Source organism: Ictalurus punctatus, chromosome 8, assembly GCF_001660625.3.
Source record: "Ictalurus punctatus breed USDA103 chromosome 8, Coco_2.0, whole genome shotgun sequence".
NCBI classification, from domain to species: Eukaryota; Metazoa; Chordata; class Actinopteri; order Siluriformes; family Ictaluridae; genus Ictalurus; species Ictalurus punctatus.
Window position 1 is genome coordinate 8,088,475 of NC_030423.2, and position 72,089 is coordinate 8,160,563.

The 72,089-nt window shown below is 38.7% G+C and overlaps 3 protein-coding genes and 1 long non-coding RNA gene across 6 annotated transcripts; 2 read left to right on the forward strand and 2 right to left on the reverse strand.

Annotated features, from left to right (window-relative positions):
• Positions 1-7,667: 7,667 nt before the first annotated feature.
• LOC124628417 (uncharacterized) lies at positions 7,668-20,662 on the reverse strand. The gene is made up of 7 exons (XR_008396927.1): positions 19,196-20,662; positions 18,710-18,764; positions 18,523-18,594; positions 17,897-17,996; positions 10,009-10,033; positions 8,570-8,634; positions 7,668-8,090 (listed from the first exon to the last, which is right to left on the reverse strand). It is a non-coding gene; the product is annotated as an uncharacterized LOC124628417 (long non-coding RNA).
• A 4,508-nt stretch (positions 20,663-25,170) lies between these two features.
• Positions 25,171-28,133, forward strand: cdx4 (caudal type homeobox 4). Its single transcript, XM_047157126.2, has 3 exons — positions 25,171-25,778; positions 27,468-27,613; positions 27,710-28,133. The coding sequence occupies exons 1-3, from the start codon at positions 25,337-25,339 to the stop codon at positions 27,941-27,943; spliced, it is 822 nt and encodes a 273-aa protein (XP_047013082.2). The 5' UTR covers positions 25,171-25,336; the 3' UTR covers positions 27,944-28,133.
• Positions 28,134-29,955: 1,822 nt separating this feature from the next.
• On the forward strand, positions 29,956-35,985 carry chic1 (cysteine-rich hydrophobic domain 1). Of its 2 annotated transcripts, none has more exons than XM_017474588.3 (6): positions 29,956-30,133; positions 31,100-31,154; positions 32,144-32,299; positions 32,664-32,720; positions 33,108-33,167; positions 35,815-35,985. In XM_017474588.3, the coding sequence occupies exons 1-6, from the start codon at positions 29,991-29,993 to the stop codon at positions 35,836-35,838; spliced, it is 495 nt and encodes a 164-aa protein (XP_017330077.1). In that variant the 5' UTR covers positions 29,956-29,990; the 3' UTR covers positions 35,839-35,985. The 2 variants fall into 2 exon arrangements, with proteins under 2 accessions (XP_017330077.1, XP_017330076.1); XM_017474587.3 differs by lacking the exon at positions 35,815-35,985 and adding an exon at positions 34,110-35,580.
• Positions 35,986-37,186: 1,201 nt separating this feature from the next.
• On the reverse strand, positions 37,187-60,439 carry lnx2b (ligand of numb-protein X 2b). 2 transcript variants are annotated; one of them, XM_017474584.3, is made up of 10 exons: positions 60,218-60,439; positions 49,804-50,351; positions 46,807-46,997; positions 45,756-45,952; positions 43,727-44,119; positions 43,053-43,187; positions 41,236-41,410; positions 40,373-40,616; positions 38,577-38,735; positions 37,187-38,182 (listed from the first exon to the last, which is right to left on the reverse strand). In XM_017474584.3, the coding sequence occupies exons 2-10, from the start codon at positions 50,196-50,198 to the stop codon at positions 38,047-38,049; spliced, it is 2,025 nt and encodes a 674-aa protein (XP_017330073.1). In that variant the 5' UTR covers positions 50,199-50,351; positions 60,218-60,439; the 3' UTR covers positions 37,187-38,046. The 2 variants fall into 2 exon arrangements, with proteins under 2 accessions (XP_017330073.1, XP_017330074.1); XM_017474585.3 differs by lacking the exon at positions 60,218-60,439 and adding an exon at positions 50,731-50,900.
• Positions 60,440-72,089: the final 11,650 nt, after the last annotated feature.

A 72,089-nucleotide genomic window follows, 5' to 3' on the forward strand; every position in this document is an offset into this window, starting at 1 on the left:
GTCATACATTGTAAACTTGTTTTCATGTATTACTGTATTTGCCAGAATACAAGGAAAATATAGTAATAATATATAAGGATATTATATCTTATATTAGGACCAATATGGTGATGTTGACCCTTAGATGCACAACGTATTCCAAAAACTAACATGTGTACCATGCGCAGCTGTAATTAGCATTTCATAGCTCCATTAGCCATACTAGTATTAACAATGAGTTTTCTGTTCAAGAAACATTGACAATCTTAGCTCTTTTAACGTTTTACCATTATGATTAAAGTTAACTAATAATATTCTAACTGACAGTGTTAAAAATTGTACTTACACTGGCCAGAATTTTGATTTAGTAACTGTGTCGACTTTTCCTATACTAACAACACTAATTTCCACAAGAGCATCGTGAACAGAAGTGTCACACCTAGTGGTGGGAGTGAAGTGTAACAGATTATTCTCCTTGTAAATAAATGAAAAGTTAAATCACGAGAGACCAGTAAATCCGTACTTAGATAGGAATAACATTCATGAAATGTATCAGTCAGGATTTAGACCTCATCATAGCACAGAGACAGCGTTAGTTAAAGTAGTAAATGACCTTCTACTGACTTACGATCAGGGTTGTGTCTCGCTGCTTGTGTTACTCGACCTTAGTGCAGTTTTTGATACTATAGATCACACTATTCTCCTTGATAGATTAGAAAATGTTGTTGGTATTAAGGGAACAGTCCTCTCCTGGCACAGGTCTTATCTGACCGATCGTTATCAGTTCGTAGATGTAAATGGTGAATTCTCCATGCGTACTGAGGTTACTTTTGGAGTTCCACAGGGTTCTGTTTTAGGCCCACTGCTCTTTACTTTATATATGCTACCCCTAGGTTAAATTATTCGTAAACATGGAATTAGCTTCCACTGTTATGCTGATGATACACAGTTGTATGTTTCAGCGAAGCCAGAGGACAGACAGAAGCTTAGTAAAGTTGAGGATTGTGTAAAGGACATTAGACATTGGATGTTAATTAACTTCCTTCTACTTAATTCTGATAAAACAGAAATACTTTTATTAGGCCCACGTGTAGCTAGAAGTATTCTTTCTGATCACATGGTTACTCTGGATGGTCTTTCTGTTTCATCATGTACAGCAGTTAAAGACCTTGGAGTCATTATTGACTCCAGCCTATCATTTGATGCTCATGTAGATAATATTACTAGGATAGCCTTCTTTCATCTCAGAAATATTTCTAAAATAAGAAACATATTGTCACTACATGATGCGGAAATACTAGTTCATGCATTCGTCACCTCTAGATTAGATTACTGTAATGCCATACTATCTGGATGTTCCAGTAGGAATATAAATAAGCTCCAATTAGTCCAGAATGCAGCTGCTAGAGTCCTAACTAGAACTAGAAGATACGACCATATCACACCGATATTATCAATACTGCATTGGCTCCCAGTAAAATCTCGCATTAATTATAAAATACTTTTATTAACCTATAAAGCACTAAATGGTCTCGCGCCACAATATCTAAGCGACCTTTTGGTTTTATATGATCCGCCACGCCTACTTAGATCAAAAGATGCAGGCTATCTGACGGTACCTCGAATAGTGAAGGCTACAGCAGGGGGAAGAGCTTTCTCTTATAGAGCCCCACAGTTATGGAACAGTCTTCCTATTAATGTTCGGGACTCAGACACAGTCTCAGTGTTTAAGTCTAGGCTTAAAACGTATTTGTTTACTCAAGCCTACCCTGACTAGATTCTGTTCTACTACTTCGCAGTCATAATAATATTTTTTCTCCCTCTCTCCTTTTGCCGAGCCCCACACGAATTTATGGAGATACTAGAGATCCAGATCCTTTCTGCCTCTGGATGGAGCTCAAATCTTCTCTAATTTCAGACTGCTGGGACTACGGCTGCTCCTAACGCCATACAGACTTCATATAAATCCATAATGAACTTTTTCACACTATCTGTTGTTACCCAGATGAGGATGGGTTCCCTTCTGAGTCGGGTTCCTCTCAAGGTTTCTTCCTCTTAAAACATCTTAGGGAGTTTTTCCTTGCCACCGTCGCCACTCAGTGGCTTGCTCAGTTGGGATAAATTCACACCTTTAATATCTGTATACCATGTTGGAAACTTCACGCGGGGCGGGGGGGGGGGGGTCAACTTCACGCAGGTCATTTAATGTGCTCTGCTTCTTGTTGTAAAACGGTTCTAGGAGAGGTTCACCAATCCGTAGACCAAGTACAAGCAGATCATGGGCTTCAGTACAAGAAACACACGGTTTGGTTGGTAAAAGAATGTATACAGTATATGTCCAGGCAGAACTACTGTGTCTACTAGCAAGCCGTGTTTATTCAAATGAAACATGACTGCCCCCTACTGGTCCTGTATTTCTTTCGACGCGCATTTTTTAATGGACACATCTGTATCACCATATGCCGCCGTTTCACAGTACACCTGTGACAACACTGAAGAAGAAGAATTCGAACGGCCTTGCTGCTCTGCTCCCCTGGAGAGACGCCATCGCGCTGCACGTGATATCTCACGCGCTGGAAGGTGACTCAGATAGCACACGTACGTCACGAAGACGTCTGTGAAAGAGCGGAGCATGTGATAAACGTCATGTTCCTTTTTTTTTTAATAGATGGAACGATGTTAGTTTTTAAATGACCGTCTTCCTTACCAGTAAACAACGTCCATATGATGAATCTTGAACAGTCGAAACCCCATCATGTTTGTTGGTGCTGTCCTGCATTACCGGTGGCTCGGAGCAAGCAGATCAGCAGAGAACTCAGGTTTTTAATGTGATCTAGAAATCCACTTAAAAATGATATTATATATCAAACAGATACATTCATGGCTCATTTGTTCACATTTGATCGGCAGTTAACTATTTGTCAAGTACTGAATAAAACCCATATTCTGTTTATTATAGTTTATTACAAGTACGTGCATACCATGTGTTTAAAAACAGAAGCAGTACCGTCATGCCCTTCTTTAGAGATTTTATATCGATTAATTTCACTTGTCCATTTGGTCTTACTATATTAGTATTTACGAGGGGCATCTACACTTAAACTGCACTTATGCTTTGCGCAGGATAATAAAATACATTAAAAAGGCACTTGGGATAAACATTGTGTACATGGACGTCGCTCCGCCTTCCTGCTCGGCTGAGGACGTCGCTCCGCCTTCCTGCTCGGCTGAGGACGTCGCTCCGCCTTCCTGCTAGTTTGAGGGTCGCTCCGCCTTCCTGCTCGGCTGAGGACGTCGCTCCGCCTTCCTGCTCGGCTGTGGACGTCGCTCCGCCATCCTGCTTCGCATTGTGGTGAGCTGGCAGCAGAATGAAGGAGATCAGCTCAAAATCTGCTCAAATGTTAAAGCTTGGTCACATTTGAGTTAATCCATCTCAAGTGGTCTAACTGTCCCCATTTGAAGCATGCTGAGACCCCCTAGTGGTCACTGGCCCCTGATTGAGATTGCATCACAACAGCTATTTTAGGGTTGGGCGATATAATATATGTGACAATATAAAGTCTCTACCAATGAAGATTTTGCTATATCGTTTATAGTGGTATGTAAATATATCCATGCCGCACAGGACTACTTAAAGTTATTGACATGTTAGAGCGATGCATGAATGAGAATAAAGTGCAGGACATGTCTGATGTAAAAAATAATAATAATTAAAAAAAAAGAATATATATTTTTTAAAGAGTTGAATGTATTAAGTGTAACAGTACGTTTGCTGTCTGACATACAGTGAGGGGAAAAAAGTATTTGATCCCCTGCTGATTTTGTACGTCTGCCCACTGACAAAGAAATGATCAGTCTATAATTTTAATAGTAGATTTATTTGAACAGTGAGAGACAGAATAACAACAAGAAACCCAGAAAAACGCATGTCAAAAATGTTAGAAATTGATTTGCATTTTAATGAGGGAAATAAATATTTGACCCCCTCTCAATCAGAAAGATTTCTGGCTCCCATATGTCTTTTATGCAGGTAACGAGCTGAGATTAGGAGCACACTCTTAAAGGGAGTGCTCCTAATCTCAGTTTGTTACCTGTATAAAAGACACCTGTCCACAGAAGCAATCAATCAATCAGATTCCAAACTCTCCACCATGGCCAAGACCTAAGAGCTCTCCAAGGATGTCAGGGACAAGATTGTAGACCTACACAAGTCTGGAATGGGCTACAAGACCATTGCCAAGCAGCTTGGTGAGAAGGTGACAACAGTTGGTGCGACTATTCGCAAATGGAAGAAACACAAAAGAACTGTCAATCTCCCTCGGCTAGGGGCTCCATGCAAGATCTCACCTCGTGGAGTTGCAATGATCATGAGAACAGTGAGGAATCAGCCCAGAACTACACGGGAGGATCTTGTCAATGATCTCAAGGCAGCTGGGACCATAGTCACCAACAAAACAATTGGTAACACACTACGCCGTGAAGGACTGAAATCCTGCAGCTCACGCAAGGTCCCCCTGCTCAAGAAAGCACATATACATGCCTGTCTGAAGTTTGCCAATGAACATCTGCATGATTCAGAGGACAACTGGGTGAAAGTGTTGTGGTCAGATGAGACCAAAATGGAGCTCTTTGGCATCAACTCAACTCGCCGTGTTTGGAAGAGGAGGAATGCTGCCTATGACCCCAAGAACACCATCCCCACCGTCAAACATGGAGGTGGAAACATTATGCTTTTTTCAATTCAATTCAATTTTATTTGTATAGCGCTTTTTACAATAGACATTGTCTCAAAGCAGCTTTACAGAAATATCAACATGGTATACAGATATTAAAGGTGTGAATTTATCCCAACTGAGCAAGCCACTGAGTGGCAACGGTGGCAAGGAAAAACTCCCTAAGATGTTTTAAGAGGAAGAAACCTTGAGAGGAACCCGACTCAGAAGGGAACCCATCCTCATCTGGGTAACAACAGATAGTGTGAAAAAGTTCATTATGGATTTATATGAAGTCTGTATGGCCTTAGGAGCAGCCGTAGTCCCAGCAGTCTGGAATTAAAGAAGATTTGAGCTCCATCCAGAGGCAGAAAGGATCTGGATCTCTAGTATCTCCATAAATTCGTGTGGGGCTCGGCGAAAGGAGAGAGGGAGAAAAAAAATTATTATGACTGCGAAGTAGTAGAACAGAATCTAGTCAGGGTAGGCTTGAGTAAACAAATACGTTTTAAGCCTAGACTTAAACACTGAGACTGTGTCTGAGTCCCGAACACTAATAGGAAGACTGTTCCATAACTGTGGGGCTCTGGAGGTGTTTGAGGGTGTTCTGGGGGTGTTCCATAACTGTGGGGCTTTGGGGGTGTTTTTCTGCTAAGGGGACAGGACAACTTCACCGCATCAAAGGGACGATGGACGGGGCCATGTACCATCAAATCTTGGGTGAGAACCTCCTTCCCTCAGCCAGGGCATTGAAAATGGGTTGTGGATGGGTATTTCAGCTTGACAATGACCCAAAACTCACGGCCAAGGCAACAAAGGAGTGGCTCAAGAAGAAGCACATTAAGGTCCTGGAGTGGCCTAGCCAGTCTCCAGACCTTAATCCCATAGAAAATCTGTGGAGGGAGCTGAAGGTTCGAGTTGCCAAATGTCAGCCTAGAAACCTTAATGACTTGGAGAAGATCTGCAAAGAGGAGTGGGACAAAATCCCTCCTGAGATGTGTGCAAACCTGGTGGCCAACTACAAGAAATGTCTGACCTCTGTGATTGCCAACAAGGGTTTTTAAACCAAGTACTAAGTCATGTTTTGCAGAGGGGTCAAATACATATTTCCCTCATTAAAATGCAAATCAATTTCTAACATTTTTGACATGCGTTTTTCTGGATTTTTTTTGTTGTTATTCTGTCTCTCACTGCTCAAATAAATCTACCATTAAAATTATAGAATGATCATTTCTTTGTCAGTGGGCAAACGTACAAAATCAGCAGGGGATCAAATACTTGTTTCCTCACTGTAGTACTATTTGTATGCTGCTGCGCAACTATCGCGTCTGGTGTAGAAATGGTGTAAGGGAAAAGAATGTGCAAGATATTTATATATGTACAAGGGGTGTAATGGTTCAAATTACGTTTTGGTCTGTATCGCTGTTTTAGAGTCACTGTTTCTGTACTGTTCGGTATGTGCTATGTTCAGAGAAAGAAAAAGGACTACTGTCAAATAAAAATAAAGAAATATACAAATAATCAAACTACATGCAGCAGCACAAATAAATATAAAGCAAAGATACCAATGAAAAACAGTAATTTTCAGATTTTCGGGTAGGTCTTAACAGTAGTCTTAAGGTGCAGAAACTGAATAAAGTAATCAAAACACTTGTATCAAACAAAGTTTACAAAGAGTGACTGTTTTGTCCACGTTTTTTCACCATCACTGTTTCCAGACAGGATATTTTTATGATGCAGACAGTTCTATCAGCAGCTTGTCTCCTTCAATTGCTGAACTGTGACACACCAATGAACTGTGAGGAACAAATGGTCTGTTTTATGCATTGTTTTTTTTACCAAACTATATTATAGATACATTGTCAGAATGATTTGAGATTAACTGCGGTGCAAATGCGTGCCGAACTGTGGGTGGAGAATGGTATGGTTCTTTTTTTACTGAGAAACGTTACACTCCTAATATGTACAGTATCTCACAAAAGTGAGTACACTCCTCACATTTTTGTAAATATTTGATTATATCTTTTCGTGTGACAACACTGAAGAAATGACACTTTGCTACAATGTAAAGTAGTGAGTGTACAGCTTGTGTAGCAGTGTAAATTTGCTGTCCCCTCAAAATAACTCAACACACAACCATTAATGTCTAAACTGCTGGGAACAAAAGTGAGTATACCCCTAAGTGAAAATGTCCAAATTGGGCCCAAAGTGTCAATATTTTGTGTAGCCAACATTATTTTCCAGCACTGCCTTAACCCTCTTGGGCATGGAGTTCACCAGAGCTTCAGAGGTTGCCACTGGAGTCCTCTTCCACTCCTCAATGTTAGAGACCTTGTGCTCCTCCACCTTCCATTTGAGGATGCCCCACAGATGGTCAATAGGGTTTAGGTCTGGAGACATGCTTGGCCAGTCCATCACCTTCACACTCAGCTTCTTTAGCAAGGCAGTGATTATTATCATGCTGTAATACTGCCCTGTGGCCCAGTCTCAGAAGTGAGGGGATCATGCTCTGCTTCAGTATGTCACAATACACGCTGGCATTCATGGTTCCCTCAATGAACTGTAGCTCCCCAGTGCTGGCAGCACTCATGCAGCCCCAGACCATGACACTCCCACCGCCATGCTTGACTGTAGGCAAGACACACTTGTCTTTGTAGTCCCCACCTGGTTGCCGTCAAACACGTTTGACACCATCTGAACCAAATAAGTTTATCTTGGTCTCATCAGACCACAGGACATGGTGCCAGTAATGCATGTCATTAGTCTGCTTGTCTTCAGCAAACTGTTTGCGGGCTTTCTTGTGCATCATCTTTAGAAGAGGCTTCCTTCTGGGACGATGCAGACCAATTTGATGCAGTGTGCGGCGTATGGTCTGAGCACTGACAGGCTGACCCCTGTTGTGGATAAAAATGACATGAAATAAACATGAGGGAGACCTAGTATGAGTAATATGTAATTTTATTGAAAATTCACAGGACTGGTGGGTGTGTAATCTTGAGGCGAGCGGTAGGGGGAAGAAAATGGGGTGTGTCCTGGGGACATGGGATAGTCAGCAAGGGTGAAATAAGGAGAACACTGAGAGTACGGCGGACTGACAGGTGAGAAGAGGGAAGAATGGTCAGAGCCCAGATGAGAGAAGGTGACATCATCCTCAGACTGAAAGCTGGAGGGAGGGTCAGGCGGAGGGTCTGTCTGTGTAGAGGCGTCAATACACACATTCACGGGGTGGATTCTGTATCTGAGGGGGGGGACCCCGCATTTCCATTTCCAGAGGGGTGCTGCGAAGAACGTTAAGTAGCACCATGATGGCAGCAGTGAGATGCGCGAGCTGATAGTGAGTGTTCAGATCCAAATCCAGCCCCTCCAGTAAAGGAGAGAAGGAAAAATGACGACAGGCACCTAGACACACAGAAGCGGTATTAGGCGGATATTGACGAATTGGATTCACACTATAAGATCTTTTAAGAGTAACACACTATGGTTTATTAGTCACAGAGAAATATAAGAGCTGAGGAGTGCAGGCTGAGAAACACACACTCTCGTACAGTCAAGGGCAGGCGTGCAGACATAACACCCACACTCTCTCTCTCTCTCTCTCTCTCTCTCTCTCTCTCTCTCTCTCTCTCTCTCACACACACACACACACATAACATTATAACTTTATAAGAATAATAAAAAGGAATATTAAGATATTATAAGGGTAATATAAAGAGTAGTAGGATATGTAGGATATTAGAAGGATAATATAATGATATTATGAAGTAGGGAGTACAGTAAACCATTTGCAAGCAGTATAACCATATATAAAATAGAGATATGGAGCAAATATGAAGGTAAATTATAAACCAGAAATACAGAAAAATGTAAAAGAAACTTACTCATAATTCAGATGGTGAAGATTCTTGTCTCGCGAGGAAGGGTCAAGTGTGGTGTAGATGGGGGCCTTAATTTTAAGAGAAAACCATGAGGAGCTATTTATAAGGGTAGCTGAGTCAAGGTCTCTCTAAATTGTTTTGTTTCTCTCCCACTTTCAACCCTAATGGTAATCAGAAAGACCTTTTTCAAAACATAACGGTAGTCAGAAAATCCTCGTTCAAAACATAATGGTAAATTTGATAAGCCTCTTTTTAAACATCATGGTAATGTAGATGAGCTCTTTTTTTAACCCTATTGGTATTGATATCATAGTCTTTCTAAGATATATTGGTTATTTACTGTGTAAATACAGTATAAATACTGGAGCTTGAGCTCCAGGTGTGAGATCACTTCTGAGAATTGTCATTGGTGTGGATCTCGTGTGGTGGAACGGAACCAATAAATCTGGACCCTTGCTTCTTCTCACTCACAGCTGGTGTCTTATTTTTCTATCTCCAACTGGGTTTGCAGATGTGAGTATTTGCTTCTATATTGAATTTTAAGTGTCTTTGGATAATAGGCTAAATTTGGGCCAGCACCCCCCACCCCTTCAACCTCTGCAGCAATGCTGGCAGCATTGTCTTGGAGGTGTGTTTGGGGTCATTATCATGCTGGAATACTGCATACTGATCATGTTCTGCTTCAGTATGTCACAGCACATGTTGGCATTCATGGTTCCCTCAATCAATAGACGTATGAGTGCTGCCAGCATTGCTGCAGAGGTTGAAGGGGTGGGGGGTCAGCCTGTCAGTGCTCAGACCATACGCCGCACACTGCATCAAATCAGTCTGCATGGCTGTCGTCCCAGAAGGAAGCCTCTTCTAAAGATGATACACAAGAAAGCCCGCAAACAGTTTGCTGAAGACAAGCAGACTAAGGACATGGATTACTGGAACCAAGATAAACTTATTTGATTCAGATGGTGTCAAGCATTTTTGGCTGCAACCAGGTGAGTAGTTCAAAGACAAGTGTGTCTTGCCTACAGTCAAGCATGGTGGTGGGAGTGTTATGGTCTGGGGCTGCATGAGTGCTGCCGGCACTGCCTAGCTACAGTTCATTGAGGGAACCATGAATGCCAACATGCACTGTGACATACTGAAGCAGAGAATGATCCCTCCCTTCAGCGACTGGGCTGCAGGGCAGTATTCCAGCATGATAATGACCACAAACACACCTCCAAGATGAGCTGAGATATCGAGGCTTCCATAAACATCCGTATAACCACAATTTGTTGTGAGCCATGAGCCAAAGTCGGCCACCATGGTTAGACCAAGTCAAATAAAAATCTAGTGGTTTTGCAATATCAACACATAAAGTTAATCACTCAAAAACATTTAAGAAAATTAAAAAAATGGCCAAGCAACGAACTTTAAAATTTTTGGACCACTTCAGGTGGACTGACCTGTTTACTCCTGTACGGTGAAAATCTGGGGATAGAACACAGTCATTGTTGTTGCAGCTAAAAACAAAACAAAAAATGTACCTGAAAATGGAGTTTGTGGAAGAAGAGACAACTGGACCTATAGCTAAATGATGGTACTCAGATGGCCAGTCATGGTGGCCCCCATACAAAGACCGGTTGCTGTAGAGCATCAGGATGATGGGGGCACCACAGCCAAACATCAGGCAAGAATTCTGCATGAGTCAGGTAAGCAGAATAAATTACTCTGTACATTATTAAAACAGATCGTAAAGTCACTAGTACATTTTAACATCACCAACAAATGGAAAAGAAAGAAGCAAAAGAAAAACTCATGCTACACTGATGACAAACCTAGAATGCCTGGGAAAAAAAATATATATATATATAATAATAAGATAATATTCTGCTTGATATAGAAATAAAAAAGAATCTTTAATAAAATAATCTACTTTAAGCCATCATTAAATATGAAAATCTCATGAAAAATGACTAAATTACAGATAAATACAAAAAGCGTACAAGTATGATTCTCCAGTGGATGTGTGTAGAAGAAACGTTATTAAACGTTTGACGGATGCAAGTGCAGTTTGACAGTTTTATTAAAGAGAGACACAGGTAGATAAATCCAAATCGTAATCCATAAACGTAATCCAAAACATGCAAAAGGTCAGGCGATCGGCAAACAGGCATACATGGGGCAAAGCAGGAATCAAGGTCGTGGTCACGAGATACAGGGTCAATATACCCAACATGAAACATAAACAATCGCGAGAGACTGGGAGCAGAGAAACCAGCGTGAACGACTATGACTATGACTATGGTAAGGAATCTAAACTAAGTATCTAATCTATCCAATATTCCGCGCTGTGTGCTGGGAGGCGCGCGGTATATATACAAACATAATCAGCCTCGTAAAGGCTCGTAAATACTAACATTTGTACACACACACACACACACACACACACACACACACACACACATTATATATGTATATAAATAGCGTTCATGTTAGTTCATAATTACACGTTTGTTTTTTACATATTTAAAGTTTTATTTGGTTAAGTCGGCTTTAAGTTGGTTCGTTTGTCAGCATGTCGTTGGTAAGTATTAATTAGCCTGTTGACATCGTAACACGTTGAAAATTACAATCATATAATAGATACAACTAAATAGTATAATTACAAATACAATAATCTACGCTCCTCACTGAAAAACGGTTAATGGTTAACGGTTAATATCCCTTTGTGTTATTCATTTCATGAAATAACCACGCAGGTATCACCTCGTCTCTAATCAAGAAGTGAAGCGGTGGTTGGCACTTGCTTCCCAGAAATTACACCATGCCCCCACTAAATGACGTATTTACAGCTATATTAGGTCCATGACTATTAAAATAACATTTTTAGGCAACTGTAAGGAAAATAAAATAAACATTTGTTTGTCATTTTACTTTGTTTCATTTAATTTTAATTTAACTCTCATGCAACACCTGCCATTTATAATGGAACGGAATTCAAACTCTTATGTTTTACTCACTGTTCAAAAAATGCCCCGTGGCCATGATTTACATGAGCCACTACTAGTAAATAAATAAAAGCACACATTTAGGTTCAATACATGACAAAACTCACAGTTGATGTTATATTGTTTCCCCAACTACAGAAAGTTCTCTACAGTCAACCTCACTCACTCACCGGCAGCAGCCACAGTTAACACTCTGTCAAAAACCGGGTATGTGCACTCATTAACTTACTTCTTATACTAATTAGCAAAGATGATGGTGGTAGTGACCTCCATGCTTTATTTATTCTTAAGGTTTGAACAGTTACAGCGCTCCTATAAAGCATGTTGTTACGCCTCGCCGGGAGATGGCACTGCGGCGTGGCTTCTGAGTGGACACGTGACTTGTGTTTTGATTCGTTCTCTTCCTGCTTGAATACTGGTTTATTTTAGAGGATGTCTTTGATTTGCCCCAGGTGTCCATGGTTTAGTATAATTATGTTGGCTATTTAAACCCCTCGTGTGGCTGCGCACTTCGCGCAGTATTATTATTTGTAACGTAGATGCCAGTGTGATAGATATTGGTGTTAACAGTGTAGCATGCAGGTTTTGCATGCTAGCGGTCTCATTTCCATGTCCTGTTTCCTGCCTCAACTTTAGTCTCATGTTTACTCGTATCTAATTCCGTAAAGACCGCGTTCCCTGTGTTTGGTTTTTGTTTGTTTGTTTATGAATAAAGACAGCGCTCCTGCGCCTACTTCCTGTGTATCCCTGTGTATCGTTATACATGTATAGAGTCACAGTGATAAGACACAGTGATAAGAGCATTTAAATAGCAATACTAACTGCACTGTTCAGGTCCGATCTGAAAAAAAAAAATCATGAATATCACGAACAACATGCCATAGCCATAGATGCCATAGAAGCGTACAATATGCGAGCGGCACGCTGGGTCAACGTCACGTGCAACGACGAGAGTCCACAAGCCTATCACGGGATGGTGTATCTGAACAGCTTCATGTACTGCATCGGAGGATTCGACAATGTGAATTACATCAACAGTGTGAGAAGGTTTGACCCCATCACCAGAACCTGGGCTCAGGTGAGCCCTATGCACTCTTGCCGGTGTTACGTGAGCGTTTGTGTGCTGGATGGTCATATCTATGCGATGGGAGGATTTGATGGCATTGAACATCTGAATATGGTCGAGTGATACGAACTTGAGAATGATCAGTGGCACATGATTGCGCCGATGCACGAACGAAGGAGTGACTTTAGCGCTACAGGACTAAACGGCAAAGTGTACTTATGCGGAGGGTTTAACCAGAGCAAGTGTTTGTTCACGGGGGAGTATTAGAGTCCTCAGACGGGAGCGTGGACCCTCACCCGCCCATGATGATCTGAAGGACTGGACTGGGCATGGTCGCATATGGAGGACAGGTTTACGCTGTCGGGGCATTTGATGGTGATAATGAGCTAAGCGATGTAGAGGTGTATAATCCTCAGACCAACGTATGGAGACAAGGTCCAGCCATGAACAACCAGTGCAGCAACTTCGGCATTGAGGTGCTGGACGATATCCTGTTCATTGCTGGAGGAAATAACAGCACTACCACCATGGATGAAGTGGAGTGATATGATGAGCAGACTTCTGAATGGCATGTGGTCAAAAACATGGGGATTTTTTGCTTTGTGTTGTCTGGTTTAACAAACATGACTGAGTACGCCGCGCCCTGAGACGATCCCTACAGAGTCCCTCGGAGCTCATGGAGCACCAGGGGCTACCTCACACCTCCTACCAGCGTCTGAGACGTACAAATAAACCTCTCCCTTCATCAGCATCCTTTTGTTCTCGAGAATCAAATTAAACATTCTGAAGCAGTCGAACTCCTGAATTTGCCTTTTGTTTACTCTCATATGCTGCAAGCCATGGTACTGAAACTCATAAAACCACAGCATCCCTCATGGAGACGTGTGATGGAATAGTTAACGTCAACCGTCCTGAGATCTCACACTCACACACATACACACACCTGACATCACAATGACATGGAGGCGCTCACATGGTCAACGCTAAACAGAATTCCCTTCATGTTATTTTCTATGTGATAAAACTGGACTTTGTTGACATATAGCCTAATTCCTCTTCCCAAGCACTAATGGTTTTGATATTGTAAGAACTGTCCTATGACCAGATCGTTGCATATATCCGTGAAATAATGCCACAATTATGAGGATTCAGCTTGAACACCTCTTCCCATGCAGACTTTGTAGGTAAGGAGGGAAAACCAGCGAACAGGGAGGAGACACAATGCCTAATTTGAAAGAAACAGAATAGGTGAGATGGAGGCAGGCTGAATGATGAGGATAATTCAGAAAAGTTTGCAATCACATTATTAATGAAAATATCCTCAAAGCATTTTAGACCCTTCTTTTCCCACAAAGAGAATGTGGAATCTATAAAGGCGGGGGGAAAGAGGTGGTTATTACATATTGGTGCCATGGTCAAGGCAGAGATGGATTTAAAATGACGGCGAAACTGATAGAACATTTTTAGAGAGGTACATACTATTGGATTATCTGTGTATTGTGAAAGGGGTATAGGAAGGGAGGAGAACACCATAGCAGGGTGCGAGGTTGAAATACAAGACCTTGCTTCTAAGTGGCACCATGGACGAGAGGGGGGGTGCACCCAAAGCACCAGTTTCTGAATAATAATACATGGAATTGGGCAGTGAGAGGCCACCACTTAGTCGACTCCTTTGAAGTGAAAATTTGGAAACCCTGGGAGTTTTTCCTGCCCATATAATAGAGGAAATTAATTGGTCTATATTTTTGAAGAAATATCTGGGTAAAAACAAACGGATAGACTGGAAAAGGTAGAGGAATTTTGGAAGAATGTTCATTTTTGCCATGTTTATTCTACCAAGAGGGGATAATGGTAGAGCTGCCCATCTTTGAAAGGCTGACTTCATGTATGAAATTAAGGGTGTAAAATTCGCCGCCATTAATGCACAGTAGGAACGGATGACATTAACGCCAAGATATTTGAATTTTGAATCCTCCAAATGAAAAGGTATTTCAGTCTGTATTATCTTTTGGCCAGATTGATTTCTGGGGAAGCATTCACTCTTTTGTAGGTTCAGTTTATACCCGGAAAATTTCCCAAAGTCATTTAATACATGTATTATCTCTGGAATATATGCAATTGGATCTGTAACATAAAACATTAAGTCATCAGCATATAGGGTTAGTTTATGTTCAATTCCTTTACGAATTATACCCTGAAATACAGGAAGAGTTCTAAGCGTTATCGAGAGAGGCTCAATCGCTATGGCAAAAAGTAAGGGAGACAGAGGACATCCCTGGCACGTACCCCATGACAAAGTAAAATAGTCAGATTTAGCATCGTTGGTATATATATATATATATATCGTTGGTATATATATTGGTATATATATATATATATATATATATATATATATATATATATATATATACGTTACCGGATCGCTCCCTTCCTCTCATTCCGGAATACCGACGACCTGGAGATTGCAGCATCATGAACAGGACTCCAAATCATCCACTTTATCAGTGAGTTGTTTGTTAGCCGAAGTTAGCTTTAGCACCGTCTGTTCCAGTGCTACAATGCGGTCACTTTAATCGTTCAGGTGCTGGTCAAGCTCGTCAAAACGCTGTCCTTGTAATTCAATTCCCGATTTAAAACTCTCAAAAGACGCAACAACTGGGGCCAGAGCTGAGTCATTCGTTGCTTTCACCTGTACTGCGATGGTAGATGCTAGCTCCACTATTAAAGTGTTGCGGAGATTTTCCAAGTCCAGCAGTAGCTTGTCGCCGTGCATCGTCATGCTCGGTGAAGATTTAGGTTTCCATAGTCTTTCAGAAGCCATAAGTCCTTTCTGGTTATAATTGTAGACCAAGTAACTGAAAAGGAACGCACCAAATGTCTTAGAAAAGATCCAGGTTACCTGAAAAGCACAATTAAAAGATAAAATGCTCAGGAGCTCACTCCACGCGTGCCTTCTCAGCTCAGCCGGACTCAGCCGGTTTTTACTTCTGTATTTGACACTATTGATAACACCACCACTGAGCTGAACAAACTGCTTTATTTACAACAATTTAGTCAATTTCACTTCCTCCTCGCATACAATACAAAACAACTCTTATTTATACACCAATAACATAGTGGGGTCTGTGTCACGTTTCGTGATGTAACGGAGATAAGGTAGGATGCAATCACAGGTTAAACAGTTTTATTATAGAGACACAGGCAGGTAAATCCAAAACGTAATCCAATAACGTAATCCAGAAACATGCAAAAGGTCAGACATTCTGCAAACAGGCATAAACTGGGCAAGGCAGGAATCAAGGTCGTGGTCACGGTAAACAGTGTCGATATACCAAACATAAAAAATAGCGAGGTACTGGGAGTGGAAAAACCAGCGTGGACTAAATCTTATGACTATGACTAAACGTATTCTACTATAATACTCCGCGCCGTGTGTTGGGAGGCGCGCAGTATTTATACAAACATAATCAGCGCCGTAATAGCTGGCGGCTGAGGGCAATTCAGACACACGTGAAACAATAGCCAATGACAGAACAGGGAGGAGACATAACAGAAACATAAACAAACACACCTGTCCAAATGTCACGAATGTCAACAAGGCAGAGCGACGTCCTCGGTGGAGCAGGGAAACAGAGAGACGTACGCAGCAGTGCAGGGAAACAGAGTGACGTACGCAGCCGTGCAGGGAAACAGAGGGACGTCTGCAGTGGAACAGGAAAGCGGAGAGAAGTTCCCAGCAGAACAGGAAAGCAGAGTGATGTCCTCAGGTGAGCAGGAAAGCAGAAGTGACGTACTCAGCGGAGCCTGCAGGCTGAACTTGGCTGGTCATGTCAGCAGACTGGGACGTGAGCACAGCTTGGTTGTCCGTGTCAACAGACACTTGGTTGTGCATGTCAGCAGACGTGGACATGAGCAGAGCTTGGTTGTCTGTTTCAGCAAACTTAGGCATGTGCAGAACTTGGTTGTCCCCGTCGGCTGACTTGGGCATGAACATAACTTGGTTGTCCTTGTCGGCGGACTCAGGCGTGAGCAGAACTTGGCTGTCCTTGTCGGCGGACTCGGGCGTGAGCAGAACTTGGCTGTCAGTGTCGGCAGACTCGGGCGTGAGCAGAACATGGTCGGCCGTGTCGGCTGACTTGGACGTGAGCAGGGCTTGGTCGGTCATGTCAGCTGACTTGGACGGGAGCAGGGCTTGATCGGTCTTGTCGGCTGACTTGGACGTGAGCAGGACTTGGCTGTATGTGTCAGTAGACTTGGGCTTGAGCAGAACTTGGTCGGCCATGTCAGTAAACTTGGGCGTGAGCAGAACTGTTTGTAAAACTTAAACAATAGCGAGCGGAGAAACCAGCGTGGACTAAATCTAATGATTAACCTGACTATAACTAGGACTATGACTATGACTATTGCATGGCGTACCTTGCATGGCAGCATGCATTTACATGTGGCTCTTTGGCACGCTGCTTAAAGGGGAAGTCGTGACAGTCTGAAAGAGTGCAAAAAATTTAAATAAAGTGAAATGTTAGTAAATTGTCTTCTTTTGTTTAAATAAAATCGTAGATGAGGTGAAAAAAAAACAGTTAAAACAAACAAAGCACATAAAAATAATTCTAACACATTTTTTTTTTAAAACATAAGCAAACAAAAAAACAGATGCAGTGCTGCAATGGCGGTCCTGAACGCAATTCTGAAAACGCCCACAAAACAGCGCCGTTTATCGGTGGATCCGATATTACAAAACCAATATCAGATTATGAAAAAATGCTTAAGTATAGGGGGAAAATATCGGTAGAACCAATTAATCAGTTGATCTCTACAGTGCCCTCCACTAATATTGGCACCCTTGGTAAATATGAACAAAGGCAACTGTGAAAATCATTTATAAAATAAATTCACAAAAACACTCTGCTCTTGTTCACCCCATAATGTTGGGTTTCACTTCTACTCTGATGATAAACGAGTATATAACACTTTTAGAATTTGAAGCTTTTGGTCTCTGAATACGTTCACTTGGATGAATCTAGAATGATTCCAAGCATTATAATAGGCATTATTATTATAATATTTTTTTAAAATTCACATAAAGCCTGCTATGTACGCTGATAAACATAGAACAAAATGTGCTGATAAATGTACCTCATTCTTTTCCAAAAGCTAATAAATAATTCATGAAAAAATATATTAAGTAATTAGAAAGGAAGGAAGGAGATACGTTTCAGTGATTTCAGGCTTTTACTCACTACAATAAGTCTTTCATATATTTTTAAGGGCAGCACTTACATTGGTGTCAGTCATACAGTGAACCAGAGCCACTGCTTTGGCCTCCCACTGAGTGAACAGAGATGTGTGTTATCTGAGAACTGCAGCAATCCAGCAAGTCCTGAAAACAGCACAACAAACGGTTCAGATCAAAAAAGGGAGGGAAAAGTCTTTTATCTATAGTCTTAATGAATAACTCTGAGTGCACCTGCCTTTAATAACCTAATGTCGTGTCAAAAATGACTAACGGTGCTAATTACCTTTTTCAATAAGTGATCATACTCAAAAGCACAATTGAAAGTAAAAAATCTAGAACAGGATCTCAGCCGCTCGGAAAGCCCCAAGCACGGCCCTGGCAGCCTTGTGGACGGCACCAGCGCCTGAGTACTTCACCCCACTGCACTTAAATAACCTCTGCACATTTTCCTCAGAAACGGCCTCCTGTGTGTCTGTGCTCAGCCCACCGCTGTCTAGGCTCGCTACACTATTCGATTTTTATTCAAATTTTTAAAAAGTCCTTATTTTTTTTCCAACTGACATCTTTTTTTCTGGGCTCACTGAATCATGTCCTATCAAATAAACTCTTCAGCTCATACATTAAGCTTTTAAAGACAGTGTAAAATAATTTTAAAATAGACAAACCGCACCAGATTTGTGGACATCCAGAAGGACGGCAGACCGAGTTCAGCTAGCATCAGTCCGTTCTGAGGTCAGCCGTTCTGAAAGAAGGGCAATAACAATCTGAAAACTGGATATATATTCGAGATACAAAACAGGATGTCTTGTGGAGTTCAAATAAAGAACTTATTAGAAATGCTAATAAATAATTCATACCTTTTCTTAACTCCAGGACTCTTGCTCGCAGCACAAACCATTTAGCCAGGACTCTCTGTAAACATACAAAAGATGATCAAACATGTCTTTCAAGATTATCACAATAAGCATAACGTATTTATAATTGTATGCAATTTAAAACGTATCTGGAAAAAGATTTTTACAATTTTTAAAAAAATGTTCTGTTTTTAAAAATTATCGACTCTGATTTAAAAAAACAAAACAAAACAAAAAAACATACTGCTATTGGAGGGGGAGAAAAACAGTTTCTGAATTTGCATACATTTCCAGGAAATGAACACAGGACCAAGTTCTATGTCTGGATCACTTATTTACCTTTAAATGACCTTTAATTTACTAAAATCTGCCACATGAATACATAAAAAATGTAAAATAGAGGCATGTAGCTACAGACACTGTATACAGTATCACACTCACATTACAGTACTGGGCTGTCATGATTAACATCGTATCATCATATCATACCTGTACTTTAGGCAACACTCTCCACATCAAGGACGCCACCACACCCTTTAACCAGATACAGAGCTCTTGAGACGGGACATCTGATGGGATGGAGCTCAACAACGCCTGCATGGATTTCTCATTAAACTCGCCCACAAAGCCTGAAGAGATGGAATTAAGTCAATTATCAAAGATTCACGTTATTACGTATTGCTCAACTTAGAAGCTCGAATACACAGATACACACTGCGAGGTATTGATATAACAACTGATATGGGCATATCTGTTAAAACAAAAATTTGCATTTAAAAAATATGCAAAGTCTGGCTTCTTTTTTTGTTTGTTTGCTTGCAAAATCACATTTGAACAAAAAAATGGAGACAGTCTAGAACACAAGTTTATGCAAACTAATACTTTACTAAGTATTAGTAAAATACAAGTAAAATAAGTGCTTTTTACATGTTTGTCCAAAACTCAAAGAATCTTTTTCGTCATAAACTGAATGTTCAACACAAGCAGATGTCTGTTTATCTCTGTTATTTAGAAAAATATATATTAGAGGTCGACCGATTGATCAGTTTTGCGAGATTAATTGGCCCTGATAACCAGCACAAATTCACACCGTTATCGGCACAAATTCACACCGATAGTTTTTCCTGGTTGCATCTGATGCTGAGAAGGATCCGCTGTCATCATACAGTTCGAGAGAGGCCTGTAGAGGCGAAATAAAAACTGTCACTGAATAAATCTGTGTTATTTGAAATGTTTTTTTATTCATTTTGGACGTGTCTATTTTTATTTGTTATTTTGGGTGCTACTTTTTGGTTGGATATATATTTTATTTACTTTAACATTTATTAATAGTTAATTCATATATATTAATATTTACATATTTTTTCATTTACATTTTTTTTCATTTTAAAAATATGCTGGAATTTTTTACCACTCTTCCATGCAATATTCTTTCAGTTGCAAGATGTTTGAGGGTTTTCTTGCATGCACTGCCCATTTGTCGATATGCTCACTGGCAAACTGTAGTCTTGCTCTAATGTTCTTTTTAGACAGCATGCAAGTCAAATTTGTTTCTTTCTTATTGTAGAAGCATGCACTTTGACAACAACAGCTGCAAGACTTACATGCCATTGCAGATCCTGTGATGAATTTGTGGGGTTCTTGGAGACTTCTTTTTGGATCAGACAGTGTGCTCTTGGGCTGAATTTGCTGGGACGGCCAGTCCTGGACATTGTCATTTGAAATCTGCGCCATGTGTAGATGATTTTCCTTACAATGGAATGATGTATTTCAAATAATTTGAAGATCATTTTAAATCCCTTGCCATTGAAAGAATATTGCATGGAAGAGTGGTCAAAAATTACAGCAAGCTGATGTCAGAGACAAGCAGACAATTATGCAAAACGCCTACAAAATGTTATTTCTGCTAAAGGGGGCAATACTAGCTTCTGAAGCCAAGGGTGTATTTACTTTTTCCACAGAAGAATATCACAACTATTGATATTTCTGTTGAATAAATTAATGAAAAGTCTAATGTTCCTTGTGGTTATGTTCAAGTATATCAACTTTATTAATAGGCACTGTTTCAAAGATGATCAAATGTTTGTTTGTTCAATTGTCAAAAAAGCCAACAATTTCCAAGGGGTGTACTTAATTTTTCACATGACTGTAAATGCCTCAATTATTGCACATTTTCTATTGAAACCAATTATCTGCTAATAATCTTTAGATAAGGGAAAAGAAATACCACACAATAATTACCTGTGCTATTTCAAAGTCACTGAATTTACCTTGTTCTCAGAGACAAAAGTTCACACACAAACCCCTGCAAGAACTTCCAGATGTTGACCATTTGTTATTGAAGAAACTCTATAATTATCATAAAGGAATGCAATGACTTTGCCTTCTCTGCTTTGATGCTGTGATGGTGTGTATAATTATTTCAGATGGTAAAAAATATTGTAGGAGATAATGACGCATTTTATTTAAATTAAATGTAAATAATTAGGTAAATAATTAAATAAATGTAAATGTTTCAAATAACTCGATATGTAGGTAACTATTATTAGAAAATCTTGCAAATATTTTTTATAGCCTACCTTTTAATTCTATATTTATTATATTTGTTTAATACACTTTTTTTTTTTTTTTTTGATCTAGATGCTTTCCAGTTCCTTGGTTGATGTAGACCAGTGGTCACCAATCCTCTTCCTGGAGATCTACCTTCCTGCAGGTTTCATCTCCAACCAAAATCTAACAGACCAGTTTTAGTTGATCAAGAATTTCTTAAAGCAATGATTAGACGGTCATATGTGCTGGATTATGGTTGGACCTAAAGTCTTCAGGAAGGTAAATCTCCAGGAACAGGGTTTGTGACCACTGTTCTGACATATGTCATACTGAAAATGACAGAGATACCTTCTAGATCAACCAAGGAGCAGGAACTTAAATTAAAAAGTAAAAAGTAAGCTCAAATATATACACCACGCCACATACAGATGGAAGGTTGGAAGATGTCCATAACAAATCTTGAGAGATTAGATGCGATTAGGCGAGTAATTATTTAGAGCACACTGCCCTCTTAAGGCCGCTAAAATTAGTACAGGACTAGAGCACATGTGAGATAGCTAGGGCTGCAACCTAACTATCTATCTATCTATTTAAATATATATATATATATATATATATATATATATATATATATATATATATATATATATATATATATAGTTTAGAACATATTTGTGATGTGCACATTTTGCTTTTGTAAACAGTTCTGAGTTACGAATAGTCTACATAGGAATAAATTTAAAAACGAAAATGTCATAAGCTCCTAATTTGACTAGCCTAAATAACAAAAGACATAGTTTATGGATAATACATCACCATTCCAAAGGGATTTTTCGACTAAATTACGATAATTTACAACTGTTTAGGAATAAAATTGACTCGGTGATTCTTCAGCACCTTTGTGCTTATCCTATCTGACCAGCAGAGGACGCCCTCGTTGTGGCTTAAACCATTGAGAGTCTAGTGTACAGTAAAGCAAAGTGAACAACAGCAACATTTTGGTCTATTGATCTATAAAAGTGGTTCCCAAACTGGGGTCCGAGCACATCCAGGGGTCCATGAAGCATAGCCAGAGAGTTTTTCATATTTTGTTACAGTGGCGGAAATCCCCACCTGCTACTAACAAAGTTATGTTTATTAGCGTTCTCATTTATTTATTAGCTGGTTTGTCTGGTCGCTGGAATTGAACAGATTTATCCAGACCTCAGTAGATAAAAAACAAGTATAAATAACATCAACTTTGACCTAATGTTTTACCTTGGTGTAAAGATCAGAAATGAAACATTTCTGCTCTAATAAATAGCCAAACAAATAATAATGCGCACAATAGCCATTTTAAAAGTTGGATTATGTTCACAAAATAAAAATGTACATGTATATATATTTGTACAGAAGTTTAGTTTATTTATTTTACAAGCTATGCACATTGGAGGAAAGTTTTTCTTTTTTAAAAGCATAGTCTTCTATACGTGGTAAACATGACTGATACATTTTATAACACCTTGAATGTGTGCATGAAGAGGATACATGTTGGCCTTTTGGTGACTGAGATGGTTACATGCTACTTTGAAGGTGCATGTAGGCACACATATGGGCACTGTGATGTGACCCAGGACAATGAGTGGATGATATGTTTGTATTTTCACCATAATTAATAATTAGTCATTAGTAATATATTAGTAAAATCACAGCATATTATATTATCCCTTTTAAACTTGCCTAGCTTTGCCACTTAATTATGGTGACACCATGAATCTCACCTGAATACAGCTGTTCAGATAAAATGCTAGCCTACAGACAAATATATATTTTAAAAAAAGAATCATTAACATTAGGCTAATTTAATCAACAAAATTTTTATGAACATTAATTAATAACTGTTGATTGTTAAATAATTGTTCACTAATTTGTACAAATGATTTTCTATTATTATTTGCATGTGTTGGAGTGCAGCATACCAAAGTGATCCAACCAACCTGATAAATACTAATAAACATTTTCAGCCCATATTTACTCCAGTGTCAGTCAATATTTAAAGGGAGCTGCACGAAAAAGCTTGTTTCTCCCTTATGTAATTATATAACATTATATATATATATATATATATATATATATATATATATATATATATATATATGTGTGTGTATATATATATATATATATATATATATAAATATATAAATATATATATATATATATATGTGTGTGTATATATATATATATATATATATATATATATATATATATATATATATATATATATATATATATATATATAAAACTCTTAAAAATAAAAGAACCTTTTCCTCACTATAACCTGAAGAAAGATTTTCTTCCTTTAGAATCTTTCCACATAAGCTAATGGTAGCATTTACTGTCGGATTTTTATTTATTTATTTATTTTTAAAGAAATGACATTTAATTTTTATTTTATTTTATTTATTTATTTGTGGCACTGACAGAAATGGTTAAAGATTCGTCAGTCAAAAAGGTTTTTATTTTCTATGACATATAATAATTGCTGGCATTTAAGTGTGTGTACGTTTCAAATGAAATGCTAGTTTCATCATTTAAAACATTTTAACTTTATTTTGTTCTTCTTTTTTAATGATTCTGTGTGAGGAACCTATCCAGAACAAAAGCTCAGCAATCTACCTCCAATTTTAATTAATAAGAAAATTTCTTATAGACGATTATTAATGAAACAGTACCTTCATCTGTGATTATATTATATAGGCTACTGAAAAACAGCTAAATTAATGAATACTTAACAGTGACAATTATTCAGTAGTCTATGCAACTTTAAGTTAGGTTTCTAGATGTCCCATGAAGTCTACATATTGAACACATTTCTACGAGGTAAAACAATTTTGTGTGATTTATTTTTCTGTTTGGTTCACATATGTAATATATTACAGCTAACCTAATAAGCTATGGCATATGTGTGCTTCCTTGCCCCCTGTGATTTTCTGTGCTCTGCATTGAAGTCCAGTGAAAAATTGAAATCACTTTGTATAGAATTAATTAATGAACACGGGCAGCTGGTCCTCAACACTGAAAACGATAAAAATAGTTAACAAGTCGTTAAATCTTCCAAATAGTTGGCGACACGCTCGACCCGGTGTCCCTGCACGAGTGCCGAGTGTAAAAGGGCCCAGGTTCCCACCAGGCCGGAACTAACTGTGAAGTGTGACCTGTTCAGAGTGTGAAGGTGTGAAGGATGCCGCCAGTGAGAAGCTGACCAGAGACTGAGAAAGAGGCACCAACACGCTTTACACCTCTTTCACTCGGAGATCTTTAACAAATAACGCGCACATTCGAAAGGCGAGAAAGTGACATGGGTACTATACAGATGTAAGGTTCCCATATCCACAGGTTTTCTTAAATTACAGCTATTTATGAAAGATCAGGCCTGTAAAACAAACGCAGTGTACACGTTTAAAGACGACACATATTTATTATGATGAATGACAATTTGAAATTATTATTATTATTATTATTATTATTATTATTATTATTATTATTATTATTATTATTATGCTGTCTTATTTATAGGCTGGCGATTTGATCATCTGTGCAATGTGTTTCAAAGTGAGATGACCTACTTTATTCCAGTTTTTTTTTTCTAGTACATGCCATTAGTTAAACTCAGTAAGTTTGTGTTACAAACTTGCTCTGTTGCACTAAGAAACAGAAGTGTCCCTTCCTGCACGATTTGCGGTATTGAGGTGATGCGGAAATCATTCGCTAGGGGAATGTGGCGCAGTGGCTTGGCGGCCTTATTGGCCCCTCATTTGAATGCAAATCCAGAGGGTTTGAAGTCTTGGCTGACGTCAGGAAGGCCTTGTTATACGTACATCAGTGACCACCACCTTGTCAACAGAGTCACATCATGTTTGATTGAAGCACGTCAAGGACTACATCGCATGACCAGCTTGGAAATCTTTTTGTTTCTGGACTACCACATTTCAGAAGAAACCTCTAAATCTGGCCTTCTGTTTCACTTTAAGCCATATATAGCAAAATACATTGCTAGTATGTCGTCCTAAAAACAGGTTTTGGGGTTTTTCTTCGTGAATCATGTATGTTGGATACCTTTTGGATAAAGGCGAAGGAAACATGTATCACCACCAAGGACCTGTACGGCGATCTGGAATCAACCTTCCGCCACAGAATTTCGTCTCCACACCACAGTACTCTGATTTTGGTGGATACCATCATATGACCAGCATGGACACACACTCTCAGGCCACAGGACCGTGGGCCGCTCCGTACGGCGGTCCGAGGGAGGACTGGGGCGCCTACAGCCTTCCGCCTCCCAACACCATAGCAACTCCAATGAGCAACTCATCACCGGGACAAGTCTCCTATTGCTCGCCTGATTACAATTCTATGCATAACCCGGGGTCAGCTGTGTTGCCCCCGCCGCCCGACAACATTTCCGTGGCCCAAATGTCCCCGGATAAAGAACGGCGCAACTCTTATCAGTGGATGAGCAAAACCGTCCAGTCCTCTTCCACCGGTGGGTTTAGCATTAAGTCTGAAATGCATGCCTTAATCTAGTTCTTCTATGTTATTAATATCACAGCGTGAGTTCATAACACGTGCCATTGGTGCATATCAATAATTACTGAATAATAATCCAAGATGCCATTCCTGATCACTCATATTCAGATTCACAGAGGAATCTTTCAGTATAATGATCACAAACAGTGAATTATTATTATTATAATTAGGCCTAAATGTTTAACTAAATCATTTTCGCTTTAGTATAGCATCAATTTGGTTAACGAAAAGTTCAACATCGTAATCAATTCAATTGTAATGGGTCTTAACAACAGATATAAACTATCCAAAATGCATTTTGCCAGCTTTATTGAAAATTACACTCCAAGCGTTGTGAGGTGAGATTTAAGAGGGCTAGTTGTTAACGAATATGTGGTTTATACATTAAGATTAAGTGTTTGTGGAATTGTTGTTTAAAAAATATTATTTAAACAAGCTTTTTTTTAACGATCAAGCGAGAGTATTTTTCGGCTGTACTATTTTTTTACACAAGAAACTTATAAAGAAATGTGGGCAACTTGTGGCAGGTGAAGGTGTTGGGATCTGGCGCCAGCGCCACTTGTAATGCTAATGACTCAACTCCTGTAAACTAGACGTGAGATCCACGTTTCCCCCCCCCTGATATCTTGTCTCATGTTTTGAGGGTTATCTGTCATATTCAGGCGGCGGCTTCTTTCAGCACAGTTTCACTTTGATATGCAACAACACGTTTTCCTCCGTCCCTGTTCTTCACGGCTTGTATTGCCGTAATGGAGTGACGAATTTCACAGCAAATAAAGGTCACCTTTCTCCAGCCCATGTTAAAACAACAAACCAGTCTGAAACGTATAGAAAACAATTTAAAACAGTGTTTATCTTGTAAACTGTTGAACACAGTATACATTTATGAATGAAGAAATAAATTGACTAGGATATGCCAACACAAAGTGATGCTGGTCTGGCATTGGGTTTACACATGATTAAAATATATTACGTCTAGAAGATTTTCAATAACCAATGAATTTATCCAACTCTAAGTTATTTTTGCGTCAAGTATTATGTTGGTCACCGACTGGAATTAATGAACCGATTAAACTACTGTTTCCAATTTCCCCAACAACTTCAAACATAAAAATGACATAATTTACGGATACACATGACGTATTTTATTTCTTCTTCCGATTATGAAAAACAACTGGCTTATAAATCAGAGCCGGCTCTTAACAGTATGCCAAGCATCCTCAGGATTCTCCTTTGTAACGCCTCTTAACACATGACTGGTGTGCAGATCATATCTGTGCGACTCTTTGTTCTGCAGTTTGTTCAAAACTTGTCATCAGAGGAGATGACAAGCTCAGTTTACAGATCTTAATACAGATTAATATGATATTTCTTTGCAAGCGCAGGCCTGGTGCTTTGGCAATACTGTCCAGACAAAATAATTTGCAAGAGAGACCATTTTACATTTCACTCTCTACACACAAGGCTTTGTTGCTTTCATTTTGGACTTACGATGGGGTTCATTTCAACAAAATTTTGTTCATTTCAATAAACTTTTTTTTTTTCTATTGTTTTGTTTTAATAAACAATATTTTCGGTTGGTTTATAATTTATTGTTATTTTCTTCAGCCTATTAATTTAATATTACATTCCTGCATCTGTTTAGGAAAAACGAGAACAAAGGAGAAATATCGAGTGGTCTACACGGATCACCAACGACTGGAGCTGGAGAAGGAGTTTCACTTTAATCGTTACATTACCATTAGAAGGAAATCAGAGCTGGCGGTGAATCTGGGTCTCTCAGAGAGACAGGTACAACCTGGAATACAAACTCAGGCCAACATTTATATAGCCTACAAACCATTAAGGCTGTTGTAAGATGGTAAAATATGTTGTTTTTTGTTTCAGGTCAAAATTTGGTTTCAAAACCGCCGCGCCAAGGAGAGGAAGCTGATCAAGAAGAAGCTGGGTCAGTCAGACGGCAGCAGCGGCTCCGTGCACAGTGACCCCGGCTCGGTGAGTCCGCTGCCCGTTCCCGGTTCGCTCAGTCCCTCGGATGTGCACGGCTCCGTTTACCCGCCTCCAGGATTGAACGTCTTACCGTCCATAAGAAACATTCAGCAAGTTACAGTCACGCAGTAAACTCAAAGTTGGAGTATCTTACTCCAGAACAACCGACTTAAAACTGAGCACTCCGACCCGCTGCAAGGACACGACACCCAGCGCTCAAACGGATTCACGCGCTCCAGACCACCCGTCCCGGGGCGCGAGCTTGTGGATTATAGTATCAGAGGAATTGAAGTTTTGTTGCAACCAAAGGCTGGAGGCTCTTCAAATATTGTTTTAATAGAATAGTGTTTTGTTTTTGTTTTTTTTTAATAAAAAATAAATAAATGAGAAAAACGCACGAAAATTGTTCGTCTGGTACAAAAAGCTAAATATTCTATAGTTTTGTTTGTGTTTTGATCGGTTAAGATATAAATATAATTTTCTGTATGTGGTGAGTGTACGAGTTTATGCAAAAAAAAAAAAAAAGGTATCTCAGGCAGAGGCCTACAGTGTTTCTACAGACGTCTCTTCAAACTGTAGGCCTATTTTCAGTATTTTCACATGCGTGGACGAGATCTGCTGCTTTTCAGCGTTTCTTTACATCAGCACCTTTTCGTTCACATGGCCGGGTGAATGCAGATTTCGGATTTATGGGTAGAACGTTTTGAGTGTAAATAACGTTCCAAATGTAAATAAATGTTTTGGAAAGCATCACGGAATCATGTCATTAATATCCACAAGAATACCAAAAAACGCATATTTATATGTCAACATGTGGACCTGTCTAAAGTCATCTTCTGTGGATAAACACATTAGGCAGACCAAACACTGCCTATAACCTAATTTGGGTATTTTCATTTCATTCATATTACAAGTCCTAAAAAATAAAAAAATAAAAAAAATTAAAAAAAAGGTTTGACCCATTGAATAATTTTAGTGCAAAGTGTAAACATCCTGATAAAGATATGAACATATGTAATTGCACAGAAGCCCCAAAATCTAAAAGGAAAAACAATGTATAATATTCATTAGGAAAAATAATAGAAAAACAGTCTCCACACAATTTCATGTCTGTAGCAAAGATAAATGTTATAAACCAAGAGGACACAAGAGCTCATCTTCTCATTTTGCTGCTATTTAGCTATAGGCCTATATTACACAGGCCAGACCGTGATGTGCTGTGTAGCCTGCCATGTTGTAAAGATTATTGTTTCATTATTGTGGAATTAGGTTAGATACTAGACTATTGGTTATTTCACCAATCCTTTTAGGATTACTTTAAAAGTAGTTTATAAATTATATAGCCTAATTTGACTATAAGGGATTAGTAGTTTTTATTTCAGCCAAGGACTTCTTTTATTGTAAAATAAATCAATCAATCAATAAATAATTCCACTGGTCTCCTCAGGTACATATTTATTTTATGAACATAATCCAACAATTCATATAACCTACCAGGATCATTATTTAAGTGTGTACAGTAATATTTTGCTTATTATTGGACCAATAGAAATTTTAATCCTGACTTTTCTCCCCTCACAGAACACATTTCTATTGAATCTGTCATTGGACTCAAGTTAAAATTAATTATAGGCCTAGTAATAATAGTTATAGCTAGTAATAATAGGCTTACTTGTTCTTGAATTATTGAGGTTTGGATTAAAACCATAGAAGGGACCGGGCTAATAACTATAAGAAATTAATATTATATAATATCTTTGATAATTGGTTGTGATTGTGTTTACTGTAAACTGTAAAACAGTTGTATTTATTGATTTAAAGTGTTTTAATAGCTATGCTTCACGCATGCCTGGAAGGTTCTGGACCCCAGTTTGAGAACCACGTGTCTAATAGATTATACAGTCTAGTAGTAGGCGTATAACTTACATTACATTAAATGTGTAGCCGAACTATCTGAATATCTCTATAAGCCTATGAGGCTACATGACTGTGTAGCAAGGTTGACCATATCGTTTGTTCTTTCCATGAACTGAATTGAGTTTTTCATGCTGAATGGTGATACACTCTGATCAGCCCCTCTTTGCTTTCCCGCCTCTGACGCTCACACTTTAAGCCCCGCCCTTCAGCGGCCGCGCGCTTCACGTAACTCCGACGTCACTCGCGCGGTGTCAGAAACGTCATGAGCGTCTTACTGCCCAACATGGCGGACTTTGATACCATTTATGAGTTAGAAGAAGAAGACGAGCGAATAGTGAGTGAAGAGCACCTCGCCAGATACTGCCCAGAACCTGTGATAATGCGAGGGGCCGGCCACATCACTGTGTAAGCGAACGAGCGCCGCCGAGCCGCCGCTTTATGCCTCTGTGGTTAGTGCTGCTGTGTTTAGCCTCCACGCTAGCCTTCAACTGTGTGCGTGTTTTCTTGCTTGCTGGATGGTAGCTCTCAAAATACATGCAGGCCAACTCTTTCACTCACTCACTCACTCCTTTTTATTTCAGCGACACTGGTTTTGTAAGACCGAGCAATGATCCTGTCACTGTTTTATTGATCTCCATGTATAGCTGCGCATGTCTGTCATCTGTAGCCTGCATGGCTTATTTGTTTATCGTGGAAGTCTACCGTAGAGTCAGTAGTATCACGTGCATAAAGTCGCATAATTAACCCCAATTTGTTCATCTTCTCTAATATGTAAATTGGGCTCTATGGTTTGTTAAAAACCCAAACAGTTCCGCACACATTAGTTTATTATCTTAACTCCTTATCTACACAATGTACTGCTTTGTATCTCATCCTTCATTTACTTCCGGGAAAAATGTCCAATCGATCTCTGTCGGATATATAGTGCACTACATATGGTGCAGAAGCTATATCATGCCTCTCCGACGTAGGGTACTAATATAGGGAGTAGGGAGCTAGTTGAGACTCAGACGTGTCTACAGTAGGAGCCAAAACCCAATGTTTTATTTAACAGACAGGCATTTAGATCCTAATAAAACATAATATTTGTCATATGTGTAATAATGGTCATTTTAATTTGCAACATTATTATATTTCAATGCAGCCTCCAGATAATTTTCAAATCTGACACCTTTTATCTGTTATAAATGACAGATCTTGTACTTCCGAAATGCATTATCTGAACAGATTGTTCTGCACTAATATTAACTTTACAATCACTTGTTCCGTTGTTTAATTGTTTTTGCTCTGCGAAACTGACTTTTTCATGTTGATAACATGTCAAAAGCGTATGGAGGAATCTTGCTTTACATGTAATTTCTGTATTTATAGGTTTGGACTTAGCAACAAATTTGACACAGAATTCCCATCTGTTCTTACAGGAAAGGTAATGGTGCCTAAAGAATTCATATGTATTTTTTCCCTTCTAATCACCCCGAGCATGTGGTTATTTCTATAGTGTATTTAAAAAAAAAACACTCCCAGGAGTCTTGAGTACAAAATTGGAATATTTCGGTAAGTGCACCATTGTGCAACTAACGCAAGCTGAATGGACTAAAGTGATTTCTGTCAATGAGTAAGCTGTCTTAAGGGCCTGGCAGGCTGGGATCCCAGTGTTGGGAAGATGCAGCTCCAGGTGACAAAATAATGAAATAAAGACAGTGCCATGCACAAGAAAGGAAAGCTTCCTGGGTCGAATGAGGAAACAAAAAAGGTTGCAGGGGGAAGAGCAGGCTGAGGGAAGTGTGGGGCAATAAAATGTATCTCTAGTATTGTGACCTAGGGTGACACGTGATGGATGAGGTCAGGATTATGATGACTGAAGGGTGCAGATCAGGCCTGTGGGGCTTTATTCCAAGCTCTTTCACTGTTTGCAAAGAGACCTTTGCATCCTGTCATAAAAGATTACGACCCCAGTTTTATGGTGTACATACCCAGTGAGGAATGAGCAGCCATTCATGTTGTTTGGACGGTACAGCCACAGGCTGTGGGCTTATCTCTCCTTTTTTTTTTTCGGTCTCCATTTGCCTTGAAAGTCCTGGAGCTTGGTTGGCAAGTTAGAAGCATTCAATTATAAAATCTTATCTGCTTTTTAAACAAGGCATCTGCTCAAGATTTACACAGGATATTTTTCAGTTTGGTAATTTGTGCAATCTTTGTGACAAATTGAGGCTAAATGAATGCCATTATTTTCTGTGTATGTGCACATATTGTATATGTTCTGTTTTTTTAGTACCTGTCACTTGTGTTTAGCACACAGTTTTCTTCTGCTAGCAGCTGATGCATCAGTAAAAGGGAGCATGTTGATGATCAAAACGATTAGACTTTGTCTTTCTTTTTCTGGCCAGTATTGAATTTCCTCTGCTGTTTTTTCAGGTCGCTCCAGAGGAGTTCAAGACCAGCATCAACCGGGTGAACGCTTGCCTGAAGAAGAACCTACCAGTCAACGTGAAATGGCTACTGTGCGGCTGCTTGTGCTGTTGCTGTACTGTCGGCTGCAGTCTGTGGCCTGTCGTATGCCTCAACAAGAGGGTGAGACCCTAAACTGTTGTTATCGGTCTATGTGTAAATCTTTTACTGCATTTAGTACTCTAATAATAATATTGTCTTTGGTGCTGAAGCGAAAATAACAAGGTGTGTAATTAGTGACCTGGTGTACAATTGACGCATTAAACCAGGTTAGCTGAAGGATGTGCTATGAAATGTTTGAGAATCCACAACAGGTTATTGACCATAACATGCAGCTTATGAGCTGGTTAAACAGGGGCCTCAGTCCATAAATGTCTGTAAAGTCTTAATGCGGGTGTTTTATTAGTATTTGCTAAGCACCTGTTTGACGGTATTGAGGGGGTGATTACCGGCACATTTAATCCGTGTATTTTTCTTTGTTTGACAGACACGAAGATCCATTCAGAAACTGTTAGAATGGGAAAACAACCGATTATATCACAAGGTAAGCAGATTTCACCTCAGTACCACTAGAGCAATAAAGGAACGTGCCCCATAGTTTTCAGTGCCTCAGTAAATGAAGTGTTTAGATGTTGTTAATGGTTGTAAATCTAGCTGCTAAACTGTGAAAATGCCCATGTCCTTCGCAGCTATTTTTGGCTGGGCTATTGATAGATTGCAGAGGCTGACCAGACCGTGCAGAGGTCAGCAGTAAAAAAAATGGTTGACAGACACTGCACCCAGTATAGTGGGGAAACTCCTCAGAGCACTAACTGCTGTTTGACCCAAGTGAACCCACGTGTGTAAAGCCTGTCTGCATGTCTGGAGTGTTTGCGTGGACTGGGAACTTGTAGAGCATTCACTAACTCCAGTGCTTTATAATTCTCATCAGCTGGGACTGCACTGGAAACTCAGTAGACGAAAATGTGAGAGTAATAACATGATGGAATATGTAAGTATTTATCAGTTATATATGTTAATGCATGCATATACCTTAATAATTGACATTTCATTGCAGAAATTGAAAGGACATCACTAACTTTCTAAGATGATTTTTTGTCCTCAAAACTAATTGCAAATTAGTTTATTACCTAGCCGAGTGCATGTGGCTAGTTTACTGGGCCTCATGTATCAGTCATTTAGTAAATGAGTTGTGTGTAAATGTTTTCATTGGCCAAACCAAACAAAAAATCCCTGCCAGATTTACTACAGTAAAGATTTCAGTCAAGTTGAGTTTCTTCGTTCTCCTGTTTAAATGTTTATTAACAAATGTCACCCATAAATTACCAACCACCTTCATGGGACAACTGATTTTCATCTAGTTACGTCCACAAAACCCCATAAAAGGCAAAGCTCACACAGAGGTTTGACAAAATGACGACGAAATGGTGAAAGAGTGCCTCATAAGCGTGCTGTGTGCTAAATCTTCCAGTAATGCAGCTCAGTGGTTGCATCGCATCGGCCACCATGAGCACAGACAAACTCTACCTAATTGTATAGGATGCCGTTACGTTTGTCTTAATGGACTTGTTTATTAATTTATGGATTTGTTTTAAATCATTAATATGAAATGACTGAGTTTCACAAAAGGTGTAATAGAAATCAATAAGCTTTAAACTTGATATTGTAATCTGTATATAAAACTGCACACCAGTTATACCATTTGAAGCCTTTCAGTTCACATCATTGAGTCTCCTTATACCTAAATTTACACAAAAACTTGTAGGATACAAATGCTTTCTGCCAAACTAATAGGATGTTGTGAAATGCTCATGTGAATGTTTTAAGGACAAACTGGTTAAATAATGCCCAATTGATATTGGAAAATCTTTGAAAAGCAATGGTCTGGAGTAAATTAGCTCCTTAATATTAATATTTCCTTTCCTTCCTTCAGGTGATTCTTATAGAATTCTTACCCAAATATCCTATATTCCGACCAGACTAAGAGCACTGCAGAGGGATGCAGGCGAATGGCTCTCACTTCGCTCCTTACTTAGTGCCTTGTATATAAAGTTGGATTGAGGGTCTTCATGGGTGTCCCTGAGTCACCCCTTTTCTCCTCCCAGTACCTTGTACAGTAGAGTTTGCAAAACTGTCACTTTGCTTTAGAGCAGATTTTGCACATTTCCAGATATAGTAGAAATGCACCTGTGTTGCACCCGGATGTTTTTGTTACGTAAAATAATAAACAATACTGTTTAAAAGTGCATTTACCCCAATAGCCATCCATACTTCCCACCTCCTACATGTAATATTGTTGATCAAATCAAGGCACCTCAAGGTGTGTATTTGCCTTATGATAAAAGTATAACCTTTTTTTGTAATGGAGGTGTATGTATTGGATGCAGCGTGGTATAGAACATGTAGTTTTAAAGGTGTAGTGAAAAGATGCTTTACCTTAGAGCGAATCTTGTGCATTTCCTGATGATATAGTTGCCCTGAAGCAAAATGAAAAGGTTCAGGGTTGGTCTGCGCTAATGGAATGGGTAGGGAATTTAAAGTAGCTAAAATGTTTGTCAGCATGATTTTTTTTATTTCCGTTTGCACTTTGGTGATGGGGCTCTAAACAGGGGCAAGTTAAAGAAACAGACCATTTGAATATAATTTTGGACAAGATGTACAGCCTAGTATTTCATGTTTACATTATGTAATTTAGCTGGCAATTAGTTTTCTGCCAATCTATTATTGTAACATAGTTTTGTTTATAAACTGCATCTCTAACTTTCCAGTCTATATGGACCCGTTTACCTAGTAAGCCATAAAATGTATGTACAACATGCCAGTCAAAGTGAGGGCTGAAAATTGCACTTGAGCACACGAGAACATCAGGCTTTCAGTTGAATGTCCCTGAGGTGTGTGTGTGGGTTTTTTTTTTTTTTTTAAATGTCATGTGTAAAAACGATTTTGCCAATCAAGATTTAAGTAGTATATGTCATAAATTTCAAAGTTAATTCCACCTTGTATGTATTGTTTTGTAGTCTCTTTCCTCTTGCGTTTGTACATTTCAGCTTCAAATCATCAAATTGCAGTTTTTGGTGAAGTCCATATGCTGTTATACAGATGCAGAGACGTGGACTTTCGCACTCCTTTTTCATGTGTATGCAGACTCTCTGTTGTTATGCCTGCCTTGTTTTTCTTAATTTTTCTATATGTCAGCCTGTTGGATTAGAGTGCCTCTTGAATTGAGCAGAATGTTTGGGGGAAGCTGTACTAAAAGACACCTAAACTTTGCCTAATTATTTGGAGCGAGACAAATCTCTTACCGTTCTACTGCAGAGCGCCACTCAGCGTCCTACTACAGAGTACCTGTAAATGTTTCTCTTGATTTCTGTGGAAAGCATAAATAAATTGTTGATTATAATGGTTTTGACAGTTGTCAGAAATATTATTTTTGAAGTATATAATGTCACTTCAATTTGTAGTTACTAGCTGCATATGAATTTCTTTACTATTAGCATCATTTTGCTTGATGTTATTGTGAATTCTATCAATATTTACCAAAGATGGGTAATTTGATTGGGTGTTGATTTCAAGTCTTGTATATATTGTTAAAAAACAATAACAAACTGATTTGAAACAACTTTCACTTTTTCACTTAGGGTTATGTTTCCTGCTGTCCATGATGATACTGAAAAGTTCAAACCTTGAAACAGACACTGAAATATGTTCATGCAGCCTGGTCTCCTGAGAAATAAATATAAACATGAATGAAGAAAGGTGAGGCTGAATGTGGTCCAGGTTCAAAGAAATTAAAGCTAAATGCAACAGTGTGAATGCTGACCATGACCCTTCTTTCCATACAACTTGAATAGTATATTATTACAAATCTGCAAGTAGGAGATTATGTTTGGCTGTGATACTGTGCTTAGTTTCCTAATTTACAATTTTCAAAATAATGGTGCTCTAATTAGTGTAGCAGAGAGTAAATGAAGCAGGAAAGGGCCTACATTTAAAAGCAAATCACTTTGGTTTTTAATACCAGTGAGGGAAAATGTATATGGATGTACAAATGCTGTTTAGTATACTTGCATTTCAGTGAAACGCGGAGTTTAAGTAGAGATAGAGGTGAAGAAAACAAGCTCTGTTCAGGATGCATTCACATTCTCATAGCTGCCAAGTTCAGCACACAGCCACTGTGTCATGTTTCATCTCGGTGTATTTTAAGACTGGAGGATAGATTTGTGATTGGAATTGCCCTCTTGTGGACACAATATTGGGTTGAGCACTTATAATTGGAGGATCTGGCAGCCTGAAGAGGGCAGGCTAAGTCATATTCAGGGCAGGGTTATTGGGCTAAAATGCAACACGAATCAGTTTTACTTTACTTTCTTGCTAGTTATTGCTATTTATATAGTACAAATCACACGTGGTAGTGTCAAGTATATGCTGTTATTTTTGTAACCTTGACTTTACAAATCTTACTACGAACATGAAATTGTGCTTCATGGGAAGGAAATGTTCATTTTCACCATGCATCAGTATCAGCCATGATCTGCAGATGGAATACCTGATGATTTTACTCACCTGCCAACTGCTTTTACACAAGATATGACCTGTTCTGTTTACAATATACTCCACTACAGTCCATGCTGTTTTTATGCTCTTCATGTCATGGTTAAACATAATTCCATGTAAAACAAACACTGTGCATTCTTCAATTCCTCCTAGAGTCAGGAGTGATTAAGATAAGACCTACCACCTAAAAAAAAGGTCTGTTGTGTGTTCTGTGTCTGTGCCCCCCCACCTCAATCAGATAGATTTCACAGAAAAGTCCTCTTAACACATTTAAAGGCCCAGCAAGAGTTTCTGAACATAGTCACTATGCACAAATATTCAGAATATATATTCAGTTAAGAGAGGAAATTCTCTTGCGGATGTAAGATACTCTTTCCATCAAAAGCAAGTAAATGTTGACTGAGGAGGGAGAGTGTGTAAAAGAGTCTACATTACTACATGTCTAGAACAAAATCATAAAATAAACTGCAATCCTTTATTATATAGTTTTGATAATGGCCATTTTCTATGACTGAGGGGACAGTGGTGCAAAGAAAGCAGAAACCAACATATATTTGGATTTAAAAACAAACAAAAAAATAGAACAAAAGAAATTAAAATGGCCTTTTCGGTATCAGCAATTAAGGCAGTTTTTTCTATACATATACAACTCAAATCAAGTCACTTAAAAAGAATGAAACAAAATAGCCATGACTTATAGCTTTAAAGTCATGTTACCAAGCAGCAGGCAACAGTTTTCAGATATAAAGACCAGATATGTTAACAGAAATGCTAAAATACAGTAACATAAAATAATTAACATGTAATTATAGCCATAAAAATACTAACAAGACTTTGGTATGGTCCATTTTATGTAGTAGTATAGAAACATTCACACCCTGTCACAATCTCATCTAAAGTGTACCTTTGTATTAGACATTCTTTAAATTAAAATTCACTTACTCAGAGTAGTACAGCATTGGTGCAAGTTCCTAAGCACAAAACACACACACACAAGAAAATGATTGCAGTTACTCAAGGTAAGTAAATGTTCAATAAGACTGACTATCAATGTTTGTTGATGATCTCGAATTAGAAAGTCAAGGTGCAGAAATAGTTTCCAGTGTCCATGTGCTTAAAAGTATCCTACATATCTCAAATAAGCACAGTTCCACAAGGAAGGAGGAAAACGCCTCCTGATATTCCTTTGATTTTGTTTTAAATCCAGTCTGTGATTATTGATCCATTTGATTATTGATCCATTTGTATTGGATATCAAAATCGCCAAAACCAGCTTCAAAAAGGTCACATCAGAGACCAGAAACAACAGTCAGATGTTATACGATACTGCCAGGCCAGGATACTACAGTAAGTGTGACTTTATTCCTCTGAAGCTTCAGCATAGGAATCAGGGATGAATTGTTCATGCCCACTGTAGTTGCTCCATTCACAGCCACAATTTCATCACCGCACCTGCAGTGAAGCACAGAGAAAAACATCATTATTGTAACAACTTCTGGAACATTGTCTAGAAACATTTCTAGAAAAAGAAATGAAAAATAGCTTAACATATGCACATAAAATTACTGGATTACATTAAAGATTTTAAACTTATTACTACCCAAACACAGTAGCAGTGAGTTAAGGAGCTTGTGGTATAATCTTGAAGACATTTTGGCATCTAACCAAGTAAATAAACATTTTCAAGCTTATACAACTCCAGGCAATCAGTATTAGACAATTCAAAATTACACGGACTGATATTTAAATGAATATTAGCATTATTTAACTACAACAGTATGTTAGCTCATGCACTGCTGATAATTCTCTGTAAAAAACAAAAAAACAACAACAACAAAAAACTTACTTGAGACGACCATCAGAGTGGGCAGGAGTTCCAGGCACTATGGTCTTTATGAAGAAGGGCTGTTGACCTCGACTTTCTTCATATCCTCCCACAATACTGAAGCCCCAGCTCTCGTTGTTGGTTTTTAACAACACGATGTCACGACACCAGTGCATGTGGCTTGTGAATGAGAGGAAAAAAATGTACAGCTCATCAGAGTGAACATGTTTACATAACCATATAAAGAGAGAGACTCTTTATGAAAGAGAGAAGGAAAGGTCAATAAATCACAGCATTTTAATGCACAATATGCCTAGTAGAAGGTCAAGACAACAGGACCGATTGTATAATCAATATTATAAAGAGACATTTTTAAAAGATCCTGATAGCAGAAATCCTACAGTTGCAATCAAAATTATTTAAACCTCATTGCAAATCAGGTTTTTTGATAAAATTTACAGACTTTCAGCTGTTTGCAATGAACAAATCAAACAAAGCAATTGAAATAGTTCAACACAATGAATGCTTCAAGTGGTTTCCACAAATTCAACTGAAAATGCAACTTAGAATGATTTCTCCAGTTTCAAAATTATTCAACCCCTTCATGACAAGTATCTTTAGTACTTAGGAGAGCACCTTTAGCTGTTATGACCTGCTGCAAACGAGATGTGGAACTTCGGAAGCATTCCTGAGGAATCTTAGCCCATTCCTCATGAACAATAGCCTCCAATTCAGTAATATTCCTGGGTTTGTGTGCTGCAACCGCCTTCTTCAAATCCCACCAGAGATTTTCTGTGGGGTTCAAGTCAGGTGACTGTGATGGCTCTGTAGAATCTTCCAGAACTACTTCTGCAACCAAGCCTTGGTGGAATTTGAGGTATGCTTGAGATCACTGTCCTGTTGGAAGGTCCAGTGATGCCCAAGCTTCAGCTTCCTCAAGGACGACATGATGTTTTCCCCTGGGATTTCCTGATACTTCAAGGAATCTATCTTACCTTCCACACGCTGCAGGTTTGCAGTGCCAAAGGATGCAAAGCATCCCCAGAGCATCTCCGAGCCACCACCATGCTTGACTGTGGACAGAGTGTTCTTTCATCATTCTTCTTTCTCCAGACATACTGCTGATCCATGCCGATAAATTCTAGTTTTGTTTCATTGCTCCACAGAACAGAATCCCAAAACTTCTGTGGCTTATTTATATGATTTTGAGATTACTTTTCTTGTGCTTTTGGGTCAGTAGTGGTGTGGAGTTCTGGCATGGAAACCTTCTGTGTTTAGAACGCGCCTTACTGTGCTCACTGAAACCTCAGTGAACGTTGCCACCAAGTCTTGCTGCAGGTCTTTGCCAGTCTTTCGCATGTTTTTCACAACCTGCCTTCTCAGAAATCTGGTTGCATTTGTTGATAGCTTCCTTTTTATGCCCTGTTCAAGTATTTCATATGTTTTCTACTCCTAGCCAGTTCAGGTATTTCAAGTATTCCAGCTCAAGCACACCTGGTGCAACTAATGAAGCCCTTGATTAGTTGCATCAGGTGTGCTTGAGACAACACCTGTTTTGCATATTCGTGAGATTCTATTCAGATGGGTGAATAATTTTGAAACTGGAGAAATCATTATAAGTTGAATTTTCAGTTGAATTTGGGGAAACCACTTGAAGCATTCATTATGTTGAACTATTTCAATTGCTTTTGTTTGATTTGTTCATTGCAAACAACTGAAAGTCTGTAAATTTTTACAATAAACCTGATTTGCAAAGGGGGTTGAATAATTTTGATTGCAATTATATACAGACACACTGAACAATATCCATTACTCACCTGGGTAGGCCCAGCCAGCGGGTCCACAGAGGGGAGCAGTTGATTTCATCCTCTCTGGGGTTCTCCACTGTGTCCATTTCTTCTTGATTTGCTGCCTCTGCATCCTGCTCTTCCTCCTCTGCAGTGGTGCGGATGACGCGTAGTGTCACAGAGCTCTGGGCTGTCTGTGCCTTCAGCACAGACACCGCTTCATTATAAGTCAGCTGGGTCAGGTCAACACCATTGATGCTCAGCAACACATCACCTAAGCAAACATCAGCCAACACACATTTATACAGTTACCAATCAATATACCCATGAAGATTGAGGCATTACAGTGCTGCATGCATCACCCATAATCAGATGTCTTTGAGTAACACTGCCAGAACTATTAAAACTATTTGTTTAATGACACTTTCCAGTACTGAGGTGGTAGTGTATTAAGTATTTCTTCTAGCTGAAAGCACATTACTGGCTGCTAACAGGTCAGCACTCAAGGTATTTAAATGTCAAATATTTATTTTAGAGTTTTTATGGTTAAAAATATCACAGAATGCTCTTTCTTTGAGGACGATGGAGCCAATTGATGGAGCCAAACTTTTCACCAAGATCCTCACGAATGTAGAAAAATATATCAGACAACTGCTGAATATTTGCTTAATAACATGAATACTGTGCTGAAATACAGATATGTTTATCTGATTTTCTGCATGCTGTTAACTGCTGAAATCAGATGAAGGTAATTAGTGTGCATGTAGACACACTTGCTATGATCGTTAATAGAGTAAAAGTGAATGAAGTCCAAAAGTGCAAAATCTGTGACGCTGTAATCGCTCTCTTTATGCATCTATTCCTTTTAGCAAGAACTAGCAAAAATGTCAAACCTGGTTTGATGGTACCATCTCTGTGCAGACAGCCCACTGGCTGCACACTGGTAATGTACACAGGCAGACGACAGCGGCCGTCCCTCCCACCAGCGATTGTAATTCCCAGTGAATGTCGTGGCTCCTTCTTCAGACTCACTGTCTTTTCCTGACTGGAGAATCCACCAGGAGGATCCTAATCACAAGAAACACACACACACACACACACACACACACACACACACACACACACACACACACACACACACACACACATAAAGAAAATGGTTATAAAAGAAATTATTACAATATTGCTCACATTATATTTAAATAACCACCCAAACCCTATCCTACAGCCATGGATAAAATCAATGCTGTCTTTAGAGCATAGCTGCTTCTCAATATTTTGAATGAAAAAAGTGATAGCTCAAGAGACATGTCTGAGTCCTGTGGTGAAAACATTTGTAAAAACAAACACTCCTCTGTTCTAGATACTGCTAGAAATGGAGAGAAGTGATAATGTGAAGGGCCTGACACACTGCCATCATAACTCATGACTAGTGGCAAAAGCCACGGCTTCCACTATCTTCTCACAGTGTCTGGGGAACTCCAGAGGGGGTGCGTGGGGCCTTTTCCTACCCAGCAGGGGACCCTCCCTCCCAACAAGAGTAAAGGCTTCAACTCCGCAGGTGAAAGCTAACTGTCACCAGCTTTGATCCCAAGCCACAAACTAAGCAGCAGAAAGGGAGAGAGAAAGCAGCACCCTAGGCCTTTTGATCATGAGCAAGGTCCAAAGATAGAGGCTAGCTGCTTTAATCTCACCCTCACCAGCCTGCATCTGCTGCCTCTAGCTTTCACCTCCAAAGCCAGTGAGGAAGTGACACGGAAGCAAGGTGTGACAGAAGGCTTGTGTGAAGAGTGCTTTAATGGAGAGAGATGAGAAACATACACACACAGCCACATGGTAGCACTGGACTTTAAAGTATAAGTTGACCAGACCACATGACCAGAGATTGGTTTCTCAGCCTCAAGCCTATTTTCCGCTGTAGAGCCGAATGGTTCTGAGCACGGAGAGAAACTGAAAAAACTAGACAGAAATTCCACAAGGATGGGTGCACTGCTTGGCTGGTTAATGCTATAGTATAAAAGATACTGCATACAGTCTGGCAATTTAGTGGGGCATACTGAGGAACACTCCTTTCCATCATTTAAAGCATGAAACTATAAATGCAGATCTTAATTGAAGAGAGAAAAGTGAAACCAAAGTAAAAAAACAAAACGAAAACAACATAACTATAGTCACTGCCTCATTTAGGGTTATTCTGAATGTGAGGTGCTCAGAGTTCAGATGTGATTTTAGTTCCTTACACTTATCTGCAATGGACTTGATCACAGAGCTCAGCGTATAGTCCACTCTAAAATTACATTAGTAAACATTACAAAAGACATTCGTTTATGTCCAACCTATAACTACAAGGTCTAAGTAAAAACCGTATAGTAGCTTTATGTGTTGTGTTTTTAAGCATATCCAACAAGCTCATGTGTGGAGATTATTTATTTATGTGCTTCCTAACACTAAAGTAGTGCTCTACAGTTTTAATATACCAGAAGATGGCTGAAACTACAGTACTATTTCAACATGTACGACATGCAGTTATTTTCAACCCCATGTTAAAATTTCTTATGTCCAATAATATTTTCAAGACATATCAGCCTAATTTATTGGGTAATATTTTTAACAACAGTTTGGCTCTACGGTGGAAAAGTAGCGAATGGCTAACAGCTAATCGGGTAATACTGACCACAGTATTATTAAATACGAACACAATAAAGCTTACCTTCATGAATGTGGAGCGCCGTCTGAAATACTGGTTCTCGGCACTTCTCCTGGCTCCTCTACTCTGCAGCTCACTTCCCTCTTCAATGGGCTCTGGCTGCCTCATTACCACAAAATTCACTCGTACTTCACTTGCCTGGTCATGCACAACAACCAAATAAAGCATGCCATGTTACTTAAAGTGAAACACCCAAATCACACAATGTACTGTCAAGTACTGATGAACAAGAAAAATTAGCTAAAAAAGTTCAGGTATTTTTCACATTAATTTCTCACACCGTAACTTTATTTAAAATGTAGGTCCTTCTTCTTTAGCCAATGATCATTACCATTATTAGCATGTTTCAAGTTGTGGAACAATTTAGGATTTTACACACTGTGCTTAACCCCGGGCTATCATCATTATAAAACCCGCTTTTAGATGAATGTTTCATACAACATTTTAGGAGACTCATTACTTAGGGCACATGTTCTCAACCCTGGTCTTGGTGTACCCAAGTCCTGCAAATTTTAGTGTTTTCTCTGCTCTAACACACCTACTTCAACTCAGAATAGGCAGTTCATTAGCTGATTAGTTAAATGACGTGTGTTAAGAGCAATCAACATACTAAAATGTGCAAGGCAGTGGGTACTTGAGAACCTTTCATTTAGGGCATAGCTCCTTCCTCCCAGTACCTGGATGATCTGAGCGGCGCTCTCTGGTGTACCATGTCTCAAATCATGACCGTTGATGGCCAGCACTTTGTCATTGTTGCGCAGTTTGCCATCTTTGGCAGCCAGGCCTCCTGGTAACAGGTCTAGGATGAAGACACCTAGTTCATCTGACTTGCGGATAAGCTTGATGCCGAGGGGCTCGGCGCGCTCGCGTTTCACCAGTGCCACCTGGATCACCGTGCCCGGACTGTTTGAAGGTTGAACCACAGGAGAGTTAGAAGGCTGCACGAGGTGCTCGGGCCTTGGCTTGAAGCCCTTCTCTTGCATAACTGTAAGCCTGAGAACAGAACATGGCCGCCGCAGCACAGCGATGGCTTGTACATGAGGGACAGAGGCAAGGCTCACATCATTCGCCTGCGAACACACACACACACAAAAAAAAATCATAATGTGTGATTAATTAAAGGCACCTTTACACAACAGGCCGGCCTTCAGAATGCACAAAGACAGCATAGTTTAAGGTTACAATTCCAAAATAATTTTTACAATAATAAGATATTCTAATGCCAACGTTTTTTGCCCCCCAAAAGTATTCATAACACAGTAGCATTAACTCCATGAATATCTCTGCCAAAGGCAAAAATGTAACAAGTAGTTAAAACTTGCCCCAAGTCAAAACAGTTTTGCAACATGATCCACTTTGTGGGAATTTTTCTTTTTTGGGACGTGACCTCAACATCCAGTAACTGCTTCAAATGAGAACTTCTTGTGATCTTAAAACAATGAGTTATTTAGGAGCATGTATCCAAGTAAGGATTCCAGCACAGGTTTTTAAAAAATCCCTACTTGAAAGGTGATTCATTGTTGAGCGTGGGTGAGGAGAGCTAGTATTTCAAGAAACGATAAATCTGTCCTTCACTGCCTCCATCAGATCCAAGTCAAAGTACACTACTTGGATTATAGCTGATTTTCAAGGAGCCTGATGGGGCAAAGAGTTCAGCCTTGTTCAGATTCCCAACATATCTGATTGGACTAAGAGAGGCCAGGATGAGCAAAAGGCATTCATTCATTCTGCCTGGAATAGCTTGACTGTATGCAAGGCCAGTCATGTTGGTTTGGTTTTCTATGGCACTGAATTCCATGAGTGCCAGGGGCAGAAATTCTAGCAGAGGTCTGGATGTGGAACGATCCAGTTGAATAACCCCAATATCCTAAAAAAGCAAGTAAACACAGTGCTACTATCTTTCAAATTAATTATTAATCCAAGTGAAGTAGATTGTACTGGGCAAAGCTGCAAAATTTAACCAAGCCAAAACATTACCAAGTTCAAATATTAAAACTTTATGTACTTCAACATGATCACTGGTGTACTTGTTCAATCATTACATTTCTAAACTTGTGTATAGGCAAGAAATCTTGCCACTTCTATTAGGTCTCGATTCATAAATTTTAATAAATAATGATTTATAAATCAAGCAATGTCAAGACTAAAACAATTACAAAACTGTTTTTTTCTATTTAATGAGTCATCGTGTAACTAAGCTTGTGGTTCACAACTATAAACATTAACCTCTGAACAGAAAGCTTTTTTCAAAGAAGTATGGAAAATATTTTCCTGCTAAATATCCGCAGAGAGTTTATCCTATTATTCAACAGATTAACAGCAGTACGGCCCACAGCTTAATCTCCATGTGGACACAGTGCACTTCATCCATACATTGGGGACAGAGTTATGTAACCTTGTAGGTATGTTCTCTTGTGAGCTACTGCTATACATTAGGATGGCGGTGTTAATAAATGAATCGAGACCACTATGTGCATGGCAAATTCACCGCCAACTACAGAAAATTTCACAGCATTCAGCACATAGTCAAATGTCCTTTATCCAAGCACCTGGCTGGAATGCAAACTCACTGTGTACAATGGGTGTGAACTCTGACAACAGGTAAGGAAGAAATGAATTGATATTGTTATGGCACAGAGAAGTCCTGCAGGGAGATAAACCTGATCTCTTCTAAACAGACATACGATGAGATCTAATGTGTCTCACCTCTAGAATGTGATCCCCTGGGGCAAGTCTGGAATCACGGGCAGCCACCGAGTCACGCACAATCTCCTGAATGACAATATTCCCCAAGGGTGTGTCCTTCCCTCCAACTATGCGCAAACCCAAATCTTCCCCTGGTTCCTCACGAAACAGCTCCACAATGCTTGCTTCTGAAACAAGACTGGACCTGAGGGGAGCTCCTAGGAGAGAGAGAGAGAGAGAGAGAGAGAGAGAGAGAGAGAGAGAGAGAGAGAGAGAGAGAGAGAGAGAGAGAGGGGACATAAAATATTATAACAATATTTACTCTTTCAAATAGAACACCTTGACACACACACTCAAAAATCTAGTGTCCAAATTGAATTTTATTGCTCAGCTGTTTGACTGGAGGACACCTGAGGATATTTGGGTTATTATGAATAAAGTTATCAATTTGTATAATCATCAGTCAGAAGAATGACTCACTTACAGAATAAACAGGTGATGATGTTATGTCAAAAATAATCATTTAGTTGCCAGGTGATTCTATTTGATGTTTTTGTGTAGTCATGACTCCTAGTAGAGATGAATGATACAGTGGATGGCATGGTATAGACATGTTCTCAGACAGCAGACAGTGTTAATGTGATGACTGCTTCAGCAGTATGATATCACTGAGATTTCCCAATAATCCCAAATTTTCCTCCCACACAAGGAATTGCTTCATTTAAAAGACACCACCTGTTTTGTTTTCCACCCAAGAGTCAACACAGCTGCAAATCCATTTCCTCCTCTTGTCACTGGCTTCTGTAGGCCCTTCACACTTTTCTTCTCTTAACTGACAAACTGACCAGGTGTTACTTAAACACGTTAATTCCTAACAATATCCACTGATATACAGTATTTTCTGTCGTTCAAAGCTATGGCAACTGAAAATTGGTAACAAGGTGTGTGTTAAATTATACAAAACCATTCATCCGGGATTCCTAATCAATTCCAAGATTCAGTTTAATATTTGAAAAGACCTATTGCACATATCAGGGTTTTGGTTTGGAAAAGAATCATCGAATGGCTTTACCATCATCTGCCTCCTCAAAGGCAGGATTGGCCATGCCAGGGTCCGGGGGTGCACGAGGATTAGATGTACGTGTGGGTGCTGGGTTGGATTTGGTGTCAGAGTCTTCATCTGTCTTGCTTCCCTTCAACTCATTCCATGGGGGTCTCTTCCTCTTCTCAGACTCTTCCCTGAGCCGCCTGAATGCAAGGCATCTGGAAAGGAAGATGTGAAGGAGAACCAACAAAATGAGAATAAAAAGATAAGGGGGACAGAAAGACAGAATAGAGAGCACAGAAATCCAGACAGGGGAATTGGAGGAAATGAAAAATCAAGCATGCTTAATTAACAAGCATTGTTCATTACTCAGTGGTATGTTGGTAATTAACCTACAAAACATTAAATATGGAATGCCAGTACCAGTAACTAAAATTAACCAACATTAATCCTGCAATGTCTTTCAAGTGTCTTAAAAGCAAGCGTCAAACAGGCGTGGTGAACTCATACTCATCCATTTCTTTCAGTGCTACATGCTAACTTGAAAGCACATGTCAGTGTTTGTCTTTACAGGCCTTGTTTCTCTTGTGGTTAAGAGGAAGATTTGGGTTTATCTGGCACATAGTGAAAGAGTGAAAGGAATAGGAAAAAGAACAGCTATTCTACTCTGAAGCAGGTAGACAGAGTTGACAGGTCAGACTAGATCAGGATCAGGTCTGACAGAGTAAATTGTCCTCCTCCTCTCCCTTCCTGAACACTCCCTGCTTGCTGTGTGTTTACACTGAGCCTCTCCAGCCCACATAAATTACCATCCAAATGACCTTTAGACCTTAACATTGTGTCACAAACAGATCAGATGATAAGTAGGAGGGCAAGTCAATGATGGGGCCCAAAAAAATGTCCATTTCTAATGATTTTCCAGATATAGTGCACATGATCTCACAAAAAGAGGAGATACCTTGTTTAGTGCATATGTTTAATATAAGTAGATTTGTTAAATAGTTGCAACAAATAAAGCCCATGTCTGGCCTTAAACAAACGGTCAGAGCATCATATATTTACTTTTGGTTGATTATGTGGCTCCCAATTAATTACACGATTTGGGAGGCACATAATTAAACGTAAAATCAAATCTCTCAAATTGATCTCGTGTTATATTTTGTATTCAGTTTTCCAGTTAAGCTTAGTCAAATCTCTGCACCCACCATACTGAGATAAGTTACATTCCAGACTGAGCATGATTTTCCTCTATTTTTTTCCAAGGGGAAATACTAAAAATGTAAATTGTGTAATATACTGCATGTAGTAATACAGAAGAACCAGTTTTCACCCTGCTTCTAGACAGAGTAATGATTGATTTACAATCTGGTCCACTTCTGCCCTAGTGGGCAGTTCTACTGCCTACTAGGGCAGAAGTGGACCAGATTGTAAATCAATCATTACTCTGTCTAGATGGTCATATTTTTATCCATATATGACCAAAGAAACAAGACGTTAACGTTTAACTAAAAGGTTGACCAGCAAAACAAGCAAATGGTCTGATAGCTGAGTACCACTTCCAAACATAGCAATATCTTAAGACCTTTTATGAGGTTATTACATCCGTATTGCTTCTTTTAATGCCCAGTTCAGAATCAAAAGGTAAAAGATTGTGAAGAAAAGTGAAGCCGCTCCTGTCAATGCCACAGTCACAGCCATCCCTGGGTGAAAAGAACAAAATTGACCCTGCTCTTGTGGGACTTGGGATGGATAGTATTACCTTCTCCCCTGTCAAGCAGAGCCAAACTAACCAGTCTTGGACATCTGTGAGCTCATGTAAACTCATGCGGAAGAGGGCAGTTTGTGCTTTCCTCAGATTATGTTCGGCTGCACTATGACATAGCATTAGCAACAGTTCAAAGTCTGAAGATGAATGAATTTCTTGCTTTTAACATTCGGCACATTTTTTTTTCCACAGGTGGACTGAATAAATGGAGCGACATAAAATTGGAACATTTCAACAATAATAAGCTAAGTCCTTGGAGCCTTAGTCATGCCCACTCAATGACCAATATACTGTATTTCATCCAAAATAGTGGATTAATCGAGACCATATACTATTCTAGAACTGCCTAAATAATTTACACTGAATAACCACCGTTAAATATGATCAGCTTCTGTTTTATGATTACTTCTGTCTTGTCTGTGGATGCACATACAGAAGCAACAATTTTTTTGTGGTCACACAGGTGTCTTCAATCCATCTGTTTAGATAGTAGTTTAGGTAGTGTAGAGTTAAACAGTGTATACAAGAACATCTTATCAAATGACTGATAGCAAAAGCCTTGTGCCTAATATGTTCCTGGGAGAGGCTCCGGATACACCACAACCCTGACTGGGAGTGCTTACTCTAGACGAATGAATGAATGATCTGTGATATGGACTATCAGCTATATGTAGATCAGCTGTCTAACCAGCTGTCACGGCTAGTTACGGGAGCTTTGACTTTAACATGCTACCCAAACGAATAGGACGATGACCTGTATGGCCACAAGAGATTGCTTGCACGAACGAAAAACCGTAGCTAATTACACTTTAACAGAAATATTCACATTTCTGTTAAAGTGTAACATCCATCTTCAACTGGACACTGAGCTTGTGGAGTCAGATTTCAAGTATGCTGGCAGAGGCAGGGCTTAGTGCGTAGATGAAGAAGTGAAATAGAGGAAATAATCCTTGTTAATGTCAACATACTTCAAACACAAGCATGGTTCACTGATATCCCCCCCAGTGGTAATTGTGTAGTAATATATTGTTTTAATTTAGTTCAATACTTCTGCCACAAAACTTGCATGCATAAAATTGAAATAATATTTTTTTTCCCTTCAATATTTTATTATGCAAATAACAAAATTACACACATGTGCTAAAGCTAAAATGATCATTAAATAACTTAACGAATGTTGTAAAGTTGATTGTCATGTTCATATAATTACATGGATATTTCTTTCATAATATGGTGCACGGTGTACTTCATACACTGACCTGTTGTGCAAATGAGGCTGTAGCTCACAGCGCTGCATGCTCTGCTGGCACTCATTGTGGAAAGGGCACAGCACGGTGAGCTTATCGAGCAGGTTGCGCACCAGCAGGCTGGCGGACCGACACTGTTGCAATGCCACTCGTTGCCGGTCCACTGGGCAGAAGTCCTGTTCACGCAAGAAGCTGCTCAAGCACTGCAGACAGTATGTGTGTCCACATGGCGTGTCCACAGGCTGGAGCAGTGGCTGTAGACATATGTGACACACCAACTCATCATCCACCTCATCCTGGTACTCATAAACATGACTTTCTTGGTTCTCGTGGCACTGGCCACACTCTTTGCACACCCGCGACCAGGTCAAGCCACCCGGCGATGCCAGTGCCTTCTGCTCCGCCATGGTCCAGCGAGCTCTACTCGCTCTAGATAGGTGACGTGTCCTCAAACCTCCACTCTCTATCTGAGCCTTGTCAGGCGCAAAATCTCTCGAGACAACTGTTCAATCCAGACAAGGAAGAGATGTCCGTCCTCTTTGTCTACTCAGCTTACATTTCTGGTGAAAAAGAGAACAAAGGAAAAGTGTGGCTAGTGGAGGTTCTTTTTTTGGCTCCCGCCTGGTTGGACAGGAAATGACACAAATCCACTTAACAGCAACAATATGCAGAGAAAGAGGGGCAGCTATATCCCCAGCACAAATTTCCTCAGGAATCACAGCTTGGTTGAATGTCACAGTTTAGTTGCTAAACTCTGAAGGTTATAATTCCATACAAAAAAAAAGGATTTACAGTCACAAACTTACACCCAAACTGCACCAGAAACATATTGATATGACAAACAGACATTTAGTTTTCTCATTCCACTCCACTGTAAACAAACAAATGATTTCCTCTATGCATTTGGTGTAGTACATGTAATTCAGGTTTTCCACCCACCTCACAGCAAATGATGACAGACTCCTAGAAACCACTCCATGTAAAAGAGGGATTCAAATTCCGTTACAGTGACAGCCCTGAAACTAAAACCTTTATGTACACAAAAACCATGCAGCCAGAGAAAACCGTGTGACTAGGTAAACTGAAGCAGAGTGGAGAGTGGTGTTTAGTGTCTTGCCATGCAAACAGGAGGAGGGGTCTAGTTATATGTGTGTGTGTGTGTGTGTGTGTGTGTGTGTGTGTGTGTGTGTGTGTGTGTCGGGAGAGGGGAGTAGTTCATGTGCCGATATCGCTCACAAGCGTAGGAAGTGCATTCCAAGGGGCAGTGGTGGAAGATCAACATAACTGCCCCATGTGCAAACATTACTTTTGGACACAACCCACTCCACCTCTCTGAATTAAATGGAGTACTTGTAAGCACATATTCCCTGACAGGCTGTCACTAAAACAAGTGTCAAAATGAGACTATGCCCTTTCAAGGTGGTAAATCTAGTTCAAATGTCACAGCTTCCTTTCCAAAACCAACCAGGACAGACACTAATAATAAACATAACAGAGGTAGACAGGCTGATGATAAATCCGCTTGGATTCAATAGACATTTAAGGGCTATCGCAGCAGCACTACAATTTGACAACTCTAGTGGTAACTATAAAATATTCTTTTTGTCAGAGCTTTATTTTAACAAGGTAAAAGACAACAGTGAATGTACCCTTCGCATTATAATACAGGTGTCAGTTTTCTCACGTGTAATATCTGAAATATTCATTATAATGAAAATGAACCACAGTGAGCAAAGCTATACAAAGACTGGAATTATTTCTAATATAAGTGAACAGACACCTTTTTAGGCAAATGCTTTTTATTTTTTTTTTTTATTTTTTTATGAGCAAACATCACAGATGGTATCAATTAGCTTCATCTCAAACGAGCTCTTCCAACGTAATATCTTACTCAATATTAGGTAATCTAGTTAGCTGTGTACAAAAGCGATAGGGTACATAGCTAAAATAGCATTATGATGTATTTAGTACAAGGTACACTACATAGTAGGGATGCACCGAATGTTCGGCAACCGAAATTATTCGGCCGAAAATAGCAAAAAAAGCATTTTCGGTGTTTGGCCGAATAAGTGAAAGAGCTGAATAAATTTGACCGAACAATTACGTGTTTGATGACGCGACCAAATAGCCTAGCAGCCAGAGTGAGACGCGCAAATGTCATGACCTCGATGAGGGGCATGCACGAGCTGTGGACACGTGCGTTTGTTTTGTTTCTGTTCTGGAGCATGTTTCTGTCACGCTGCGAGACGTAAGGGAGTAGAGTACGGAAGCAGGTAAAGACGTATTTATTTAAGGGCAGGCAGACAAATCCTATATCTACTATAATACTCCGCGAGGTATACAGGGATGCGAGTGGTATATAGCCGAATATAACCATTTATCACACTCTTGTCAATTAACTTTTTAAATGCACTTTTTAGTTGTAGGCTACAGAGTGTTACATTCTTATACAGTTATAGGCCTAACATAGGCTATTCAAGGGGGGCTCAAAGATGACCACATCAAAATATTTTTATTTTACTAATTTATTTATTTAAAGTTATATTTTGCCTTGTTGGTAGCCTATGCCTACTGGAATGAAAAAAAATGTTGTGTTAAATAAATATTTTGAAATTGTAGTTTTTGTAATTGATTTTTTTCTTTGAAAAGCAAGACAAATTAGTAAAAAGCACAATTTTGACTGTTTAATTTATGCAATGGTGAAAAAAATGCCAAAATAAATGGAAAAAACGCGAAAAAACGTGTTCAGTATTCGGTCAAGGTTTTCTTTATATTAGGTTTCAGCCAAGAATTTTCATTCCAGTGCATCCCTACTACATAGCCAAAGTATGCGGACACCTCACCAATCACATATGTGCTTGTTGAACATTCCATTTCAGATTTTGTTCCTCCATTAGCCAGGGGAGGCTTTCGTCTAGTTTTTGGAGCATGGCTGTGGGAATTTGTGCTCATTCATCCACAAGAGCATTACTAAGGTCAGGCACTGATGTAGAGTGAGGAGGCCTGGGGTGCAGTCAGTGTTGCAATTCATCCCAAAGGTGTGCAGTGGGGTTGAAGTCCGGACTCTGTGAAGGCCACTCGAGTTCTTCTACTCCAACCTTGACAAACCATGTCTTCATTCACCTCACTTTATGCACAGGGGTATTGTCATGCTGTAACAGGGGCAGTAGTGGCTTGGTGGTTAAGGATCTGGGCTACTCATCGGAAGTTCAGGGGTTCAAGCCCCAGCATTGCCAAGCTGTCACTGTTGGGCCCTTGAGTAAGGCCCTTAAACCTCTCTGTTATATAATGGCTGACCCTGCGCTCTGACCCCAACCTCGTAACATGCTGGGATATGCAAAGAAAAGAATTTCACTGTGCTGTAATGTATATATGTAATGTAAGACTCATTATCAGATTTGGACCCCTTAGTTCCAGTGAAGGGAAATTGTAAACATTTAAAGGAACATGTAAAGACATTCTAAACAACTGTGTACATCCAACTTCAACACTTTGGGGAAGACACACATATGGCTGTGATGGTCAGGTGTCCACAAACATTTTGCCATGTAGTTTATTCAGCACAAGGTAAATGTTTAAAAAACTAAACCACATTAACTATAACTTTGATAGCCAACTTTCAGCTGCATTCCTAGCTAGCCCTTAGTTACTGCTAATCCTATAATAGATTATAAATGAATGCTTTAATCAGCAATTTTTTTGGCCTTGCACATCTTCAGGATGTTTGTTGACAAAATGGACCTGTAAACAAGTAAGTAACACTAGTGATTGATGCATTGGGCCGTTTAGTGGCTGGTGATTCAGGGGTTCTTATGAAGACTAATGGTACCATAAATTCTGCTAAGTAACAGGGGATTTCAGCCCAAAACCTGGAGGTTCAGACTTGACCATAGATAATGCTTCAAACAAGATAAGTCAAACCTACTTCCAAATCAACTCAGACATTCCTAAATAAATACAAAATGAATGTTTTGCAATAGCCATCTCCAGATCTTAAACACCTTCTGAAAAACTGTGGTCTGAATTGAAGAGGGAAATCCACATGCACAAACCTAAGAATATAAAGGAGCTTAAAATGTTCTGTATGGAGCAATGGACTAAGTGCAGACAACTAGAGTCTCCAAACTTTTAAGATATTAAGAGACTAATTGCTTTTATTCTATCCAAGACAGGCATCACAAAATATATATATAAAAAAATAACTGCTCTACTTTAAAAAAAACAAAACAAAACAAAACAAAACAAAACAAAACAAAAAAAAACTTTTTAAACCATGGTGTTTATCCATGTATCTACAGTACGGGCAAAATTATACAAAGTCCTTGAATGTCTGAGCTCAAAATATCACTTATTGCAAGTGTTATTCTTTTTGTATAATGGTGTACTACATAAATATTTTCCTGCGTGCCTTGTACATTTTGCTCGCGGCCAATCTTACTACTTTTTAGAATTTTATGAATAATTCTGCATGACATTGGTACTTACTATTATGATTTCTAATACCTGACAACAGTTGAAACTGAAAGACAAAATTGAGAATTTCGTTTATTTATGAGGAGTAAAATAAACACACAAAATGCCTTCCACTAGTATTGGTACCCTTGGTAAATATGAGCAAAGAAGGCTGTGAAAAATTGTCTTTATTGTTTAGCCTTTTGATCTTTTGTTCAAAACAATTCACAAAAATACTCTGCTCTCATGGATATCAAACAATTGCAAACACAACACAGGTTTATCCAAAAAAATATATCTTTGCTAAATATAGGTGTGCAACCATTATTGGCACCCCTATGAATTCATATGAGAAAAATAAATTTGAAGTATATTCCCATTGACATTTTACATTTTTTAGTACACCTGGGTGACTAGGAACAGGAAATTGTTCAACCATGACTTCTTGTTTCACAGGGGAATAAATACGAAGTAACACATACGCCAAATTCCCTTAGTCATTCATAACAATGGGTAAGACCAAGGAATATAGCTGCGATGTGCGGCAAAAGGTTGTTGAGCTTCACATTTCCACCATCAGGGCAATAATTAAGAAGTTCCAGTCAACTGGAAATGTTATGAATCAATAGGGCTGGGCGATAAAAACGGTTTCAGAATTTATCAACCGTACACCTTTATCCATAACGATAGTAAAAATGTTCGGTATAACGCTCAATGAAATGTAAAACAGACATGAAGTTTGGTTGCATGAACATCCCTCAAGCATGCGTCATCTCTGGATCATAAACAGCCCATCATATGCCTTGATAAAGGAGTGTACACATGGGGTCATCGCCATGTGACATCAGAACACACGAACACATGCGGAAATGAGTTCAGAGCCTGCCGAGGATATTGTGAATAAAAAAAGGATATGTCAGCTCACCAACGTGGCAGTTTTTTTTGGTTTCTTTTCATCCGCATGTTGAAGTACAGAAACATAAGCTGCGAGAGACTTGTAGTGTGCATGCGCAATGCTCTGCACATGTATAGTGCGTGTTACTCTGAACAGTGGGCAAGGAAGAAATGTGACATTTTGCCGCTTTTTGTGTTTTCTGTTAAAATGTCGGCTGTGTGGAGGACAGTGAGTGTCCTTAGAGTAGGAGCTCGACTCATCAGACCTGGACTTCAGCACAGTGTTATTCTGAAGTAAACGTTAAAGTGTCCGTTTTGTACAAGGCTAGGCTATGCCAACAGGCTGAGCACAAACCAGAGCACCAGGAGTCCCATTCTGCACTATAATGTGGCGCTGATCTCCCTTAAAGTTTGCCGTAATTGTTCTATAGTTGCACTTTTACATTGCACACATTTTGTAACATTTTATTTATTAAGTTCAACAGTTTCTTTAAGACTTATTAATTTAGTCTTCATATAAGATATAAGAGAAGATATTTGTTTAAATTCTGTTTTGTTTTTGATTGTTAAAACTAAAATTATTTGTTGTTTGCCTTAATAAAGTGGGTAAATAAAAAATAGTGGTAAAACTTTTTTTTTCCTTCTGGTCTTTCAAATTTATCAAAAGATTCAAATTTATCAATAATTATCGATACCAAATGATATGAAACATTATATCATGATAAATTTTAGCTTTTTTAAATTTTAGATTTTTTAGCTGTACCGCCCAACCCTATGAATCAACCTGGAATTGCACGTGTGTCTATATTGTCTCCACGCACTATGAAGAGGATGGTTCAAGTGGCAAAAAAATCTCCAAGGATCACAGCTGGAGAATTGCAGAAGTTAGTTGGGTCTTGGGGTCAGAAAGACTCCAAAACTACAATCTGAAGTCACCTACATCACCACAAATTGTTCGGAAGGGTTTCAAGAAAAAAGCCTCTACTCTCATCCAAAAACAAACTCAAGTGTCTTCAGTTTGCCCAACACTACTGGAGCTTCAAATGGGATCGGGTTCTGTGGTCAGATGAAACCAAAATATAGCTTTTTGGCAATAAACACCAGAGGTGGTTTTGGAGCATACCGAGAGGTAGCCATATGGAAAAGTACCTCATGCCCACGGTTAAATATGGTGGTGGCTCTTTAATATTTTAGGGCTGTTTTTCCTGCCAGAGGACCTGGACATTTTGTGAGGATACATGGCATCATGGACTCTATCAAATATCAACAGATATTAAATGAAAACCTGACTGCCTCTGCCAGAAAGCTAAAAATGGGCCGTGGTTGGATCTTCCAACAGGACAATGATCCAAAATATACAACAAAATCAACACAGAAATGGTTTACTGACCACAAAATCAAGGTACTGCCATGGCCATCCCAGTCCCGACTTGAAACCCATAGAAAATCTGTGGGGTGAACTCGAAATTTGAAGGATCTGGAGAGATTCTGTATGGAGGAATGGTCTCAGATCCCATGGCATGTATTCTCCAACCTCATCAGGCATTACAGGAGAACACTGAGAACTGCTATCTTGGCAAAGGTAGGTAGCACAAAATATTGACTAAAAGGGTACCAATAATTGTTGCACACCTGTATTTAACAAAGTTTTTTTTTGGATAAACCTGTGTTTTGTTAGCAATTTTTATATCAATGAGAGCAGAACATTTTTGTGAATTTATTTAACAATAAAGACAAATTTTCATACCCTTCTTTGCTCATATTTACCAAGGGTGCCAATATTAGTGGAGGGCACACACACACATATACATACATGCATATATACATATACACAGTTTTATAAGGAAATTAGCTGTAAGATTTATTGAGCATCCTGCAGGACCAGTCACGGTTCTTCTGGAGACTTTAACTGTCTCACTTGCTTCTTATTTTTGCAGCAAAACCAAGCAACCTGCATTGGGTTTTTTTTCTGAAAAGTGTCTCTTAACATTTTTCTGTAACATTTAATTTTGTGCTAGAAAACTAATGTTTGGGAATCTAAAATGTTTTTATACTTACTTGATAATGTAGAAATCATAAAAGAAAAAAAAATCTATAACAAAGTTTGTATTAGAAAAATAGGGTGCCTAACACTTTTGCACAGCACTGTGTATATAATAACCAACTTGTTTCTATCAATATGTCTCTTATTTATGAGTGATAAACACATAATGAGCTATGAATCCAAGAATTGTCTATAGACACCATAAAAGCTGCTGGGAAAATCTAAGCTATTGGGGTCTGGTTCAGTGTCCCCTTTCTACTAACCGCAATGTGTAAAGCTATGGCTCTCACAGCATGACCACTGTTTAACCCCAAAACCCAACAACTTAATGCTAATCAATCAGGATGTACATGAGTATTGGTAGCTACTATAAAAGTGGGAACCTAACTGCACATTGATCTAAGCACAGCAAAGCATGAATACACTATAAATCTAAAGGATGAGGTTAATGGTATGATTTTCCACACAGCTATGGATGCAAAAAATATCATATGCTTAATGCATGCCCCTTAGGCAGTGTTCACAATATATAGGGCCCATTTACCGATTCATTCCTTAACCACAGCCAGGCTAATGTTGGTCTTTTATCACCAGCTAAATATGGGCTTGTTTGCAGACTACACTGACTGTTAACTTCCATACCAAAGCTATTCCAATTCCAGGCTATAGTGTAATATGCTACAGTATCATCCATATCGCTCTAAAAAATAACTCATACTCTATATAAACATCTTCCAATATACACAATAATATCTATTTTTCTATTCACTCAAGTGGGTTATGTCAGTGGGTACCAATCAGGTGCCCTGGACAATACAGCAAACAAAAATGTGGCAATTCACTTGATACCACCTCAAGACATCTACTACATAAGGGATATTGATTGCCAATCCATTTGCAAAAACAATTTTGACTGCTTCATACAACAACAATATGAATAGTGAAGCCACTTTACACAAAGCCATACAGCTAAAACAAGAAGTTTCTATCAACATGCGCATGCAACTTCATTAACCGTGAATTGTGAACTCCATAAAAAAAAAATTTTTTAAAGAAGTGTACTCGTCTTGCTTTAACTGTGGTGACGTCCTGAATGAGCAGTCCAGAGATTTTGTGCAATTATCCAACTAATTGTCTGTCATATTACTCATGTTAAAAATACAGACAGAACAGTGGCAGAGTGGAATCCCAACCAGGCTGTTGCCCCCAAATTGCCCTTGCAAATCTGGCAGGAAAATGGACAATGGATATTGTCCACTCTATGAGCATCAGTCAATATCAAGTAGCTTTCCAATTTGGAATGGAGGAGGTACAGCCTAATAACTCAACAATACTGCTGTCCACCACCTATAAAGAAAATTGTAAATCAAAGTAAATGAGAGTGACCAGTTTGAAAAGCTTTTCTCAATCTGACTGAAAGACTATGAATCACTCACTCCACCACTACCTTGCCTAAACAAATGAGCAGCTCCGTAGAAGTCTGTACTGCTTCTACAATTATAATTCAGGCAGAAACGATGTATTTGTTATGAGCGAGCACATGAGAGGAAAACAGAGAGGCTGTAAGTCTCATCATCACGCCACTGGAGAACACTATCACACTGGCATAAAGTTGGTTTGACGTTCAATATTCACAGATATGCATAAATTAAGGGACTGTCTCTAAAGTAACATACGACATTGTTAAACACGTTTCTAACTTCAATAGCATTCGAAGGGAATGACAGTCATATAACCAACTGTAAAGTGTGCATGAAAGTGTCAGGTATGACGCACACCTTTTAAATTTGTTATATTTAGTAAAATAAGCTATTAAATCATATGTAAATTAGATATGAATTTCAGTAAAGAATGGGCTCATACACAAATACCATAATTTAAAGCTCAATATCATTTGAAGGGAATGATGTACAGTCATGAAGCCAACTGTAAAGTGTTCGGCTAGGTGTCAGGTATGACAGACACCTTTTAGATTTTTGATCTTTAACCCTACAATGCATGAAACAAAAAAACCTTCACGAATGCATGAAGGGGGTCAAAATGACCCGAACTGGATTGAATGGTTTTCTTAAAAAAAAAAAATAGATGTCCTATTAATGAAATAATTAAAAGAACCGATGACACACAAATGTTTTAATGACTTACATCATTCCCTTCAAATGTCGGATGTAAATTTAGAGACGGTCCCTTAATTTTCGCATATCTGCGAATATCGAACGGCCAACGTCAAACTAACTTTATGCCAGTCACGATCACTGCCTTCCACCAGTCTTGGTACATATTTCATTGCCTGAACCGTTCTCGTCTGTACAACATATTAAAATATGTAAACAAATACGAACATCAAGGTCTTAATGCCTTCTTTCCAGTCCACACTTCTGTGGTTAGACAGTCAAAATAACAGACCTGTCAACTGTCAATAACGACATGGCTACTGTTGTGCATGGCAGCCAACTCACAACAAAAACACATTACACTTGCCAATAAAGAAGGATGACGAAAATAATTATATCCTATATATTACTTGGTAAATCCCACAGGCTATAGTACACAAACGACTTAAATGGCAGATACATGTGTACAGGAAGAGATGTGCCACAATTCTGTAAGCCACTGACCTGACACCCGAGTATGGCGCTATAAATCATTCAGCAGTCAGCTGAAACAGAGAATCTGTCTGAAAGCGTGACAACAGGCTAAACTTTAATGAAGCCCAATGAAACAGTAGGGTATAAAATAACCAGGATATTCGGATTTCAATGTCATTTGCTAATTCAATTTCTTCATAGATATAACAAGCGGGTTAATGACCTTTAAAAGGCACAGTGTGTAACTTGACCAGCACTGACCGAAACGTCACCTTGGTGTCATTAAACCCAAATCAACCGACTCTTGATTCTTGAAATACCGACATACGCAATTAAATATGTTCCTAATATTTACTATACTAATGAGTGCTAAGAACAACGCCGTTGTTGGCGTTAAGAACAGAAAACATAACACATGATATAAACGAAAGACCGAAACTCGCCTTACCTGAGAGGCTATCCCGGAAGTGGGCAATAAAACTACGACTTGGAGGCTGATATGAGGGTAAATGACTTGTTTTAGCTGAGACAAAGTCCCCTAACGAAAAGACTGTCCTGTCAGGGAACTGATATAACCTCCGTTAACCATAAGACTCCACGGGATATTCCTGCAAGTAGTTTTATTCCGTTGACGACGCAGTTTCAAAAACAAACCAGCAGGAAGTGACATATGCGCAGGTAGGGCCAGGTGAAAAAGTTGGGACAACGCAGTCACGTGGTTCATGCAGCTCTCGACAGTTCCAAACAAATCCCCTCTGTCAACCTGTTTGATTGTGTTTAAGCGGAACAGACAGCAGCAGCAACTGTATTTGCAGCAATATTCTGTAAATATCAATATAATGTGCTTTGATAACTACATTTATAGTAGCATTTTAATTGTTCTGGGGAGTGATGGAGAGACAGCATTTTTTTTTGGAGGGAAAGGGGATTGCTCCGATAACGTGGAAGACATTTACATTATGTAGCTATGCATTCATATTTTTTTCGTGCTTCTATGGTCATAATTACATATGTCAACATACCTAAATGTTATCTTAGGTCAAGATATTCACATGAGCATGCACAACAAGTGAATATTAATGAATGCAAGTAACTGCTCAATTGAACTCACGAAAGAGATTTGCTCAATAGTGTAAAATAAACAAGGCAAACAATGGCATTCAGCAAAACATTATATTAGGTTATATAATATCCAGGGAGAGGGTAGATAACTTTTTCCTTGACTGGGCAATCTTCACAGAAACTTGTTCGACCTCCTACAGGGAGAGAAAGATGACAGAAAACAGGCCACTTTTATGCAATTCATGGAAAGTGATTAGGCTGAGATTAATGAGTGAAATTGATAAATAAATAGGCAGCGCCTATATAAAAATACTATACCTCTTATTATATATTATTCTTTTAATTATCATTTCCCCCCAATGATCAATGTTGAAGGGTGGGGTGGGGTAGGGGAGTGTTTTTTTGATGCAAAAAAACAAAACAAAGTTAGGCTGCAAGTCCAACTGACAGTTTATTAGGTACACCGAGCTAACTCTAATACAGTCTAACCTTAACAACAAATATAATCACAGAATATAAACTTTGTGTGTTAACAAACACCAGTAACTGCAAGTGATTTGAGATAATTGGCCTACAAGTGACATCTGGTTATGGTAGCTAATGAAGTGTTGCTCAGGCTAGCTAACTGCAATTACAGCTAATGCGTTAAAATTTCAACAACAACAAAAGCAATAATTTGATCAATTTACCAGCGACTGTGTTTGGGAAAACATTTAAATGAATGTGGTTCAGTGTTGGAGCTATCTGTTGCACCATGACACGCACCACTTCCGCATTCCCCGATTCCTACAGAAGTCTATGGGAGTGTCTCAGCGCTCATTCTCAGGCCAGGTGTGCCGTGACGTCAGCGTGCAGCGCGCGAAAATGGCTTTGTGCACGAGGACCAAATAAACCATTTTGGCTTCCTTAAAATTACCTGATAATTCAAATTGTATTGGTCACACATGCACAACCATACACAGTACGACGTCCAGTGAAATAGAATGATGTAACTCGTTGTTTAAGTGTTTTTTTTTTCATTATTATTTATTTATTTATTTATTTTTTTATAAAGTTTTGTTAGAATTTTTGTTAATGGCAGAAGACTCGATTCCCTCTATAAAGGTTTACATCATGTTTGAGGTTCATTGTGGTTCAGTTAAGTTAATTGTGGCACCAACTAAATAGGCATACACAGAAGAGCTTTAGGTAACAAAATTGGCTCCTCTATAGTTATATTTTTTAAGAGTACAGAATTTTTTTTTGAAAAGGGGAAAATATGTTTTCTTTAATGGTTTCTTAGAAGACTTTTTGGCTGTTATGTTAAATCACACTTTCATTGTCTGAGTTGTGTTTTCCACTAAAATAGTATAACGGTAGATTGTTGCCATTTTTGAATAGAGTGAATTCTGGTATATTGTGGAAAAAAGTACATCAGGGCAATCTGAATTGGCAGCATTTATTTTTCTGACCTGATAACTGAAAGTCAAAACCTGTGTTACGCCCTTGCAGTGGACAAGTGTGATAGAAATAATATGACTTCATTCATGTGATATCAAGGGGCGTGATCCACATCAGACAGGAAGTTGATCCCCAAAATTTTGAAGCAGAAAAATAAATGACATATGCTTTGGATGTTTTGATTTTTTAAAATGAGGTTATAACATGAGCCAAGACTAATATATTTATGGTGCATACAGCATATGCATAGGATAAGCATAGAGTTATTCTAAAATCACGTATGTTTATAATTTTCAAGATGTTCCAAAATACAAATTCCAAAAATGAAGGCTGACGATGTTTTATGCTGCTGCTGCAAGAAATATATGATAAAATGTTGGCTACCTTTTAGTGGTGATATTCTGCTGATTATTATTAATCTGTTCATATTGAATTTTAGAAAAGATTGGTTGTGAATTTGGAAAAGTTTGAAGATTGTCTAAATCCTGATTGTTGTTATAGCTGTGAAAATGAACTATAGAAAGTTACTTATTAGAACATCATTACAATATTAGAATATGTTGATGATGCAGTTGGAGAAGATTATTTAAAAAAAAATGTTATTGAAATTTTATTTATTGATGTCATGAATAAGTATGACACAAATAAACAACAATTTCTTTTTTTTTTTTTTTACATGCTGAATGAGGATATAAGTAAAGACCTAAACCAATGAAGATGTGTGTCCCAATTTCCCAGACATACTGACCCAAGTTACCGAACATCACTTTATAAAAGTGGTTTTCAGTCAGTCTGGACAAAATGTTAAGCTATGAGTAGAATATCATACAATCATTTTCCTGTAGATAGTCAACACATTGTGGATATCAGTAATGTACCATATGTTGGGTATTTTGTTTGGCAAGACAGCTTAGAAAATTTGGATATTGAAAAACATTCCCATAATATGTGAATTCACCCAGCTATTTTCCACCCTAAGATGATGTTGCAACAACAAAATAAGAAAGTGGCACACACACACACAACAATTGGGCGGATAAACAAAAACAGCCATTGTAATATTTAAATATGATGCAGTATGTTTTATCTGGACACTATACCTTGGAGCTAAATAAAAATCACTGTAAAAACACATTATATACACATAAATCCATTAAATACAGGTCCTTCACTAAGGATGATTTAAGGTATGTTTTCTTTAGCAGATTGTGTGTAATTGTTTTATGAGTCAATAATTTAATGACAAAATTAATTAGTCTACAATAGACTTTTAATTGCACATTAAAAATTGCTTATGACAGGAGTGAATCAGGAGTGAACCGAGAGCGAATATATATTTTAAACAAAATGATAGATTAATGATTCTTTGTAATTCTTGTACTTTTTCAAAGCTGGAGAGAGTGTAATCTAATCTGAGTGGATCTCTCTAAATGATGCCCAATAAAGTAATAAGACATTGTTTGGGACTTTGCTAGTTAAAAGGCCTTTGACACTTGAACTGTGTCAGTTTCCATCCCCCTGCAGGATGCAAGGGAAGTCTCCCCACCACCCACCATCATAAACCCAATTCTACAGGCTTGTTCCACTCTGATTTATAGTCTTGTGGCTTCAGAGGAGATTGGCATTTGCTTATTTAAATATCATGTTCAAGTTAAAAATTAGTTTATCATAGTGCTGTCATTATATGCTATGAGCAGTACATGCATGTTGCACATTGACTTTGCATAGCCTACTTAATCCATATTATACACTTTGATCCATATTACACATTGAAACTCTCTCCACATTGACCTTAACTAGTTTTTGTCATTTCTGATCCAAAGTTTTACAAGATCAACTGTTTAAGAGACTAGATTTGTCATGCTGCCTATTTTCCTGAATTGTGTCCTGCTAACATACAATTTAATCATCTATATGTTATGTCATTGTATGTAAGTAATGATTTGATTCTGAAATGCATTATCCTATAATATGGGTGTGATTCTATCAACCTTAACTGGTTTCATTTTGATCATTTATCATCCAGATATTCATTCAAATAGTTCTCTTATTAAGATATAATCTTTTTCAAAATTTTATTAGTTTCCCAAGGATTTCCTGAAGATGATGATGATGATGATGAGTGATGTGTTTGATGTGTCCCACAAACACATCACAGTATTAAACTCATACATCTGTACATTACACTACAGTATGTAATGATTTGTTGCTGAAATGCATTGCTTTCTAGTGTATATGAGTATAATGCTATTAATCAACTAGTTTCTATCATTTCCTATTTAAATTCTCTTGACTTTTCTTTCCTATCTTGCATAATAACCTGATCAAAGCCTTAGTAATACATCACTCCAGAACACTCAATAACATGTTCACTCTAGTATTTGGTGTGCAATGTATGTATGTATGTATGTGTCAGACAGAGATCTTTATTATAATGTGTGGATTACCTGTTTGTACAGCTGCCAAAGGTGCTCAAATACAGAGCCTGAAGAAGGATTTCAGAGTGACACCTTGTGGTAAGTTTTGACATACAGTATGTTGATGTTGAAATCCTGAGTTTTCTTTCAAGGAGCATTTAGCCATTCTCAATTTTCAGTTATTGGAAAATGTTTTTAATGTACAATGCATGCAATATTTAACACATTTGCACATTTCAAATACAAACTGTGCAGTAAAATTCATAATGCAGTACAAATTATATAGGTCTACTACATTAAATAAAAGAACTCTACAACTGAGTGTCTTAGATCTTAGATTCATTTTATGAAGCTGAGAGACATTATCTACCTGAAGAACCCTTAGATGGTTCTTCATCCTAAGAGATTGTATAAGATTATGACCAAATTGAATATCTGGTTGTGAGGTCGCTTCAGACCCCCCCTGACCCTGACCTGGTCTGGTGATGGGAAACACTGTCTTCAAAGCTGTCTAGTGTGTAAAGACAGAGCCAATACTAAGACATCCTGGCTGATTCATCTACGCGAGTTTGTCTGTTTGAGCAGGTCTCCATACAAACAACAATGAGCGTGTTTGTCCTTGCCGGGATCTGTAAACATCCTCAACGCAAACAGCAGCAAGGGAGAGAAGAAAGTCATACCACTAGGCCAGCTGCTTTCTCACTTCATGTGTTCTTTGAAGTCTGTAGGAGAGAGCTGATAATGGAGAGCCTAAATTCTTAATCCTTTTAATTGGAGCGTGGGGCACTCAGGCTTTATCTTGTTCTCTGTGGCCATAGACAAGACATCCAATTTATGACCAGATCTTAGGTCTAATGAGGTATGAAACCTTGATCTGTTTGTAGTTTGTAGTTCAAAACATTGTTGAACTACACTAAAATGTGTGGATACATGAATGAATGGATGAATGAACAAACGAATAAATGAATGAATGAAAATGATGATGATGATCTTCTCTTGTCATAGTCTCAAATACTCCTAAATGTCCAAGGTCTGAAAGTCCTCTGAAGTAATGAGTTCTTGACTTTCTACTTAATTTAATTAATCTCTGTAATTACAAGCATGTCCTTATGCAAAAGCAGGTAATTTGCTGTTGATGAAAAAGTTATTACAAAACTGACTTTGTGTGTGCCTTCCTTCTTGAGTTGGACGAAGAAAAAAAACAAAACAATAAACAAAATGAGTTGCTATTTATTTATTAATTATTTATTTATTACTATTTTCTAATACTGTAGAATAAAAGTAAAAATATAAACACTGTGAAATATCACATATGGAATTGTGCAGTGACAAAAATGTTAAACAAATCAAAACTATTTTGTTTGAATTCTTAACAGTATTCCTGCTGAAGCTTTGCATATCCGTCTTCTCAACCTTGCCACAGATTCTATAAGTCTTTGGACCTGTACTCAATGGATGAACACTATTCTTCCAAAAGATATTCCCTTTACTGGTGTTTTGATGAAGGTGGTTGAAGAGCACTATCTAACGTATCACTTTAAAATCTCCCATAGGTGTTGAAATCTGGTGACTGTCAAAGCCATAGCATATAATTTACATCATCTTCAATGTTTACATCATTAGATTAAGCAATGGTTATTAAAGTGTTTTTGAGACTAAGATGACCATTGCAAATATAATTCTTCTTCTTCCTATTCTTATAATTGTGTTAGAGGAAAGGTAAGTAGCTAATAAATCTGTACTGTATAATTTTTATTTGTTCTCTTGGAGGGTGCAAAAAATTCTGGAGTTAACTGTATATTTCTCTCACACCCTCGTGTGTGAACCTGGCTGCAGGTGCAGTGAATGCAGCTGTGTTGCAGCTCTGTTGCTAGGAGGCCCAGAGGAGGCGCATTAACTCAGTGGGTCGTTACAGCTTCCTTTTGAGCAGTTTTCCCCTCCTCCACAAGCCAGACAGCCAGGCATCTGTTTCAGACCATCAGGCCTGTCTGGCCTCCACATGCATGCCCTAAATCATAGCCAGTGAATCACACAGACACAGCCCTCTCTCTATAGGCTTTATTTGAGTTTAGAGTGTTACGTCAGTACTGCATAATCAGCATGCTATTCCTTTAGATATGGCAAGTGTGTTTGAAGTAATGTGCTTTGCCTTGATTTCTGTATTAGATTGGACTTTGATTCCCAGTCTTATTCCAAAATTATGTTCATGGCCATAAAAAAAAAAAATTAACCATGCATGTGGATTCGATTTGCAGACAGAACAATTTTGTTTCCTAATAAAGCAAAAAATGTCAATGGCATTTCTGAATTTATACCAGTGCTGCAACATATACACTGCCCAATCCTAAAAAGCAATCCTGTTTGAAAAGCATAGCAAATTATCTAATCTCCAAACAACTTAAGTCATCTCCACTTCTGCATGCTTGTTTGTACATGCCTTGTCGCTCTGCTTGTCTACTCAGCATGCCACTGTGTAACATCTTATCAGTTTCTTAAAGATCAAAGGCCTATGCTGATTTTTATCAGGTACACCCCCTCCCTGCCTTTCTCCAGTCTGACTCTTTCGTAGTTCTGGGCTGAGCTGGTCTGCATATGTTATTCCTGTTGGCACATCAGCCTTTCATTTTTCTATCGAGAAAAGAATGCAGCTTCATTCTACTTGGCCTGATGAGACAGTCACTGCCTTAGGACAAGTGGAAGAGGTCAGACTGCCCCATGTCTTTACAACTAAATAGCTGACCCTGTTAAGGTTAACTGGCAAGGTTAACTCAATGCAGTAAATCTGAGACCTGCTACACTCTCTTAGAGAAAAGCGATTTGATTAATCTGATATTAAATGCAAGTAAATTAAAAACAATCATTTCTCATATTTATCTGACATAATTTTTTGTTTGTTCGTTGCTTTAAATTACTCACATGAATACTTCCAAGTTAGTTGACAAATCACATATATGTTTGAACAGCCGAGCAGCGTGTGAAGCAAGTTTCCAAAATCACGACCTTGCCCTGACCTGGCTGAAGGAAGTGGTCATGCAGCTCAAGACAAAGCAGTGTAGGAGAGAGTTTGATGGGGCTGGACGGTCGGCCTGGAACAATGGAGGCTGCGCATTCAGCCAAAGAGTCACACAAAGGATGGGGCAGCCTGCTTCTTCCCGCTCACACCTCGCCTCAGTGCTGGCATTTCACACTGCCTTGTGAACAGCCATTCAATCAAACTACTGTTTAAGCTAACCCTTGGCCCACACAGAAATCTAGATGACTGGCTTGTGATTGGTCTGTTTTTAAAGAAACACAAACTATGTTACTATGACACAAGTATGTACCTCAATCGTCTGGAACTCTGTAGTGTGGAAGAAAGTAAATGAGTTACTTTAAATGAAGGTGATATGAAGATCAGTTTAAAATGTCACCATCAGACCCAGAAGACACGAAAATGACCAGTAAAGCATAGATGCTACCAAGCACCATCATATTTCTGATGTATGGTTATATCATAGGCCATAGACATAGGAAGGTGTTAGGGGCTGATTGCTCTGTAGGGAGTTGGAGGCACCGAGTAAAGCGCCCTCTGGCAAGAGGCAAGAGGGAGATCTCACAAGAGTCCCTTTTTCTCTCTCAATGGACTGCTCCACCTCTTTACCTGTCCTAGCTCTAGTGCAAGGTGTGGGTCTGCATATCAAACACTCGCAGTGCCTTTGATGTTCAGAAAAACATAAACACTGATCTGACCTGAGTCGTAACAGCTTATTTGTTCTCTTTAGACATTCATGGGCTTCTTGTTGAATGGAAAGTCTTCAAAGGGACTTCTAAGTGGGCTTGGCCTACAGTAGCCAAGCTGGCTCTGAGAGGACTGACCTGCTAGGTTGAGGGTTGGAGGAAGGCCATCTGGCTTCCTGCACTTAAGATTTGATATTGATTTATTGGTTGTACGTGTAAAGATAGAAAGAAACCAGCTGCCACGAGCTCACAGCTTTTTAATGCTTTTCTTAATCATTTTCAGTCAGCTCTGCTTATTATTAAAGCCTCAAGTAAAGTTCAATTTAGAATACCTTCATGTAACTTAGCCATAATTGTAAAAGTATGGGTAAAACTTATGATACAGACCAATAATGCAATGCTGTGTTAAAAAAGAAAAAAAAACTTTGTGGAAAATAATACGCTCATTTCAACACTTACTAAAACGCTTATAGGTCTAGAAATTTTATAACCGCATTAAATATTAATTATATATCACGTTATTAAATGTTAGAAATTGAACATTCCATTTGTAACTATATTGTTTTGACTGCAACTAGTCATGAATGTACAAAAACAATGGGATAACACTAGTAAATGAAAAGAATGAAGCCCCGACCACCCCCCACCCCCCACCCCCCCACCCCAAAAAAAAACAAATACAAAAAAAACCCCAAATATTATGTACATGTCACACGTGCTATGTATTTTTTTTATTTCACAGATAAGATAAGATAAGATAAGATAAGATAAGATAAGATAAGATAAGATAAGTTTTATTGATCCCACACTGGGGAAATTCCCTCGTTACAGCAGCTCAGTCACACAAAAAACAGATAGGAAAGAATACACATTAAATAGGAGTAGAATTGAAATAATGTATCTAATTATATATATATATATATATATATATATATATATATATATATATATATATATATATATATATATGTAATATGAATAGAAAAATAAGAATCAGAGTAGTAAAAAAATAATAATAATGGTAATATGTACACTATGGACACCTCAGTGTATGTACAGATGAATACAAATTTGAATATATACAGATGTGTAACACCTTGTTTATATACATGATATATACATTTATATACATAATGTAGAAATACTACATTATGTTGTTTAAAGCATTGCATTAAAGAGTCTGACTGCTGTAGGGATGAAGGACCTGCTGTAGTGCTCTTTCTTGCACTGATGGTGCAGGAGTCTGCTGCTGAAGGAGCTGCTCATATATATATATATATATATATCACATTACACTGGAAATGGCAACGTTTGATCTACACCTATAGTATAGGAGATGGCTTTATCATGACAAATTTACTCTACACACATTCATGAATGTGTGGCTACTGTAAAACAAAGCTTCTGTGCATTATCTGTTCCTCTGTCGTGATATACGCCAATGTGTCTATCTGTATTCTCACTACCCTGAAGGTATGAAAGTGGCTCTTCTCTCAGTTTACTCATCACTTCTCCTTCTTCTTTGCTTTCATCCCCCCGCCCAGGCAGTCACTGTGATTCTGATAATGAGGTGAGAATTTTATTGCGCTCAGCCTCCTGGCCTGGCACCAGCCTGTGAGAGCATGGCCTGGTTCAATACTGCTGCTTTGTTTGGAAAACAGCTCCCCCTGTTGATCCTTTATCTTTACAATACTCCAGCCTACATTTCTCTGGAGACATGCTGGATAAGGCTGGACAGTCAGCAGATGCCCAACTTCAGATTCTGACTCCACACATCAGGCTATGAGGCTCTCAAGACATGTATAGGAAACTATGGGCTGAGTGGAGTGACTTGCCCTTCCTTGAGCACTCCATTTCAAAGTGAGGGATCAAGGACAGACATGCGCATGCCATGTGGTGAATGACAATAGCAGCTCCCTCCGCCTGTGGCTGCTGGAACAGAGAGAAACATTCAGGACAAAGGACCTCTGGAAGTTCTCGAGGTTAATGAATCCAAGATACGCAGCCTGTGAGAGGGCTGGCAAACAGGGAGGATACTATGTAATTCAGGAGGAAGTCAGGGCCCTATCCTCTCCACTGAATGCCACAGAGAGAGAGAGAGGGAGAGAGAGAGAGAGAGAGAGAGAGAGAGAGAGAGAGAGAGAGAGAGAGAGAGAGCAAGTGAAAGAGAGTGAGAAAGTGCAAAAGAGATCCAGAGAAAGAGAGAGGAATGGGGAGGAGATTCATCTGGTGTAGTGGAGACCTTGCGGCAACACATAACATGGGAGCCATGTTAAATGACTCAGTCCCTAATGGATTTGAGACAGCACATGCACACACACTTCACACTAGTTACTTTACACCAGCACCATCTCATTATCTCGAATTAAGGGCCACATGAATATGACAGTAAGATCAAAGGTGTCTTCACTGACACTTTTAAAGGCTCTGCTGTAATTTTTATGAGACTGTTCTTGAGATAATCTTCTTATTTGCACTCTGAAGTTCTTTAAGAGACCTCACAACACTGCTAAAAAGTCACTCTCACCTTTGGTCTACTCACAGTTATAATCGGACACAATTATAATTATAATTATATTACAATTATAATTATAATCCCCCTGATCTATTTCAATCTGCAAAGGGAGTTTCCTAGGTATCACATGAATTGATTTTCATTAAAACACATCTTTTGTAATTAAAAATGTATGTTATATCCACTATATCACAAGACTGATGTAATGGGCATCTGCAGTCTTACAGTACTCTGTCCTGGTCCTTGTATTTATCAGTATTTAATCATCAAATATTTCACTTGTTTCATGGACCAGTATAGGAGTACTGATGAAGTACATCCCTGCATTTCTCATTGTTATACCCAACCCCCCTGGCACAAGACCACTGAGTAGGTGCTCTTTTGAAGAAGCTGTCGTTTCCTTCTCGGGACTCTGTTATTTCAGTAGTGAAGGAGCCAAGTGGCTCTTCACAGGGAGCTGAGGTTGTCAGCTCAGCAGGGGAGGGAGGTGCACCTCACAAGGGGACACAGTACAAAAACAAACACCAGCCCCAACAGGAAAGGAGCGACAAGACCCTGCTGAGATACAGTGAGCGTCCATGCCCTTATGTAATGTTGAAACTGTAATGTGCCATATCACAAAGAATGAATAACATTTCCAAATACATTTGTGTCATTTGTGTTCTTTTCCATGTTGCAAAAGACATGCTGTAAAATATTCAATCACCTACACAGTATAATTAAACCATTTGTCTTTTTAATTTCAACAATAAATGTTTGACAGTCACATGTAACCATGTAACCGTCCATATACAAATGTCAATCTTTCACATACAGGAAAAACCCAGACTGTGTTCAAAGACAATCTCAGTGCCTCCTTTTTTTCATAATGTGTTGATAACTCTGTCTAGGATGCAGCAAACTTAGCTCTCCCTCTAGTGTTCAGATTAAGTTCAGTCATATATGCACAGGGACCACCTTAGATCCTGTATCCTGCACAGTTTATGAGTCTAAATTTTGCAAAGCCTGTACAGATTATTATTTTTAAAATGTTTGTCTATAAATGACTGGTGTTTTTCAATGTTTAAAAAAAAGTCTTCACAGCACTGCTCACAAAAAAATGGATACATTTAATAAAACTACATTAAACGTTTAACAGTGTAATCAGTGATGACTACAATGATGATTTC

Excerpts from the sequence above, each read along its gene's own strand:
- lnx2b (XM_017474584.3), bottom strand. The coding sequence starts at position 50,198 with ATGGCGGAGCAGAAGGCACTGGCATCGCCGGGTGGCTTGACCTGGTCG. Across the intron at positions 43,188-43,726 it reads GCGCCGCTCAGATCATCCAG|GCAAGTGAAGTACGAGTGAA; the intron begins GTACTGGGAGGA and ends GTGCATGACCAG. Across the intron at positions 40,617-41,235 it reads AGATGGTACCATCAAACCAG|GTGATGTGTTGCTGAGCATC; the intron begins GTTTGACATTTT and ends ATGTTTGCTTAG.
- chic1 (XM_017474587.3), top strand. The coding sequence starts at position 29,991 with ATGAGCGTCTTACTGCCCAACATGGCGGACTTTGATACCATTTATGAG. Across the intron at positions 30,134-31,099 it reads GGGGCCGGCCACATCACTGT|GTTTGGACTTAGCAACAAAT; the intron begins GTAAGCGAACGA and ends CTGTATTTATAG. Across the intron at positions 31,155-32,143 it reads CATCTGTTCTTACAGGAAAG|GTCGCTCCAGAGGAGTTCAA; the intron begins GTAATGGTGCCT and ends CTGTTTTTTCAG.
- cdx4 (XM_047157126.2), top strand. The coding sequence starts at position 25,337 with ATGTATGTTGGATACCTTTTGGATAAAGGCGAAGGAAACATGTATCAC. Across the intron at positions 25,779-27,467 it reads CGTCCAGTCCTCTTCCACCG|GAAAAACGAGAACAAAGGAG; the intron begins GTGGGTTTAGCA and ends GCATCTGTTTAG. Across the intron at positions 27,614-27,709 it reads TGGGTCTCTCAGAGAGACAG|GTCAAAATTTGGTTTCAAAA; the intron begins GTACAACCTGGA and ends TTTTTGTTTCAG.